The sequence below is a fragment of the Pinus tabuliformis genome, chromosome 2_2 (genome assembly GCF_031772625.1).
Source record: "Pinus tabuliformis cultivar Carrire ecotype Pingquan chromosome 2_2, CPIR1, whole genome shotgun sequence".
Classification (NCBI taxonomy): Eukaryota; Viridiplantae; Streptophyta; class Pinopsida; order Pinales; family Pinaceae; genus Pinus; species Pinus tabuliformis.
Window position 1 is genome coordinate 37,839,975 of NC_142300.1, and position 72,089 is coordinate 37,912,063.

The 72,089-nt window shown below is 35.4% G+C and overlaps 1 protein-coding gene across 1 annotated transcript; it reads left to right on the forward strand.

Moving 5' to 3' along the window:
* The first annotated feature begins 14,107 nt into the window (after nt 1–14,107).
* Nucleotides 14,108–17,478, forward strand: LOC149191393 (protein trichome birefringence-like 43). Its single transcript, XM_089404202.1, has 4 exons — nt 14,108–14,846; nt 14,974–15,151; nt 16,511–16,707; nt 16,824–17,478. The coding sequence occupies exons 1-4, from the start codon at nt 14,266–14,268 to the stop codon at nt 17,317–17,319; spliced, it is 1,452 nt and encodes a 483-aa protein (XP_089260328.1). The 5' UTR covers nt 14,108–14,265; the 3' UTR covers nt 17,320–17,478.
* The last annotated feature ends 54,611 nt before the right edge of the window (nt 17,479–72,089 follow it).

A 72,089-nucleotide genomic window follows, 5' to 3' on the forward strand; every position in this document is an offset into this window, starting at 1 on the left:
CGACAATGTGTCCATATGGGGTGCACCAACATCTCCCCAAGAGGAGAAGGGACTAGGACTTCCTCCAAGGGGAATTCCTTGTTTGGTGGGTTCCATTTTCTCAACCTAAGATCAACGTAGAAAAGGGTGATTATTATTCCGTTTAAAATAAATTTTAGACGCTTTGACACAACTTATTTTTTCGATTTTTAAGAGTCGAGAAAAACAAAAGATGACTCTAGTCGCCTTCGATTTTTAATGAGCCTGAAGTGACAAGTGCTCAGATGGACCTTTTCCGTTAAGGAGTCTAAAAAGGAACGAAAGGGACTGCTCTGGAAATCTAGGTAGAGGGATTACCAAACCAATCGCAAAACTGCAGAATACTTTTTACGGTATGGCAGTCAATCTTCCCGAATGCTGTGTTCAGTGCATTGTGATCGATAGGGCGGCAGACACGGCTTCCTATGGATAAAGGATTAAGCCTATTGTGGTCTCCCAAAATATACTCGACCGTACATGGGAGCACAAGTCCGTACTGGCACTTATCGTCTCAAAGTGGAGGAATCACCCAACCATCAGTGAGAACAACAGTTACCAGGCTTTACGACGCCGGAATACGTATCTAGCCTAGACTTCTAGATGTTGTGCGTTAGGTTCCAAAGCGTTATTAGATTCATTAAATTTATTTTATAGTTGATCTTGCTTAAGAAATTTGCCTTTCAGGTTCATCGCGAGATGTAAATGTACAATTCCTAAAATGTAATCTAAGATGATAAACAGTCTTTTATCTTCTTTGTGCAATGAAAATCCTAGCTACTAAGGAAAGAGAGACAGTATTCTTTCACAAAGAGCAAAGAGCACACACTAAATGCATTGTCCTAAATCAAACCAATCAAACAGTCTAAATGCAAATGCACATGCATGTATTTGTTTTCGACTTTCTTAGTACGTGAATGGTAAAAAGAAAGTTAATGCACAAATCTGAATTACTTTTCAAGCGACAATTACTAACAAGTTTCTTTTCGAAATAAAAAATGGAGACAATCACAACACTTTACGATTTGGAAATGAATACTTGCTTTCGACACTAGAAAAATTAAAAATTCAGACCAAATACAATAGTAACAGGGTAATCGACTATTAATAGCAACCAAACTCTTTCCTATGACTGAAAACGACACTTGCGACACTTTCAAATCACAGGACGACAGTACAATTACGTTACTTTTTGCAAAGGAGAACTGAAAATGACTCAACAAATACACAAAAACATTTACAATTCTTTTGCACAATGGAGGCGGAATAACAACAAGGAAAAGGGGTTTCAAACAGAGATATACTGATTAAAGGCAACAAAATTCATGAATAGAACTGAAAAGAATGAATCACAAAAACCAAAACTGAACAATGCCTAGTTTGATCAGCGCACCTGTAACACAGTGAACTTGAAATGTTGCACACCTACTACACTCGGGAAGTGCACTGAATTTCAGATTCACAGAACAGTACCTGCGTTGGGCTAGAGACGAGACTTTGCTTGGGTTCCGGGTCGTTTGCAGTTCAGTTAATGGGTTTTGGCCGAGCAATGGTAATCGGTAATGCAACAATCAGGGTAGATCTAAGGAGGTTTTAAGAGCTACCACGAGGGAAATCAGAGAATTTGTGAATCAGTTGTTTAAGTCATAAACAAATCCCTGAGATTGACTGAAGCGGCATTTATCTACTTTGCATTTGCATAGCAAATGCAGTTCGAAAGCTACCTGGCTCGACTTTAGGCTCCGTCTGTAAGTTTATAAAATAAACAACAAGGAAGATAAACAAACAAACTAATTCGTCCCCAGTGGAGTCGCCATTTTGTTACAGAGAAAAGTGTCTACACAGAATTGCTTATCCCACTAAGGTGTGGTAGCTACCTTAGAAACAAACAAAGTAAAGCTACTTTCATTTTTCCTTTATGAAATATAGATGAGAGAAGAACAAAGAAGACCAACCTCTATCTTGCACTAATCTCCTAGTTTGATTCCTCTCTCTCTTGATAGTCTTTCACTACTTGCTCCCTTGTACGCCCAGCTTCAAGAGTACCTGTAAGATCATAGTAGCATAACACTATACAAGAACATGGATCTATAATCATAAACAATCTAGGATCAAATGTAAATTGACCATACAAATGCATAAAACATAAATGACACAAGAGTATGGAGGAAAACTTGAATAGCTTTTATTGATAAACAAGAAAGAGCCAAGGGAGTTACAACCAGTTGTTCTGACCCAGCATCATCCTCTCAGCAAGTAAGCCCTTCTTCACCTCATACAAAGCTTAGATCACCCAACACTATGATGTTGTCTCAAGAAACCAACAACAATTCCTTACAATATGCAAAATTCCAGCCTGTGGATCTCTGGGATGAGGGATCCATATATAAATATCTGTAAGGGAGATGAGTCAGCTTGTGATTTGATTAGTGTCTTCCCTCTGATAGTTCTTGCTTCCACTTGGAGATTGATGATCTCTTACTCATCCTTGGTCGAATTCAGAGAGGCAAGTGTCACAGGAGAAGTTTCTGGAAGATTCCATGCCTCTCCACCTCGCGGATTGACATTGCCATTTTTCACTTCTCGCCCATCGCACCCCATAGAAGGGCTTTTTGAAATGCAACACACCCACAGAGTGTACTTAGGTGAGATGCAACGCACTTTGCCTATGGAGCAGCTGAAATGATCCTGTTTTGACTAGTTTTGAGTAGTTTTTCATGGAGAACTTATGGGAGAAGCTGTAATCAGTTGACCTTGTTCCTTTAGGGGTTAGAACAACACTTTTAGGGACTTAGGAGCCCTTAGTTTATGGACATTTCATGCTTGGGGTTGCAGTGCCCAAAAATGTCTATAACAAGGTCCCCGTCTTATAGCTATCTAGAACCTTCTTGAATCCTCTCAGCTTCCCGCCTAACCAATCCAGGTTTCCTGAGTAACTGTTAAGATATTTCCTTTGGCCCCCTGAGTTGTCCCATGTGTGTTAATGATTGTCCAAAATATCTCCTCCACCGCTCAACTCCACTCTGCCCAGTATCCTCCTTCCTCAAAATATCACCAACTACCTATACGCCATGATCTCCCTGGTCGGCTTCATCCTCTACAAAATCATAACCGTTAATATTTCTCTTCACAGGTTTTCCCTCCTCAGGAACCATTGTTATGCTTTTGTGTGGCATCCATATTTTTCATGCTTTATCTACGATGTCAGCCCTATGTTGCGCTTTGACTACTCTTCTAGCCCTATGCTACACTCTGTCTTATCCTTTCTATGCTCCTCATCCCTGTTGTGTGATCCTGGATTTCCAACCATTTATTTAGCTTAAAATCATCAATCTCACCTTGATATTAGGGTTTGATGTCATCTTTCACTTCCAATTTGAATAAAGTGATGATAGAACTTCATCTCTCTTTCCCTAGTTTCACTTTTGGCCCCCTTTCTAGTACTTTTTTTTCTCCATATTTCTCGTTTGAGCCATCTTCCATGTTAGAGTTGCTAAACCCCCTAAAAGGTTCAAACCTACTCTCTATATTTTCCATGAGGATCATCATGTTCTAAGAGATGTTAATGACATGTGCTTCTAAATTTGGAAACATCTCATCTAACTCATCCTTTGGGTTTTTACTATACTCATTCATCATGGCTAGGGTTTGGACTTATTTATTTAAGCCAATATTTGGATCCTACAATTTCCCAAAAAGTACACCCAAAGACAACTACTTTGACACTAATGCTATCTCTTAATTTCCATGGATATTCCACTAGAATAGTTCATGACAACAAATCTTATAATTTTATGCAATCTCTTATTTATGTAATGTTTTACATAAGACTAAGATATAATATTACTAGCTTACCAAATCAAACTTGAACTAATCTAAGACTAAAATAAAAGAAGCAAAAACGATTATCACACCATTCACACAATAAACACAACATGTACCCTCATAAACCCGATATGGGAAAATCCATTTACAAGGTGAGGAGTATGCTTTTCTCTTTTCTTCTCAAATATGAAATAAAAATACAAAGAAATGTGAACTCATTATAGAATCAACATTTACACTATGGGATGTATGCTTCCTATAAGGGCTTCTTCTTCGTTTGTTCTACTCCAGTACCCCACTCCCTTGCTCTACTCAACTATAGAAAAATAATCAATACAATAAGAATATAGTTCATTCCATTCTTAGTGGTCTGGTATTTAACATACCTTGATAGTAATCTAGGGTTAAGGTTAGGGTTTTTACAAGCCTCAACTCCTTAATAGGGTTATGGTTTTGGATCCTCAATAATCCTTGTGAAAGTTCACATGTGGTTAACTTTGCTTATGTGAGTAATAGGAGCTAACATGGAATCCACTCAATATAATGGTGGTCAATAAGATAGCCGACTTGAGAGAGGCATAACATATTTGTATGAATTCTAATTAAGGTAATGTTTGTGTTGTTGGAAATCTCTTGATGTGTAGAATAGTGTGAAGAAAATTAAATGAAGTATGTGAATTTTTTACCCCAAAAATGGTTGTCAAATGCCTCAAATAAGCTACAAAAGTTTTAGGCAAGAGTTAATGCTAAAATAGACCCTAGAAGCCTCTAATTCTAGCTTTTCCACACAAAGATTACCAAAATATATGAAAAATTATATAGTGATCTATTTCAGAACAAATTTTTTTTTTTTTCTATAACCAAAATCTGCCTTATTACTGTTTTGAAGGTCAAATAAGCTTCTTATCCTTTGTTAATCCTTTTCTTAACATATTAGTTTTAATTCATGAGCTTCTTATGAAGGAAAACCCAAAACTCAAATATTCTAGTATGACATAGCTTCCTGCAGTTGTTATTGTGATAACCAAATTTAGGGATACTCAAAATTAGGGTAATTGATATTCTTTGTTTTAATGATAAAAAAATTTGCCTTATGAGTGTTGATTAGCATATCATATCTAGAGTCAAAATCTTTGTGAATTCTTGGTTGTTTGTTGAGATTAAGAAAACTCCTCACAAAAGAATGATTGTAGTCCCAACGCAACTCGACACTTTCAAACATACCTTTAATTTGTCAATATTATTAACAAAAAGAATAAAAGACAAACAACAACATTACTTAATCTTATATTACAATTAATTTCATTTGACCAACTTTCATTATTCATAACACAAATTTACCAAATTTTATAACTTATTTATGCTTTAAAAAAAATTTACTTACAAAAACTATAAAATTTTTCTAATCACTTTAGTAATTTCATTTCTACTATATTTGAAAATAATAATATTTAAAAATAACTTTAGTAATTTCATTTGTACTATATTTGAAAATAATAATATTTAAAAATATATATATATATATTTCTTTATTTATTCGTAAACTTTCTTAATTTTTAAATAAGTTGGAATATCATTATATGATTTACTGTGATGTAATTATATAATTTAGACATTATCATAACTTACCACATACCTATATTTTATTTTTCTAAACATAATCAATCATGCAATATCTCGAAAGGTTGTGTGTTTGATTTTACTATATTAATAGTCATGCTGTATGGACCCACCACCATATTTATTTCTAGAACGTGTATAGACTTATTTTTCCAAAAAAAGTCAGAGAGGATATATGTCTATTTGATTGAGTAACGTTTCTAATGTTGATGTTCATGTTATAGGGACCCACTCTTAAATTATGGTTTCTTAGCCCAGCCCACCCCACAATGAGGTTGAAGGTGGAGCCACAATGGCTTTTGTCTCAAGTCAGCCCCTGCCACCTTTAGGGAACCAAAAGCGAGATGAGATACTCCACCTTTAATATTTCGTTACTATCACAAAATTAATTTATATAAAAATGACTTCAATATTAGCCCTATAAAACTATCCTCATTGGGCGTAACGCTTTTCTAAGTTGTGCTCATTCCTAGTCAAATTTAGAGAAACATGTAAAGCGTGCCTTAAATTAGGAAGCTGCCGCGAATGTAATATTTATATTTAAAATAATTAAGTCTAAGTGAAAATGGCGTCTTAGTTATGTTACATCAAGAAGATAGATAGATATTTTGTTTTTGTTTTTTTTTTTTTTTAAATTACATTAAGTCTAGGTTTGTGTCAGCGTGTTTATGGATGGAAAAATGATTTAATTATAGTGAGATTTTATCACCACATTAATTTATTTATTAGATAGAAGAATGATTTATTTATAATGTGATGTTATTATTAAAATTATGTAAAGTTTACTGGAGTTTGGAAGTTTCTTAAAATAGTTTAATTCTCCAAAATAACTCTCTTTTTCTATTTTTCTCTATAAAATTCAAACATAAAATTTAATAAAGAAAAAATCCCACTCAATTTCATTAATTTACCCCTCATAAATTACATTTTATAATATATTAAAATAATATTAATAAATAAAAATATAAAATATTAATTAATATAACTTTAATTTTTTAAACATTAAAAATTTTCATTTTTGTATATTTAATAATATAGTTTATTTATTTTTATAAATTTTAATTAAATATAAATTTTATATAAATTATAAATAAATAAAAAAAATTAACATACTTTTAATTATATCAAGTATATAATTAATCAGCCTTAGGCTCCCCTTTTATGGATAATATAAAAAAATTCTCCCAATTTGCGAATTTTCATCAACAATTCATTCATTAAAATGAAGAATTGTCAATCCATCCCACCTTTCCCTTTTCAAAATACAAAGATACCAATAAAAAATATATAAAAGATGCCTTACATGGATCTAAAAGGCAATGAAATTTTAGTAAAGAATGCAACCTTATCATCAAATATATCAAAAATACCTTAAATGGATTCCAAAACTCAATGAAAATAAAAGTGAAAAGTGAATCAGATTTTGGTTAAAAATGAAAAAGCATCTTTATATAATTAAAAATCAAGAAAAACTAATAAATTTATTCACATTTAAATTTAGAAAATTTTGCACTTATTTGAGTTTAAAAGATTTATAAGTAAAATGAAATTGATAGTGGAGAGTGAAATTTATAACTTAAAAATATCTATAAATTTATTAATATTTTAATTTATTTATATCTTAAATTTATTAATATTTCAAATTTATTTATATCTTAAAGTGTAGGGTTTTTTTGCAAAAGGAAAAACTAAAAACAATAGAATTTATTAGGTAAATTTTTTAAAATTTTGATGATAGATGAACATTCCTTTATATTATACTTGGATGTAGAAATGAGTAGTTTTATTTTTACTGTTCACATTGATAATTTTTTCAATCTTATTTTTAAACAAGGTTTTTCTAAAATTTAAATAAAAATCCTTAGCATACCTAATTTTTTTAAATAACTAAAATTCAATCCATCTGATCGTCTTATGGCTAATTGTACATTTCCTTTTACAAAAGATGAGCTAATGACTAGAAAACAATATGGCTAATTGTACATTTCCTTTTACAAAAGATGAGCTAATCACTAGAAAACAATAAAAAAGGAGAGCTAAAAATTAGGTCGGTATCAAAAGTTGTCATTCAATTATTATTATTTAATCACTTTTTAGAATTATAGCCCATGAGTATCCCAACAATAAATGAATTTTCTTATATTTTTTCAATGATTTAAAAAAAAACATTTTGATACAATGTTTTGAATAATCTTTAGAACATATTGGAAGGTATCAACGTTCTAGTTAATTATTGAAATAACAAGGTTATATGAGAGAGTCATTTTCTAGATTTAGAAGTAATGAGGGTTAGTTAGAATAACTAATTGTAATATGTGGTTAAACAAGGATATCTTTTGTCCCCTACCAATTTTGGAATCTACATAGACAAGTTAGAAAATTTCCCACGAAACCAGATGAGTAGGCGTTGGGCTCATAAGGCTTGTAATCCTCCTCCTCATTTATGTAGATGACATTGTTCTTGGCGTTGGGCTCATAAGGCTTGTAATCCTCCTCCTCATTTATGTAGATGACATTGTTCTTTTAGCAAGGAATTTGACTGTCCTCAAAATAATATTTGCATTAACTTTGAGATAAATATTAATAGCAACAAAATAAAGGTAATAACCATCAATACTAGACATGTCCCATACTCTAATTTTGTTTACAATAATTAAAACTTCTAAAAACTATTCTCCTCTAAGTATCTAGAATTGATCTCCATCATACGCTAAATTGGAATTGTAAATTTGCAAGAAGGATTATAGGAGGTTGGAAAGCCTTTTTCGGTATTGAAAATAATTGTATAGAAATTGAATTCTAATTTCTAAGAAAAAAAGACTTCAATTTTATATGCTCATTGATTGTGTATGGCTATGAAGTTTGGGTTTCTACTACTTTTAGGAAGACTTAAGGAAAATCAAGCAAATCTAGAATAATTTTAGAATAAAGAGTATCATAATTAAAGGAAATAATCTATATGATGTTTTTTAGACTTGTTTTCCACCTACTGAGATTAAGGCTATGATAAGTTACTTTTGTACAAGCATAAGTTGTCTAACATGAAGAAAGAGAGGCTTCTCATCATAGCTTCGAATATTAGTAAAAGTTACTCAAGGCTAAAGATAGTACAGACAAAGATTTATGTCTTTGATTCATTAGTGGGTGAGTAGAAGAGGACGTCTTTCAAAACATCAAATATGTTGATAATATCAAAACTAAATGTAAATGAAAACTATAATGTAATTAGGAGGGAAATTAAGAATAAGATGATTTATTACAAATAGGTCATTAATTCTGACTTAAAAAATATCAAAATCATATCTTCAATGTTGCTAGTGTTAAAATGAAAACAAATCTTGCAAAATAAGAATAAAATCCCGTGAACTTTATGATAAAAGTGGGATGTGGACAAATTTTAAAATATCATGAGTAAAAAAATAATTTGTAAAATTTGTAATTCTAACAAAGTAAAAGAGTATGAATGCATTTTTTCTTAGAATACACAATCATAATAAGAAGATTAGATGTCATTTTCAAAATAATTATAATACTATTGGTATTTATATGTGTTACATATATTTTTTCTTAGAGTACACAATCATAGGAAGATTAGATGTCATTTTCAAAATAAGTCTAATACTATTGATATTTATACGTGTTACATATGAAAATTAATGTAAACTAAATACTCTTATTTGTACATTTTTTTTTGGAGGGTGACTATTGGAATCGACAAGTGAGATATGAGATATGACAAGTAAGATATGCCTGGGATAGCCTTGTACACCCATGACACAAAGTTGATTTCATCTACTACCACTATAACCAATAGGTTAACCATGCTAACATAGAGATAGGTAAGTGGGGATTTGAACCAAGGAGCTCATAATCTTAACATAACATGTTTTTCCAAGTGATCTACACCCCGAGGGGATTCCCTTAAAGGGCCGGAGCATATTGTTATATGTGGCTAAGTTTTATTTGCATACAATGATGTTCGAGGTCAAGAGATGCCACAATGTAAACATGTTATGGTTTGGACATTTTCTAGCCATATTTTTCTAATTATTTTTGTTCAAAATTCAATTAAAAATTTAGAAGAATTATTAGAATCGTAGATACCATTAGTTACAAAATTCAATCATAATTTGAGTTTTTGAGGGTGTTCAATCCATTTATTTTAATAATAAAAATGAAATTTAACCAAAAAGTATATAACCAAATTCTTTAAACTTCTCTGTTTTAAAATTGCATCCATAAAAACAAAACCAATAATTCTGTATTCTAATTTTTTTTTTTTAATTTTTAACCTGCCAATTAAATTATATCAACATAGATCCATGCAAAGGCTAAATCTCTTGAAGTGCAAACCAATGCAGAACTTAAGAAAAATTTTACTTTGATCTCTAGAGGATTAATAAATATGAGGTTAATATGGATTTACAATACACACACCATGTATTAATTCAAACATTTACTTTATTTTGAACAACACACCAATACATTTTTTTAGTTATAAGTAATTTTTTATTTTCAATTATTTTATATAATACATTGAATTTTTATATTTATAATTCATATATTTATATTTTTCCCTTCTCTTTTTTCTACAAAAATATATATGAAGTTCATATTGAAATATACTAGCAATTGTCCCAAAAGGTACAAAGAGAGGCCGATAGGATTATTAAATTGGAATTGTTGAATTTTTTTAGAAGAGATATTGGTTCAATTAGCCTGGTCGCCTACACTGCCACAACTCTTCCCGGTAAACCCTGACAACGATTCTGCTTTTGTGAAAAATTAAAATTTGCACCAGTAAACGTCACACATATACCTATACAGCTGGATTGTTGATTGATATCTTTGGACGTTGAATAATTTAAGGTAAATCTATTCGCTATTACGCGTTTGTGAAAAAATGAAAATTTGCACCAGTAAGCATCACAAATATATACAGTTGGATTGTTGATTCATACCTTTGGACATGCTCGATTAATGAATAATTTGGGGTATAATCTATTACGTAAGCAAAGGATCAAAGGGGGAAGGGGTGGGGTTTGTGTACTGGATCAAGCCTCTGAGATTCATGGGAGAAACGAAGGAAGAATCCCCACCCAAAACCTCCTCTGCAATCATCCACTGTACCCTTTCAGTTGGATGAAATTTGTCCCAATAAACATATTCCTTGGGATCCTTGTAGATTGAGCACCCTGGATCCAACCCACAGCCTACGTGGCCATTGTATGGACCATCTCCACAGAAAACCTGTTGACCCACCCCGTACCTCCTAGTCTTCGTCATCCAAAATGAGGTCTAGTCTGCAGCACCCTAGGCCGATGGCCTAAGCTGCCCTGGTTCGAGTCCTCCTGCCGACGGAACCCTCATCGCTCTCTTTTTCACATCCCCCCTCAGGTGAGAAAGGATTCATAACCCTATATAATCTTATTAATGAATATTATTATATATAATATTATATTAATATTAAGGTTTAATCCTATTCATATTACCAAAAATAATTTAAGAGAGTCATAAACTAAGCAATATGGGGATTAACAAAAAATAATAATTAATTAATCTATAAATAAATAAAAATAATTTTTTAGGAAGAAAGCGCAGGAATCTAGCATCTATTGATACTCCAGCCATCATCTCTATTTAAATTAACAAGTCTTTTTTTTCAATTTCTAAGGCCTCTCTAAATTTACGATAATGAAAATGGTCAATCCTCGCAATGACCTTAGCCTCTTCAATGGAGATGTGATGATTGGTTTTTTCTGCATGCTCTACCAAAGCGGAGGAGCGAGACCTTCCATGCCTGATGTCGGCAGCATGTTCACAAATCCTTTGGTTAATGGATCGACCGGTCTCACCAATATAAGGAGCTCGACAAGAACAGGGAATGATATAAACACCCTTCTAATCCTTGGGGTTAATCGGGTCCTTAACAAAATGAAGAGAACTTCATATAGTGTTAAGAGGTCTAAAAGAAGAATGAATCTTATGCTTCCTCAAGATCCTAGCGATTTTATCCGTTGTCCCTTGAATAAAGGGAAGATGAACACCGGAAGGCCAATCCTTGGGGTCAATCTTACTCTTAGGACCCTTTTCAGCATTTTGAAAAGCCTGAAGACCTTGAGACCTACTATAACCATTCTTATTAAAAACTTCCAGGAGATCAGTTTTCTCATCTTCAAGGTGATTTTCGTCATAAACTTGCAACGCCCGCCGAAGTAGCTAAGGTGTTGAGAACGCCTACCTTTTGAGCAGGAAAATGATGGGAGCTAGCATGGACTTAAATTGAATTTTATTATTTTGAAGAGATGTTACAATGTTTAACATTTTGACTTAGTCAAATTAAAATTAAAATATAAAATATAAAATTTTCCAACCCATGGTTTTTCCTTATTATATTTTTAATCTATGGTTTTTTCCCATGGTATTTTTCTGTAATGTGAATTATTTAAAGGTTAATATTTAAACTAATCTAAATTCATTTTAACTCTACATCTACCAAATGCCAAAAAAATCAAATCTTTTTTCACTCTTAAAAAATCAATACCTCAAAAAAAAAATCCCTCTTAACACATAATAAACTTACAACTAAAAATAAATCTAAACTAATTTTTAAATTTTAAATTTTAAATTTATATTTCAATTAAATTATAAAAATAAATTAATAATACATTGCATTTAAAAAATAAAAATAAAAATAAAAATCCTCAAAAATCTTTGCTTTTCTGAGCTTTTTTCTTTGATTTTTATGATCTTTTTCGTGCTTTCTTGATTTTTTTGCATAGAATCTTTTTTGAGCTTTTGTGCTTTCTTGACTTTCCATGCTTTCTTGATTTTCCATTGTTTTGTTTTCTGATTCAGATCAACGGTTGAAAGTGTTTCATTTAATCTAACGGATCAGAGTAAAAGTGTTGACGAAAAGTTGATGCATAGGAAAGGCCTATCGGGCTAATTAAGTAATATGGGTATTCAAATAATTACATGTTTTTTTCATATATATATATATATATACTTTATATTAAGTATAAAATTAAATATACATTTTCTTTATACTAGATTGTAATATCAATAATATTTTTAACTAAAACAATTAAATAAGTATATTTATTTTTATTATTTATTATAAGATATATTGCTTTTTTATTTAGTGATTATTTTATTTTTGAAGAGATATATGTCAACTTCAAAATGGAGAGAGAAAGACTTACATATCTTTTTCACAATGAATTGTAAAATAAACCACTCAACACAATAACGAATAATTTTTTATCTCTTATCTTTTCTCAATTTTCCTTCTAAATCTTCATGTGACATGGACCCTCTTAAATTCTACTTTCCCAAGTCCAAATGAAGTTGAAGGTGGATCAAAAATTCCTTTCTATGAAGCTTTTTCTAGGTCACCTTGAGGACACTAGAAACAAGATGAAAGACCATTATTTATGGCTTCATTTATGTCTTTTTTATACCTACACCAAACATGGTATCAAGCATTCAATTTTCCTTTGAGCGCCTATTAGTTTGTATTTGACCAAAAATTTGTGCAACTTATTCATAACTTAATATTGGGAATTCAATTTATTATTATTGTTATTTAAATTTATTTATTTGTAAAGGTTTTATTATGAGTTATTTAGTAACTTCCATTTCTATTAAGTACGAATTTCTTGTTTTTTCTTTATATTTTGAAATTTAAATAACTTATTATTATGTTTAAAACATATTTTAATAAATTTAATTATAAAAAATTATATATATATTAATAAAATATAAAACACATAAATATATAAACATATATATTAAATGTATATATGTTACTATAAACAATATTAATTAATTATATTTCTTAATTTTTGGTGATAACAAATACAATTTATGTTTTTATTGCTTTTAAATTTAATTAAATTATATTTAAACTAAACAACAAAAACTAACTACGATATGACTTATTTACCATACAAAATTAATCCAATTTAACATCAATTGAATTTGATTTAAAACATGTGGCACTGTGGAATTTTTTTCATTAAATCGCTTTCAAGCTTTACGTTTTTCCATAATTTGGTTTAAATTTCGCTATCTAAATTGGTGATAATGAATGCTTTGTCAAATTTTGCGTCTGTCAAGATGTCTAACCAATCCAAAGTTTGTTGGATGATAAATAAATAGATTTAAAAAATGAAATTGACAACATAACTCCCACAAAACCATAAAAAATGAGAAATTTAATTAATCGTCAGACAGCTCCTCCGCCAACGTGCCTATCCGGCTCTCCAAGCAGTAATTTCAATCATTCCTCTAAATTTACTCAAAAAATTACCATTTCCTCTAAATTGTTTAACCCCATTAATCCAAATTCTTCCTTAAGGTAATTTCAATCATTCCTCTAAATTTACTCAAACTAAGTTGTTTAACCCCATTAATCCAAATTCTTCCTTAAGGTAATTAAATCAAATACTAATTCGAAGTCAAAAGGCATCCAATGTTTCAAGAGATGGTAAGGTAGCTGTGGCGATTACTGCAACGGCTCTCCCTCGTACAAAACGACAGCCACATCGTTTTCGCAACAGTCAGCCTAAAGTTAACACCAAAACTTGGGAGTGGGAGTGGGGTCTCAATTCATTTTACTCAAGTACACTAACACACGGTACATTCTCTGCCAGTGCTTTTCAAATTCATATTTATATTTTGCTGAACAACAGAAAGACAGAGAAGCACGGTTGGCATTGAGGAATTTCCTTTCGGTTTTTTGCTCCCGACCTGCAGAGTAGCCATAGCCATAGGTAATTTGAGTCTCATGTAGACAGACAGATGGGAAAGAAAGGAGGCACTAGCTTTGCGAGCGTGGTTGGATGGAGTGGCGGTTTGCTCATGTTTTCTGCCTTCTTGATATGGGCCTTCAACGATGAAGCTTATTCATGGCTTCAGAATCCATTACCCAACACAGGCGAGATGCAATCCGCAGGGAGTTCTGGGCTGTTCACGAATTTTTCCATGACCCTAGATCGGCAACAAGATTCAGGAGTTTCTTGGAATAAATCTGAGAGGAGCATTGCCCGGGCAGAATACATTACCAAGAACGTTACAGAAACCCTCTCGCATCAAAACGTCAGTGGGTCGAGTCTGGAGACAGGTAACAAGAGCGCTAATAATGTGCCCATGGGAGGCAGGGGCGGCAACATTTCCATGGCAGAACCTTCGTCTCCTTCAGCAGGAATGCAGCGCCAGTGTGATCTGTTCAAGGGGAGATGGATGTATGATGAGTCTTATGTTTTATATCTTCCTGGGTCATGCCCTTATGCTAGCATTGATTTCGACTGCAGAAGAAATGGTAGAATGGATTCCAATTACGAGAGATGGAGATGGCAGCCTCACGACTGCGACCTTCCCAGGTGGTTTATCTGTTCATGGCAGTTCTGGCTTTGCTGTTGCTGTCGTTGAATCAATAATCTGTTGCTTTTTATGAATATATTTGCAGATGTTGTTAGGTTTCTCATATTTGCATGTCATGATGTGCAGGTTCAATGCCTCTCTGATGCTTGAAAGGTTGAGAGACAAACGGCTGTTGTATGTGGGAGACTCCATAAGTCGCAATCAATGGGAATCCATGCTCTGCCTGATGAGGGCTGCAGTTCCATATCATGAACCCACTCACAAGTCCAAAGACAACAACAAATTTGTTCAATATTATTTCAAGGTAATCCTGAAATCTCAGGTCTAGCTTAGGTAGCTATCAGCCACAACCAGGCCTGGTGGATTGGTATTCTGCATATCGTAAACATGTTCTTTTACTTCAAAATTGTTTAAAATTTTAGATTTATTGCTGCAATCGCAGATATTAATTATGAATTACTGAGAATGCACAATTTGAATCAGGCACACAACTAGCTGGTGGGTTGGTGTTATGTACAGGCTTGGAACTTTTTTCCGCTCTTCTTTTGAAGAATGGCTGGAATTCACAGATCTTAATTATCGAGAATGCATAATTTGAATGTAATAGTGATCTTTAAGAATATTGAAACCATATTATAATTAAAAATTGCAAAATCAGTTATGAAAACTGCAATCCAATGGAATTCAAAATTCCCATGATTATTAGATCCAAAAAAATCCAAATCTGACTTCTCCCTTGATCTCATAATCTCATCATAGTTTGAATCTTTAAAGAAGCCACCTGGTTAGTAAGCTGGTTGCTGAAAGTTGGTTAATTTTATAATCTCGTTAAGGTTTCAAAAAAGTAACCAGGTTTGATTCTTTAAAGTGACCCAGTTCGTAGGTTGGTTGCTGAAAATTGGTTAATGTTATAAACTCCTTGAAGGTTTGATGTTTCAAAAGAGTAACCAGGTTTGAATCTTTAAAGAGTTGCCCCAGTTAGGAAGTTGGTTGCTGAAAGTTGGTTAATGTTGTAATCTCATTAAAGGTTTGATGTTTCAAAAAAGTAATCAGGTTTGATTCTTTAAAGAAGTGTCCCAGTTAGTAGGTTGGTTGCTGAAAGTTGGTTAATGATATAATCTCATTAAGGTCTGTTGTTTCCAAAAAGTAATCAGGTTTGATTCTTTAGAGCAGTGACCCAGTTAGTAGGTTGGTTGCTGTAGGTTAGTCGCTGAAAGTTGTTTAATGTTATAGTCTTTTTAAGTTCTGATACTTCAAAAAGGTAACCAGGTTTGATTCTTTAAAGCGGTGACCCAGTTAGTAGGATGGTTGCTGAAAGTTGGTTAATGTTATGATCTCATAAAGGTTTGATTTTTCAAAAGGTAACCATATTTTCTCATAGAGAGGTTGCTGGTGGGTGGAGCTGTTGTGACTTTCTCTTTAAAGCTACTTTTCATTAGTGAAGCTGCCATTTCCTCATAGAGAGGTTGTTGATTACTGCAGCCTTCATGACTTTTTAAAGAACTTTCTCAAAATTCCATTAAATCTAATCTAAGTTCTTCCTGCGACCACTGGTTTTTATGTAAAAATTACTCACACCATCATGGCTTTAGAAGAAGCTTTCTTGACTTTCCTTAAATCTATTCTAATTAATCTTGTAACCCTGGTTTTGGATGGAATATAGGCTTACAACTGCTCCATAGGGCTTTCATGGGCGCCTTTCTTGGTCCGACAGAACCCTGCCAGGGCCATCAATGGTTCTACAGTAAAAGAAACATTGCAGCTTGATAGCATTGATGAGCAAGCTAAGCGGTGGAAGCATGCAGATATCCTGGTTTTTAATACTGGGCACTGGTGGACTCACGAGGAGCCCTACAATGGGTAAGCTAGGTGATCCTAATTTCTGTAGCATTTCCTTCTTCATCTGCTCTGCTAAACCCTATGAAAAGTTCATATTCTTGGTTTCTTTTTTAATGAATCCTCTGTGTGTTTAACAGGGTGGATTATTTTGAGGAAAAAGGACATGTTATTCCTTATATGGAAGAGCTTGTTGCTTTCGACAAGTCATTAAGGACCTGGGCACGATGGGTAGATGCCAACATCGATCCCAAGCGCACACAAATTTTCTTCAGAGGCTACTCCCCTGTGCATTTTCATGGACAGGCTTGGGGGAAGAAAGTTGGGGGAGGATGCTTCAAGGAAACCGAACCCATTGATGTGAAAATAGAGGAGCAGATTGAGATGATCTATGGCGAAAGGAAGAGAATGCAGGTAGTCGAGAAGGTAGTGGCAGAGACGAAGAATGTGAGAGTGCAGCTACTGAATGTGACACAGTTATCCATGTACAGAAAGGATGCGCATGCATCAGTGTATACCAGCAAGCTCAAGCAAATGAAAAACGAGAATGATTACAGTATTGTAGATTGCAGCCACTGGTGCCTTCCTGGTCTTCCAGATGTCTGGAACAACTTTCTCTATGCCCTTATTATTTGATTCCATTCGCTATTTCCCTCGTCTTTCGCTAGATTTATTATTGCTTGGGATTTTGTAGATCTCCCATTTTTGAAGCTCTGCAACCCCCTCTCTGTAACTTCTTGTTTCTAGCGAGATTGAATAAGGTACAGTGGCTTTATGCGCTACTTTTTCTGGGTTGATGAATGTCGTATGCACAGTGGCACTAATATGGACCGTACCAATAAGATACCAAGAAAAAAAACTGATAATTGTGCTGTCGCGTGGAAGTGGCCTGAGATGACTCAGAGAGTTGTTGAGATGAATGCATCAGATCTCTCAAAATCCACTTCACTTCATTCTACAGGAAGTACCATCTTAGTTGACATGCCTTTGTACATGTCTATGCTATGATTAGCACAGCCATCTGACTTTTCTATTTGCAATTTTGATAATTATTTCAAAAAACAAAAATGATTTTGTTTTTCAATGTAAAATATACCATTGACATTCACATTCACATTTACATTAAATTATTGATAAATTTTATTTTTACTTTTATTCATTATATTATTTTAATATTAACAAATTCCAACTATAATGTCCACCCTCACTAGAATATCCATAATACATCATTATATTTACATCAGTGAATTCCAATTTCACTTTTCCACTCCCACCACAATATCGATGATACATCATTATATTTATATTAATGAATTCCAACTCTAATTTCCACTTCTCCTGGAATATCAATAATGTGTTTTGTGAACATGTCTCATCATTTTGGAAGGGCATCTTCCCTATAAGGCTTTAAAAAAATACACCGAACACTTCCAGGTTCACAAATAATTGTGTTTTAAAGATTCGTTTATTAGCAGACTTAAACATATATATAATTAAAATGATTAAAAAAACATATAATTTAAATTTAAATTTACATTTTGAAGGGCATCTTCCCAATATCGAAGATATAATGTGCCACTAGGTTTTAAAAAATACACTAAACACTTTAAACATGTTCACAAATAATTTTTTTCAAAAGATGCTTTTATTAGCGTATTTTAAAAATATATAATATATTTTATTTAATATGGATAGTGATTTAGGTATTGTGATATAATTACAAACTATTTTTATATTGGAAAAAATATATATTTTCAAAAAGCATTAGAGCTTTGTTATTTCATTATGGGATATGGGATTTGAACTTTTTGTATTGATATTATAGTTAGTTTATTTTAGGAGAAAGTTTAGAGATTTTAGTACTATGTCTCTTCTTATATATTAAGGAACAAAATTAATTTAAGTAGAGTTATTATTGCTTCATTTTGATGATTTATATATTTGTTGTAGTATATTAACATTATCCAAAGATTACCAAAGCACATTAGGTATGGTTCAACATATTTGAAGAGCTTTCAAGTAGTACCACCTTTCCAATGCCCCTTATATGTTCCAACTAGTATGCATTGATGGCTACAATGTCTTAGATACAATTAAATATTGCATAGATGTACACTTCGTTTTTAGCATTATTTAAAAGTCTTTTGAGAGAGAGCTACCTTTTAGGTAAGTCCATAAATGTGTGGACCCTAAATTCTTGTAGGTATCTTTCTATCATAATTATAGGCCCCCTTGAGCACCATTGTTCTCACACATATCAATAATGTAACTTTCCCAATAATTGAAGCTATCTTTGTACATGTGGAAAGTGGCCATATACTCTTCAATGCAAGTTGTTGATGGAAGCAACATTCATTTTCAAATTTATTTTGATCTAACCTCTTTTTCCATGATCTCATGGTGTGCTTTGACAATTTAATGAGTATGAGATTGACCACATTGTTTGTATAGATATTTTTACATCTTGGATCACCTCTTTTTGATTGCTTTGTAGGCGGTCCCCACATCTCTTTGGGGGTAGTCCTCCCTTCTTGGCTCTCTCTCTCTCTAGTCTCAACTTGATTTTTTTGGCACTTGGTTAAATAAAACATTATTTCGTTTGACTATATACGGGGGAACTATTATCGCCCTAATTTCACTCTTCTATGATGTTCGAGTGAGCATATCTAGAAGCATAACAAGTCATAAATTGTACAAACATAGTTCGTAGGATATACAATCTCTTTGGGGGTAGTCCTCACTTCTTGGCTCTCTTTCTCTCTCTAGTCTCAACTTGATTTTTTTGGCACTTGGTTAAATAAAACATTATTTCGTTTGACTATATATGATGCTCCTAACCTAATTGATTAGGGGGGAACTATTATCACCCTAATTTCACTCTATGATGTTTGAGTGAGCATATCTAGAAGCATAACAAGTCATAAATTGTACAAACATAGTTCGTAGGATATACAGACACTTTTTGAGCTATTAAAGTAGGTCTATCCATCATAGCACACTTCCCATGAGTTGTGAAGACATGCCTTTAGTATCTGCATGCCTTGCACAAAGAAAAATGAGGCTAAAAATAATGTGACCTTGTATAAATAAAAGAAAAATCTCCCCTCCCCCTCATAACACATAAATTCGCGAGGATAAGGGTTGTGTGGTAGGAATGAGGTGTGCTTTCTCTAATAATTCACATAAGTATCACATTCACATTGAATTAACACCAAAATCCATCAAATATCCATTCCATTGGAAGTTATCAATTGGATAGGATTCAAGTGGATGTTCTCAACCTATACATATAGGCTCCATACCATCAGATTATCTTATGCATTCCTAGTTATGATACTAGATCCATTCAACAATAGATCAAGAACACCTTGCTACTTGTCTCTCCTACTTTAGCATTAGACTTATTGATAATTGAGAGTTAACCCCTCACATTGGCCATCAATAGGGGGGTTATTTTTGGTTGCATCAATCTAACGAGAAATTGAATAGTTAGGAGGGCCAAAGGGCCCTCCCATGAAGGGATTGACGCATACTAGATATAATCTAATTTTTCTAAGTGACTATTTGCAAGTTTAATTTCCATTCCATTGGTTATCTCTTGGAAAATTATTGTTTACCCTAGTTTTGCTTCTTAAATGGTGAATTATGTACCTTATTTATGTCAATTCACTATTTTGATTAAGTGATATTAACACATTTATTGTTCTTTCCTAACGCTTTTGTCAAGTATTTCTGTTCACAACTAAATAAAACTAACTAATAATGTGTTGTAGCATCTCTATGATAAAAGGTCTAACTCCGCTAGGTTTTATGAGTATCATTTTCCTCTTTAAATGAGACTAGAGGACCCCTAGATATTAGAGGAGCACATTCAAGTCCTTAGTAGATATTCCCATCATAATGGTTTGAATTCTAAACTTAGTGGCGTACTCCCATACAATATTCACATGCTTATGTTAAGAGTAGAACCAATGGATCCATTGGTCCTCTTCATACCAAATAGGAAAGAAGTTGGACTTAATGAGCCTTTTAAACACTTCCCACTTAGTTATTAGGGGATCACTCTCCAACAATGATTTTCCACCAAGTTTGGCATTGCTCTCTAACTCTAACAAGGAAATAGTAGTTTTTTCTCTTCTCTTGTGTTATGAGGAATCAAAATGGGCTTTTCACTATTGCAACCATTGATTTGGCTTAACATCATGAATCTCATCTTGATAGGGACTGATGTCCAATTTTGCTTCCACTTGAAAAAAGATTGGGAAGAGATGATGCTAGAACTTGGTCCCTTTTTCCCTAAATCCATTTCAATTTCCTTTCTAGTTCCTATTCATCTTTGATTTCTATTTTCTTTTCTAGATTTCTCAAATGATTCAATTTTCAAGTTAGAGCTACTAGACCACTTGAAAGGTGCAAACTTTCTCTCTAGCACTACCATTAACATTATAATGTTGTAAGAAATGTCATGACATGCTTCTAGCTTTTGAAATATCTCATTTGATTAATTCCTTGGATTGTTAATGCACTCATTGAATCATTGTGGGTAAGGTTTGGGACTTCTTTCCTTGAGCTAATTTTTGGATCCTACAATTTCCCACAAAAAGCATCGAAAGAGAACTATTGGGATACCAAAATCCTTTATAAATTTCCTTGGATGTTCCACTTAAATAGTTCCTTGAAATAAATCTTACATGTTTGAGCAAACTCTTAGGTATGCAATTATTTACTTAAGATTAAGATGTAATATTACCAAAATATTATATCAAATACTAAATAAGCCAAGAATAAAATAAAAGAAGCTAAACAAGTGATCACATCATTTGTACAATGAACTCAAGATGTATCCTAGGAAACTTAAAATGTGATCACCTATCTAGAAGGTGAGGACTATCCCTTGTACTTTTCTTCTCAAATATGAAATGGAAATACAAAAATAATGTGAACTTACTATGAAGTTTCCATTAACACTAAGATGCATGGTTGTGTTGATGTGGGAAAACTGAGCTTCAACTAAGAAGGGTACTCGCTATAATGTTCTAATTAGACCTCACATCATTTTGGATAAAAGACCCATTCAAATTTTGTTCCAATAGCTACCATTGAAAGTGAGAGTGCCGTGGTGTGAATATGCAACATGCAATACACAAAATGAACCTAAGATGAGTACCGAAAGCAAACTATTTTAACCTATCTTAGCTAGGGCCAAAGTAATCAAGGAAATAGATAATGAAACTACAAACCCTTACTTTCACTTTAGAAACAATTAACAACTCGCAAAAGAATAATTTGTCAAAAGAAAGATATAAACTTATAGTGATGAAGGTGACACAAAAACCATTGGAAAAATATTCACAACAAGTATATCGCATTGCACCAAAATTACTGCTCGAAACTAGCCCCAAGTGGTGCTTCTCATTAAAATTTTAGAAATAGTTCCATAAGTAAAAAAAATTAAGAACTTGTTCAACTGAGAACTCTTAGGTATATATAGCCAAGGAATTGCAGTTGTTTTTTGGGACTCGTTGACTTCCCATCGACAAGTACAACCTTGGAATCCCATAGTTTTGTCATTTTTTAAAAGTATAAATTTTATATTACGACCTAAAGAAAAATATTACACTCGGCCTTAAACCTTATTTTTAAAATGTGCAATCCACACTTCATGACAAAGCTATTATCACTACTCTCCTAAAAAGATTTTTTTTTCTAAAGTGACTTTGTATGTGGCTACATCTTGGGACAAGGGCACAATTTTTTCATATGTATGACCATGAAAGTGTAGGTTTTAACCCCATACAGAAATTACTTACATACGAATTCTAAAAACAGAAGATAAACAATGGCAAGAGCATAAAACATAAAACATATGTACACAGATTTTCCCCTAGATCCCAATACCAGAACTACCAAATTAATTTTTCATTATATTCCTTTCAATGTTACAATACATATATATACATGTCAAAGCATCCATAAACCCCAACCCATTAACCCTTGATTAGAACATAACCATAGTTCCCTTGACCGGATCTACAAAATGCCATTGGTAAAAAAACCATCATGCCCAAAACCATGTGTGAAAACCATGCACAAAACCATAGGTAGGTTCGCCCACCTAATATAGGGTCCAATTTTTTTTCCTCGGGGCGCTGCCTTGGACCCCATAGACAGGCTACCACTCCCCTTGTGACCCCCCTATTGTGCCCAGTGCAATGAACAAGGGGGCTATCACCCCCTCGCGCGTGGGGCTAGTCGTGGAAAGAATATAATAAACACCAAACATAAATAAATAATGAAATGCTATCCTTAGATGGGACGACTATATGCCCCTTCAAGATTGATTTGGTGACTCGAGGAGCCATTCCCATGGAGATCACTTTGGAATGTAGATATGCTCCTAGTTATGTTAGGACTTGTCACATTAGTTTTGGTTGCCCTGAATATCCAATACTATATAGCTTGCATCTTTCAATAAGCTTCTCTACAACTATGTGGAGACATGTGTAAATATCTATAAAATCATATATGTTAGTTTCTAGTTTTTTTCCCACTTTCTGGGAGTTGGTGAGAGTTGCATAGTTCATTTGATTTTACTTTTCTACCATTCTTAGGAGATTTATAGGTGCATTTATGTTCTCCTCTACCCGCATTTTTATATTATCCATGCATCCATGAATTCCTTGCAACTCAACATTCTTGGTTTTCACCATGTCTAATAATGGCAATAACTGACTAGAGAGTTCTTGGAATTCGTTCAAGTTAGTGCATAATTATCTTAGAGTGATTCCTAGATACTCCCATATTTCATTAGCATAGGTTGTGAATTTTATGATTCTTGTTTCTTCTACTTTCTAATGCTTCACTTCTTCTTATACATCTTTGATATTAGCTTTATATTCTTCTATTTATGTGGTTAGGTCTCTAATGTTTTGTTCAAAGTCCTGTGTGAATGCTACTCTCACTGAGGCCAAAGAAATAGGATCTCTCCTAGTGTCCATGATAAATGGTGTTTCTATGGTTACTTCGAGTGCTAGAAAAGTTAGAATGGAAGTCTCTTGCAAGATGGCTTCAATTTTCTTACTTTGCATTTATAAAAAGTGAAGCAGTCAAGGCTGGCCACTTTTTCATATTGAGGGCGTGAACTCACCCAATTATACCTCTCCCAAAGAAAAAAGGATTCGAGTTAAAGTGGAGCTAGAAGTATATTTATGTGGCCCAATGTCCAAAGGATAAATGTCCAAAGCTTCCTCCTAAGCCTTCTCTTCTTTCTCTATATTTATTCTTCATCTCACTTCGATTTCTCCACATCTTTTTTGATCCTCATTTGTTTATTCACTTATTTCTTTCTTTTTATTTTTCCTTTTATAGCTGCTACAAAACCTTCCTTTATTTCTCCCAAGTTACTTGAACCTAGAGGAATTGAGGGGCCCGCCTTCTAGAGTCAACCTAGAGATTTGTCTCCCAAACCCTAGTTAGAATCTGTAAGTGTGGTCATCCTTTTGATAACTTGAGATAGAGAAGGCTTTTGAACCTAATTGAGCTATGATGACCAATTTAGCAGTGAGGAGGAGCTCTAGCTCTAATCCTATGGTAGACAAATACCTCACTACATTAAGGTAACTCTTAGAGAGAGGTTATGTCTTGAGTTTGCTTGCAATTTTGAGTCTTTCTATGTTAGTGTAGCACTCCCTTGAACTTGCTGCTAACATTATAGTGCCTAGTAGACCCTTTAGCCAGTGCTATCATCTCACACTTGGTCTTGCATTTTTAGTGTCGAGCCTCCAAACTTAGTGTATCTCTCTCTTGGAATTTATTAAGCCTACTCCATAACACTCCTCTAACACTATGAGCAATGCTATAGGATTATAATTTTGTATTCAAGCCAAATCCCCTCCTCTTTAATCCTCCTTGCTACATCATTGAGCATCCAAACTGCGCCATAGAACCCAAATGACCCTTAGTGGAGCACTGTGGTTACTTTTTTCTCTCTCATGAACTCATCATTAGCCTTTTGTGCTTCCTTATAATGCATCACTAATCCTCTAAGGGGCACTGTAGTGCACCATGAGCCTTAGTGGAACAGTACAATGCTATTGGAAGGTTCAAGCAAGTATTAAAAAGTTAATTTTAATATTTTTTTTCTTGCTTTCAAGGTCTTGTCTTGAGCTTTCTCAAGGCACTTAAGTTAACACCATGTAAATTTTTCAATTTAATTAAGCAATTACTCAAATAATCAATGCAAAATCTATTGAGAAACCATTTAAAATGGCTCATATCACTCTCCCTTATCAAACACCATCTAGCCATATTATTCTTGTTTTCCCTAAATTTACTCAATGGAAAAGGGATTGTTGTCTTGTAGATCCTGCCTCACAGTAAATAAATGGTGGATATAATAAACGATAAAATACCCTAGATCTAATGCAAACTACTCCTTTCATACAATTGAAAAGACAAATATAGTGGCACACCTTCTTACCCTTGCATGTTGATGTAGGCTAAGGATCCAATCCAGCACTTGAATGTCCCACTCCTACTCAGAGATCCCTCTCTAGCTCCTTGGTCCTATCACCTATGCACAATTAAAAACATACAAGGACAATTTCTTTGCCTCCAAGAAGGGAAAATTAGTATGCAAAATACCTAATCACAATAAAAACATTATGATCTCATGAAAACATATCATATAGAGAGGAAATCATATTGATATTCCATATAAATGAAGAATACAATAATAAATTATACCTTTGGTGATGGGTACTCTGATTCGATTCCTTGACCTTCTTCCTTCCTTTACTTACTCATAGACTAGGGTCATATATGAAGCATGGAAGGACTTTCTAGTGGAAATATTCTAGCATAACAAGGTATTCTAATCACTTTCTCCTCCCTTCCACCCATGAAAGAGTCTCATCATATAGGCCATTCCTATATTTGGGAGGATGCATCTAAACACTTAGGGATGAGAGAAGTTAGAAACTCCCTCAATTATAGACCTCAAGCAAAATCATGACATCCTAGGTCAAAGTGATCATCTTGGGAAGGCTCAATTATAGAAAATTATGGATCCATCACTCCTCGTAAGAAGACATACTTTGTAGTTTCATGGATGTGTGACACAATGCACATTAGCATGGAGCAATGTTATAAATGATGATAGAAGTATGGGAGTGATGGGTTTTATAGACAAGAAAAAGTGAGGGCGGAAAGGAATGCATCCAAGGCATAAATTAAGGTTCCTCTCACTGCAATGGAGTGGAAATATAGTTATAACAGATGCCCCCTAATTAATGAGGTTAGAAGAGAAAGTGATGGTTGAAATGAATTAAAATAGTTATAAAAATGCAAGGAAAGAGTTGAGAATCAAGGAGCCAGATTGGAGAAACCTCGACAACCAATTCTCAATCATAGATAGATCATCCCTAAGGAGGGCATACCCATGCTTGACATAAAAAATAATTGAACATGGTCACCAAAACTATGCATTACAGATCCATGGCATGAAATGCTAACAAATGGCCATGAAAAAATACATAATGGATACATGTAATAAATCAAAAGATCATAGCCACCAACAAATACAATGTAGATCTATGTCAAAGTACACATCAATTGGACTATGGAAACAAAGAAGAGAAGTTCCCTAAAGTAGCCCTCAAAGGACATGATATGGTACAAACTCCAAAGAAACTTGAGAGGGGTGCCATATAACAAAGAGAGGTGCACAAACCCAAGGTATTCTACTCAATCCTAATGGTATGATTCTACAAAATGCAAATAAATGAGTAGATGCCGAGCATGGTGGAAACAATCTAATTGCTAATCATTGGGGTATATCATTAACAGATGTGAGGGGACCCAACAATGTTGCAAATGGACCCCAAGGTACCTAGCACAAACCACTGAGTGTAAATAAATGAGGTGATGTCAAACACTTATGGAATCAACTGATCAGGAGTTAATAAAGTAAACCCACTATTGATTACGAGGAAGCCTGCCATTGAGAATTGTAAGATCAAAGGTACTATTGATTCTATATTTATCTCCTGGATAATGAGGTGAGGTTGGAAGGAGAAGATCCATCAAATGAGTCGGCCTTAATGTATTCTCCATCAATCTACATAGAATAAACTGAGAGATGATGTAACTAGATGAATCCACCAAATACAACTAACAGAAAGTGTTGAAAATTCAGCAAGAAAATCTAGTTTTGACTATGCCTTGGTCAAACTAGATTAAAATTTGAATTTCGATTTCAACAAAATACTTGAAGTTAGTTAACTGAGGTGACATGGCTCTTGTCACTTAGTTAACTCAATAAATTCGAGTTGGGGAAGCTTGAGTTCAGTTATACATGACTGATTGCTAATTTGTAGCAATTTATTTTAGTTAATTTGAGTTATTGTCAGTTTAACTAGTTCTAAGTGTCAAAAGAACTAGTGGAGGACAAGTTGTGGAAGTGGAACTTCAATCAGACTTAGTGATCAACTATTTAATTGATCAATCAACCTAAAATAATTGTTGCATGGAGAGAATTCAGGTCACTCGATTGAGATGGATTCCAAGGCAATGTACTATCAGTTGTAGCATATTCCCATGTGTACAAGTGGGGCATGCAGTCAGAGATTGAACTAAGGCTATTGCAATTCCTTGGTGTGAAATTCCTAAAAAATAGGGGCAATTTCCCATGGGAACAACACAAGGAAATAGGATCTTGGGAAGGCTTGAAATTGGATAAGTGTTGGCCAGGTTCAACCAATTAGGAAGAGGGATAGACTATACACTTACAGGGTGTGCCCAGGCTTGAGAAAGAATTATATTTCTTCTCTATTATTTGATTAATGCAATATAGATAGTAAGGGGTTTTGAGTAGTTGCTTTCCCCTAGATAAATATTTGTGCATGTGTGATGTTTCCTTTTGCATGTCTATGATTCTTGTTTTATATGGTGAATTAACTTCCAAAGAATAGTAGAGTAGTTTCAAGTCTTGTGATTTAGTAAATTTCATGAGCAAGATTAAATCTACACACTAATTCCTACATCGTATCAGAGTGGGAATCAATGTAGAACAAAGATTTCGAAGTTGTCATTGCAGGGGGTTTGAAGTTGAAGATCAGGTTATAGGTTTTATTCAAGACTGAGACTATAGCTTTCAATGGACTATGGATTGAGTATTCCCTTGAGGGAAGCTCGAATTATGTTGCATGGAAGGATCACATGGAGGTAGTACTGGAGGATAATGGGTTGAAGGAATTCATTGATAATGATATTTTGAAACCAACAACATCTGATGCAAGGGATCTAACAGAATGAAATAAGTGTGTTTCTAAGGTGAAGAGGATCATATTGGAGGGAGTATGATACCATATTGTCTCTAATCTCCATGGGAAAGAGATTTCGTATGCAATATGGAAAGCACTGACAGATTTGTTCCATAATAGTAGTGACCAAAGGAAATTGGCACTCAAGAACAAGCTTCGAAATATCAATATGCATAGTAATAAGACCATCCCATAGTATCAAAGTAGGTTCACACAGTGTCGTGATGAACTTGGTTAAGTTGGTGTTACTATAGAAGAGGATTATTTGGTGAGGCTAGCCCTTCTAGGCCTTCCCAAGAGCTGGAACAACTATCAAGATTCGGTGAAAGGGAGGGAGCAACTACAAAATTGGAAATTCTTGTGGTCCAATTTGGTACAGGAGAAGATAAGGCAGAACACCAGAGACGAGACCTCATCCAAGGGTGAGGATGAGGAGAAATGTGTCTTGGATGGAAAGACAAAGAAAGGGAAAGGGAAGAAATACCAATCCAAAGCAGAATCTAGTCAAGGGGGAAAGAATAAATACTTGTCTAAAATCAAGTGCGTTCAATGTCATGAACTGAAACACTATGCCACGAAGTGTCCACACAAGAAAGCAGGAAATGAGCCCTTGGGAGGAGCGACAGGTGAAGATTTGGCTTCACAATTTGAGTTGGAATTCACCCTCATGGCATGCATGGAAAACAAAGTGATGGCTAGTGTGTGGTATCTGGATAGTGGTGCCTCATTCCACATGATGGGGAACAAATAATTTTTCAGTGACTTGGAGGAGAAGGATATCCAGATGCAAATCAATATGGGAGATTATGGAAGGTATAATGTGACCAATATTGGTACAGTTACTTTTCAAAGGGAGTTTGGTTCCCCTCTCAGGTTCAAGGATGTGATGTTCGTACAGTGTCTGAAGAAGAATATAGTTTCCGTAGCTATGTTGGAAGACCGTCACTACGATGTGATATTACAAAAAGGAAAGGATTTCCTGAGACACATCGTCACGGGACAAGTGAAGAAGATTGGGGTTCGAGTGAAGAACCTCTACAAATTAGACGTGGAAGACTGTGCAACATTGAGCACAAAAGGAGAGATGCTGCAGATCTGAGATTTCGACGAATTATGGGATATAAGACTTGGCCATTTTCATCTTGGTGCTTTGAAGATTATGCAACAGATTTACACAGGCCTCCCCAAAGGAGCACTAGAATAGCGAGATACATGCAAAGGGTGTACGTTGTGGAATTACAAAAAATCCACCTTCAATGATCGGGACAGCAAGGCGCATGCAGTCCTTGAAAGGATCCATTCTAATGTCTGTGGACCTTTCTTGACAACCTCCACTTCCAAGCATAGGTATTATGTTATATTTGTAGATTATTTCTCACGGAAGTGATGGATATACTTCATGCAAAAGAAATACTATACATTCTCCAAATTTGTTGAATTTAAAGCACTTGTTGAGAAGGAAACTGGCAAGAAAGTGAAGGCTCTCAGGAGCGATAAAAGATGTCAGTGCATGTAGAATGAGTTTAAAAATTTATGTGCAAAGGAAGTTATTCAATGAGAGTTGACAACACCCTATAACCCACAACAAAATGGAGTGGCTGAGAGGAAAAACATAAGTATTGTTGGAGCAGCAAGGGCGATGTTCCATGACCAAGGCCTACCACTACACTTTTGGGCTGAAGCATGCAACACAATGGTCCATTTGTAGAACATGAGTCCTCACAAGATTCTTGGCATGAGTACGCCGTAGGGATCTTTTTCAGGGAAGAAAACAGATGTGTCACACTTTAGGATCTTTGGATCATCGGTTTACTGTCAAGTTTCCAAGGAAGCAAAGAGAAAGATAGATCCAAAAATAAAGTAGGGCATATTTGTGGGGTACACAAATACACCTCACATTAAGAGGTCGGTGATCGGTGTGGATGACCGTCTCCTTCCCCAGAATGTAATGCTTAGTCTGCACAATGGAATACATCTCTTTATCATAGGTGGGGTACTTTTGAATTGTATCGGAAAATGTCTCACTATGATAGGCCATTGGATGCCCGTGCTAGGTGGGGACTACACCAATAGCATAGTCTGAGGCATCTGTATCGATTTCAAATGGTTGTTGCAGGTCTAGTAGTGTGAGTATCGGTGCATAGCAAAGGTGGTGCTTCAACTCAACGAATGCCTTCTGTTGGGACTCAGACCAAGAAAACTTTACTTTCTCCCAACCCTTAGTAATCTGTCTCAAAGGCCAAGTGATATGGGAGATTCTAAACAAGAACCTCTGATAAAAAATTACAAGCCCCAAAAAGTTGCAAAGCTCCGTTAGAGTGGTCGGGGCTGGTCAATCCTGAATGACTTGGATCTTAGTCAAATTCACATGCATGCCACACTCATCTATGATGTAACCCAGATATTGTACCTAACACATGCCAAAGGTAAATTTCTCTAAGTTGGCACATAGTTTGTGTTGTTGAAGCATTTGAAGGACCTACCGAATGTGTTGCAAGTGTTCTTCCCAACTCTTACTGAAGATGAGGATGTCTTCCAAATAAAAAACCACGAAGGAGTTGGTGAAGGGCCACAAGATGTCACTCATTAGCTTCATAAAAGTAGTAGGGGCATTTGTTAAACCAAAGGGCATAAGCAACTATTCAAAAATGCATTCCTTGGATATGAAGGTGGTATTCCATAAATCTGTGGGCTCTATTGGAACCTAGTGATAGCCAGACTTCAGATTGATCTTGCTAAAATAATTGCCCCCCTTGAGTTGGTCCAGAAGGTCATCAATCCGTGGGATTGGAAACCTATTCCTTACAATGATTTTGTTTGGTGTCTGATAATCAATTTAAAGCCTCCAGGTCCCATCCTTCTTTTGTACAATTACAATCGAACTCCCACAAGGCGAGGAACTTGGTCGTATGTGCCCTTTTTGAAGCAACTCCTAGATTTTCCACTTGATCTCTTCATTTTCCAAAATGAAGCAGTGATATATCATCCCTTTGGGTAGAGGTGCTCTAGGGGCCAGATCAATTGAATGCTTGACTTGACAGTGCAAGGGTACCCCTGTGGGTGAGGAGAAGATGTCTTTGTATTCTTCCACGACTATATCCACCTGCTTCTGCTGCATGGAGGAACCCCTCCTGGGTTTTATCACAAAATCAGCTCTTGATAGGCTGCTGATTAGGTAGACCTTGTGTAACTCTTTCAAACCAACTTTTGGCTGAGGCTTAGCCTCCTCAACCTGAGAGGGCTCTCTCACTAGGTTAAAGATTTTGATAAAGATTAGATGGCTAACTCTATGAAACAAGAGAAAAACATGAATGGTTGAACATGATCAGTAAACATCCATTGGGCTATGGAGTCAAAGTGTGTTTCAGTACAACAGCAAGATCAATTTCACATGGAAGTCAGGGCATAGAGGGTTTTAACATAAAAGAAAAACAGAGATATAATATAGAGAACACAGCCTACAAACACATGAAGGAAGTTAGAGCATCATCAATGAAATCTAAGTAACATGTGTTTATATCACTGCAAGTAAGTATATGAAGGAAGCCATGAGGAAAATCAAACATTAAAACCCTTGCTGAATCCTGAGTAGTGAAAGCAACTCTTTGTATAAACCTGAAAACATACAGTCACATACAATAACACAATGTGCTTGTTTCTTTGAAAATTGCCCACCCAAGCGCATTACATCTCTTGTCATATATAGATTTCATTACAAGCTTGGATTCCTTCCTCCATCATGAGGGGAATTTGAATTTTCCATCAGTGACACCTATTCTAACCATAAAACATACCTTTAAATGCATTTGACAGCTAACTAGCAGTCCTAGAGACCTAATACAACTAGGAGTGTAACTCCTTATTATGACTAAACCACCTCAAATAAACATTAAATGCATTCTTTGACAACTGCAACCTCATGAAATCGAATTTGATGAAGCCTCCCACGTTGTCACCTGACTGCTGATGACAAACCCTAGAAATTAGGGAACATGTTTCCCTGTTTTTAGGTTTAGGATCCTTGAAAGTTGGCACGTGGGACAGAGCCTTTATCTCCTCATCCATGACACATTTTTCGAAACTGAAGGAGGTTTTTGTATTCCATGATGTCTAGAACAAAAACCTCTCTTGGTTTTTTAAAAAACTTCTCCAGCTGTCCAGAATCTGTCCTTGAAAAACACGTGTAAAACAGGAAAAATCCGTTTTCTGAAATTAGGGTCTCAATGAAAGCTTAGTATCTCCCAACTGAAAACACTTATGAAGAAAGTGAGATAGGTTATTGTAGTTGGAGAGTTTATGAAGAGAAAACTCCCTCATAATTCCAAAATAAGTTTTCCTGTAACCAGAAACTGATCTTGAAAAAGACTGCTAAAACCAGAAGACAAAACTGCACCTACAGCAGTTTCGTAGTGCAAGTTTAACCATAAATTTCTCCCACCTCAGAACGAATTTGAAGAAACTGAAAGAGGTTTTTGTAGTTCAGTATGTCAGGAAACCTTCTAGAAGTTGACTAGTAAAAACAGTTTTTTCTGCTGAAACAGGCTGCTTCAGGGGTTTCGTAGCGCGCTACGAAAACTCCTAGTTCAGTGATTTCGTAGCGCAAAACTAGTTTTTTACACTGTCTGCGCTACGAAAACATGGATTCATAGCAAGTTTCAATTTTTTTTCAAAATGGCTAAACACATGACTTTCAAAACATGATATGAGATCCATAAAGTGTAAAACAAGGTTGTTGAGCTTTATTTGATGATGGAAATAAGACTCTAACCTTATGACTTATACTCTTAAAACCATAAAAGCGACTTAACCACCATCTAACATTATGACTTAGGAACAAATGTAAAATGAAAACCTTGACACAAGCTTGACACATGGAAATAATTTGTGATGTGGGACCAGTGATGGGCAAGAACAGAGTGTTGACCCTATTTGACCATACCAACAAGACTCTTTTCTAGATCTTAGACACTAAAGCAACCATGGAGAGACTAGACCAAGGCTAACACCAATCCTTTGGAATAGAACTGATGCTTCAAATTTATAAATCATTTCTTAAGTGATAACACCGGGGGCCATGGATGTGGCTAAAATATTCCCCTTACTTTGAGAGCAAATCAGAAAGAAAACAAATTTACTAGTCTGGGAGATGATCTTACTACATTTTTTGGCAAAGATCAAAGCGATTGCGGTAGGCGGGGCTACCTCTGGTATCGTGTATAACTTATTACCCAAATAAATAATAACGAAGCTAGCTCTAGACTCATATACAACATGTTGCTTCCACAAGTATGGTTGTCCTAATAATACATCACAAACTTCAAGAGGAGAAACATCACACAGTACCTCATATGTGAAGGGCTTGATGCTGTAGGGAAGGCAACATTATTGGTTGACGCAGAGATCTCTTCCTTGGTGAAGCCACCAGATGGTGTATGGTTGTGGATGTGATGTAATCGGTAGGCCCAACCGCTTCACAACCTCTGCTGAAATGAGGTTCTTTTGGCTTCCACTGTCGACAATGAATTGTAGTAGAGAACACTTCACCCACATCTATGAGTGGAATAGGCGTCCCCCCTCCTCTGGATCTTTAGGCTTAATCTTCTGGATCTTGGTGGTAACCATAGTGGCACTGGGTTTTGTGTCAATGATATTCTTCCCTTTTTCATTCCCCTTGTCGGGTTCTGACTCAGAGTCAAAACATGCGTCTGATTCAGAAGCCTTCAGCTCGGCCACCAATGACTGCTTGGCTCGACACTCACTTGTGTTGTGAGTGGAGCTCTTATGGAACTCACACCACTTTCCTGTGTCCTTATTTGTCTTTGTGGTGTTATTCTTTTCTTGTGGCTTTGTCGGGTTATCCTGGGTCACCCCACGTTGGCTCTATCCTTTGCTTTGTGGTTTTGGGGCACCTTTCCCTCGCTTTAGATTCACAGATCCAAAGTCCCACTTTTTCTGTTTAAATTTCTGCTTAACCTTGACAGTGTATGGGTATGTCGTGCCGAGCGAGGAGATGTCTAGGAACTCCATCTCGTCATGGATGTACCTATGTAGATAGTCGCGGTACTTGAGTACCAAATTCCACTCATAATCCTTGATACCCAACTTCGTGCGAAGGGTATGAAAGAATTGGTAAACTCCGACACGTCTTGGTCCCTTCCCTATCGCAACGTGGTCCACTTTCTGTATTTATCCTCATATCTCCCAATAGGGTAGTACTGCTCCTTAATGGCATCCTGGAATGAATTCTAAGTGGGTGCGGCTTAAAATAGTGAGGGTGTACTTTCGTCCTTCTTCTCACAGTAGGTTTCCCACCAGTCCTTGACGTGGAAGGTAGCTTTGAGAAGTGAAAAAGTAATATTTTCCTCGCTAGAAAAATCTTGAACAAAAAAATATCCTTCTAGCAAATTTAACCATTTATGTACGATGTCCACATCTATCTGACCTTCAAATATGGGGATGTCAAAGCTAACTTTTACCTTAAAGGGTGTGGCACTTCTAGAGTAGTTGCTGGAAGGAAATGCGTTGCCTTTGGGTAGCCGTCGAAGGATCTGGGCAAAGTTTTCCATCATCGCGTTCCTCTACCGCTCGAGGGCTTCTTCGAGCAAGATTTTGAAAGGATATACTGCCTCCTCATCTTTCTTCTCTTTCACCATGGGAAGTCATGGGGATTTGCGAGGTTGGTCTTACAAAGGTTCGACGAGTTCAATCCCTAACTCCTTATGTCCTGACCTCATTGGGGACATGCAAAGAAAAACAAAGAAAGAGAAGTGGTGGGGGTCCAAGTGGAATAGGTGGGTGGCCACCAACATCCACCTAGATCATGGTGGCATAGACCAGATCAAGCCACCTTCTAATATTTAATTTGTGAGATGTTATTGGAGGTGGTGGGTAAAGGATGGTGCTCACCCCCCTATCACATGGAAGAGATAATCCTGATTGCTTAAACACATGATAGAGAATGTTGAGGAGAGGGATATGATCACAACTAAAGAGAACAGGCTCTCTAGTTTGTTGGTTGGTTTTTCTGGTATGTGAACTCTCTCTCACTGGGTTGGCACTCACTACTAATTTTTGGAGCATGAGTAAGTCATTGGGAATTGGAATTTGAATGTAAAGTGGTGTCTAAGTTTGTCTTCAAAACCCTATACATGAGTTAAATCCTTGTGAACCTTGGTTAATACCTGTTAATTATGTGAGGCCACTAGACTGTGTAGTCTAAGCTAGTGTGGTCAATGGGAGGCTTAGTGGATGACTAAATCACTGTGGTTGCCATCATATAGCTAATAAACCACCTGGACAAGGAATTCTAGGTCACTATGGTGCTTTCTTAGTAGCTGATAAACCACTTGGATAGTGGATTGCAGACTCTTGTGGTGCTTGCTATGGAAAGACGACTAATAAACCACATAGACATTGGATTCCAACTCTTGATACTGAACATTAACCCATCTAAACCATGGGTGAATACCTATGAATGAACTTGAAGGTAGGGTGGGTCGCTATGGTACTTATTGCTAAGAAACAACTGATAAACCACCTTAGTTCTTACTATACATATAGTTGATAAACCACCTTAGTGATTTCTATTAGATGGAAGTTCATAAACCACTTGGAGAGTGGAATCCATACTCCAAGTGTTAAACCAAACCTTTGGTGTGAATTCTTTGAGCAAGCATCTCCTTAGACATTGGATATGGCATAAGGGTGGTCAGATAGAAGAAAGTTATGATGTAGTTGGCCCATAGTTGGGTGGAGAGTGTAAGTCTCTCCTTTCTAACCAATTTGAGACACACAGATGCGTTTATTACATTTATATGTTTGAATAATTAACTATGATGTTCAATGCTTTACTTCTGACTGCTATGAGATCTAGTATGTTTATGAATGTTAATGAATGTCTGGACTATGTTGTCCAATATTAAGTTCATGATTGATATGAGAAATTGTGTGTTTATGTGTGGTGAATTGATGTTCACAAATATTTGAACAAGTTTGATCAAATCACAAGGGAAGCGATGGTAGTTTGTTAAACATTTTGTTGAATTGATGAAATGAACACCATTTATGAAATAACACATTTTCTTTATAAAATTCGTTCAATGGTGCACAAGAGATTAATTAATAATCATATTAATTAGAAAATTTAATGAAATTTTAATCAATGTTTAATCAAAGTTTAATCCATGTTTTAAATCTATCATCCCGATGGAAACAATACAGAGAAACAAGGCACCCAGGGGAAATGGTGCCATGAACATGATCTTGGGGGATAGCAATCTTGATGAAAATGGTAGTAGGGAACTGATCATAGGGAGATGTAGTACTAGCCTAGGGAGATGCAGTCATGGGGTATGTAACCCTAGTTAATAGGATAGTGGGGAAGTGACCTCAATGAATGTGGCATCATGGAGGTCATCTAGGGGAACATGGTACCAAGGGAGGTAGTCTCGGGGAATATCAACTCGGGGGAAGGTCATACCAAAAATGCAATACTAGGGAACTAAAAGGATGTGCTAATATTGATATGATGTGGGTGCCACATAGGGTCGTCAGTTCTTTGAACAAGTTTAGGCAGAGAGGCATCAAGGAAAAAAGGGTTCAACTTGACATGATGTGTACCAGATGGAGCCCACTAAGAAGTGGTCATCAGACAATCAATACTTGAAAGAGTTAAGAAAATATACAATATTCCCTGTGTCGATAGTCTAATACTGTCCTTCGGACATCGACCATTGGCCCTTAGCTAAACAATTAACACATTAATATACTAATTAACCTAATTTTCAATGACATGGGTTGCATGTGGACCCCACATGGTGGTGGCATGGAACCACATGGACTAGGAGTGGCTATGTGGGTGCTACGTGGAGATCCATTGATGACATGGCCTCTTTAATGGACTAACTTTATAAGGGGCAAAACTTTCAACTAGAGACTTGGATTTAGGTAAAAATTTATATCATCGAAAATATCTCGACGCGCTGAACATAATGGTAGCGGTAGTTTCAAAAATTGAAGAATTTAAGAAAAGTGGTTTTTGTAAGCCCATCTCCATATCAGACCTTGGATATCAGGTCAAAATGAGTAACATTCCCACATCCTAATATGGCATAAGGGGGTGGGAGGTGTTATAGGGGGCTTCTCTATCATTTTCAAGTCACTGGAACCTTGACAGAGGTCTTAAAACCTTTGTATGAGTGAATCTAGGTTATAATGACGGCTCTAAGAATTACAAACAAACCTTGGCGCGATTAGGGTTTATCCCTATAAGACTTTGAATGGGATTTATGGTGGTGGATCCATAAAAAACTCAGTGTGATCATTTCTGGTGGTGGCTCCAAAAATAAACTCCGACTTGGCTTGGCATATAGGGCCTCTCCATTGATGGTGGCTCCTCTACAAAGAAAAATGATGGCAACTTTATGAGTTTGGTGTATATTATAATTTTTTTGGTTTTTGTTTTTACTGCCTTATACTGTAGCTACTCCTTCTCTTAATAGTGAGATTGATCTACAACTCTCTCTTGGGTGTCTTAATGCAACAGGGGTTAGAGAAATACCAACACAAAGGTTCTTCCCTATATAACTCAATGAGGGCGGCTTACAACTTTGGCGGCCTCACTCAGGGTTCTCCTCTCATGGAAATTCTTTGTTAATGATTACAACACAAATGATGGCCCCTATAAAAAGAATTGATGGCAACTACCGCATCTTAACCATGTGCCGGGCATATTTACGGATCAACTCCAGACAAACATAAAAACTCCAATACAAAAAAAGATATTCAACACAACATCCCTTTTTGGGGGCTCTCTTTAGCTTGATGGATCAAGCAACGATTTTGATACCATGTCGTAATTTAAGAGGAAGAGAAAAATCACAACAAAACACAGGGTTACCCTGATTGAAAAACCAATGGAGCTTCGCAATCCTTCTCACATTAAGAGACCACTTTTCCACACCACACCAAAACTGGTTACATAGAGAATATAAAAAAACTACTTGTTTAACTCAATCTAACACCTTGTTTGTTATCGTCTAACTCATCATTACAATCTAATACTCATGTATTGAATGCACTACAATACTAAAACTATTGACTAAATAAACTACCTAATAGCTGGAATCTAACATGTTTGAATTTTATTGTTGTTTGAAATGTTAGAATCCTCCCAAAGTCTTATTTAAAAGTGTCTTCAATATTTTTTTTATTATATATAAGTTCATCCCGAAGTTAACTCATAAAAAAATCTAAAATTGAATGCTCCTCTTTAAAATACATTATAGTTAATGGGTTGGTCCAAGCTATTTGAAAACTTCTTAAAATGATTTAACATAATTTATAAAATATTTGAAACTATATAAATAGTGACTACACATCATTGCATCAAATCATTGATTAGTTTGACAATAAGAATGAACATGATCGAATATATATAATTAATATTATTTGGTCAAACATATTTTATGATCAAACACTATTATAAACATAACATGTAGTTTTCTCTATTTTAATGATTTTTTCCCTTAACTCAATATTCCTCTCTTCTGATGGGGTTTTCCCCTTAACAGCCTCATTATTTCTCTCTTTTGATGGTTTTCCCCTTAACAACCTCACTATGAGATTTTTGATGATAATAATGATTGTATATTTTAATTATTTTACCCTGATACCCAAGATAAAAAATTATTGCCAGTGCCAAGTGTAGTCTTCCAACTAAATGATTTGCACGAGCCACCAAGGATTGGGCATTGGACGTTGTGTTATGGTGTGATCTATGCCTTTGAATGCACCTTGGATTAATTCGGAGTTCAGCAATCAAGTATGCCCCCTCCTTTTCACTCATCGTTTGTCCCCTCCTTTTCACTCATCGTTCCTGCTTGCATTGGATTCATGAGCGAGTTGGCTATTATTGTCCTGGTTAAAGTTTACAACTAGTTCCCCATCACTCGATTAGAAAGTTAACCAACACCCAGTTATAGCCTGTCAATCTTGCCATACGCATGTATCCTAAAGTCATTTTCAAGGAGATGGAGAATGGGAGAAATAAAGAGAATGAGAATGGGAGAAATGAAGAGAATGAAGGGATTAACTTTCTAATCTCTGTTTTAGTAGAGTGCCCCCATTAACTGTCAATTGTAGGAGTTATTAGGTTGATTATCACTTGTATCTCTCGGCGTTAGTGGAAGGGCCAACCAACACTATTAGCAACCAAATAAGTGAAGTAATTCTAGGGTTGTTTACTATTAATTCCCATAAAGTCAAGAGCACATACCACTCATGAGACTTTGGCTAAGGAAAATGGAAATAAATAAAAGCAATAGAAAAGATGGAAACCAAGTAACGACAAATTATGTCCAGAGAAATTTTGACCAGAGAGAGTCTAAATAAAGATGATAATAATAAAGGAAAAAAAAACAAAGAAAAAATAAAGAGACCTTTTGTCTAGTATTTTTGTGAATTTTTATTTTAGTTTTATTTACGTATAAAAGTGTTAGGGGAAAAGATGAAAGATGGAACTTGCCATAAAGAAATGAATTCTTAGTCTTACATGCAAAATCCATAATGTCAGGGAAAACATGTAGGGAATGCTAGTTCCTACAATGCTACTAGGTGTAATTGGAAGGCATACCAAGATTCATAAGTATTGGTTACTAATTTGAGAACATGCCAAAGTTTCAAATCAACAGTGTATTGAAGTCAAAAACCGCAAACGCTTACGCACATCAAGGGTTGGAGGTGAAGTTTCAATCGAAGTTTCAGGCATGGGTTTTTGATTTGACAAAGGATCATGACAATCAGAGATAACAAGGTTCAAGAGTAGTCATCATAAACTAGATTTGTTATCCCTTCAATATCCCGAGAGTCATCACCATTTATGTAATGATTTTGAAGCTAAAATGTTGGGTTGGAGAATATGGAAAATACTTTGAACTCATTTTCATCATCAAGAGAGATGGACCAAAGCTATCAATCTCAAGTTCCTTTTACTTATTTTGACAAACAAATGATGAGTAAAAGCTTTTTCAAAGTCATAAGCTTGGCCAAAATTTTAGAGAAAGAAACTCACCATCCATATCAAGACTCCCCTTTTCATTAATGATATAATCATGAAATACCTCATCATCAAGAAAAGTAATGGCTTAAGTAATAGTTCCTTTGCCTTCATGCATAATTTGCTGGTCATCATGATAGGGGTACAAGTGCGATGATCAAGTTTGATGAGGAATCTATAGTGATCCTCATAATCAATCTGCTCAGTAGGATCCATGACAAAGTGTAAAACTTAGCAAGAATATAATGCACATAAAGATAAAAAATTAAAAAATAAAAATAAAACGAGGAAAAATGTGCTTAGTGGAGTTACTAGATTATGTTGACGCATAAAAGGTAATCACATAATTGACATATTGAACCTTTTGTGAGGCGAAGTTAGAGAGAGGTGGGAATGATCAACAAAGCTTACAACCCTTGAAATGAATCAAGTTTATGATGGAGAGTCATGCAACTTAATCCTTTAGCTTTGTTTGTGAGTGAGACAAGTCTACAATGAAGAGTCATGCAACTCTGGTAAGAAACTATGAAAATGAATAAAGACAATGATGAATGTTCATGCTATCTAATCATCTCATGATCAATGGAAATCATCTATCATGCATCAAAGAATGTGTGTTAAGTGGTATGAATATACATGTGTCATTTTGCATGTATTAAATCATCAAACCTCACATAATATAAATGTATTTACCCTTCTTTGTGCCTTTGTGTACAATATGAGATAAGCAAGATGGAATGTAACAAAAATACACCATTTGAAACTCAACTTCTATACATGTGATTCTGGAGTTTCACTTCACAACTTATGAATGGAAAAGTTTCCCTAAAAGATGAAAGTAAGCTATCTTAATTTAGAAAACAACTAAACAAATCAATATAAAATTCACTTATACTATCTTCCAAATTGTGAACGAAATTCATTAATTTAAATAGAAACAACAATAAATTGCATATCGTGATATTTAATCTTAATTAATAAAAGTTGAAGCATTGAAATAACTCCTCTTTAATTTTAACCACATGAAACCTGATGCACGAATTAGATCATCCATATCCCATACTAGACGAGGTTATGTCATATTTGCATTGTGTAAAATGTGACAAAATGTATCAACAAATACTCAATACTCAAAGAACATGATATACTAAAATGACTTTCTCTTTCTCTGATTTCAAGCCTATTTCATTATGTTTACAAGATGGCATCTAAATCCCTTGCTAACATAATTAAGAATATTTTATCACCTCACATCTCTTTGGAGAAGTTTGGTTTCTTGTCTAATAGGCGGATCCAAGATGCCATTGCAATTGCACAAGAGTGCATTCATTCGATTAAGACGAAGAAACTAAACACATGTCTCATAAAGTTTGACCTGCAAAGGGCTTTTGACTATGTGGATTGGGAATTCCTCACACTAATTTTATATAAGATTGGCTTCAAGCATAGACATGTTCAATGGATTTTGGCCTGCATATCATTTGCGTCTATGGTTGTCCTCATTAATGGTGCGCCTTCCCAATTCTTCAAAACTCATCGAGGCCTCAGACAAGGATGTGCACTATCGCCTCTTTTGTTTATATTAGTAATGGAAGCACTTAGTAGAGGTATCAAGAATAAAGCTGATGCAAGGGCCATCGTGGGATGCAAACTCGCTAGAGGTTGTAACATAACCCACCTAATGTTTGTGGATGATGTATTGTGCGCTGGAGAAGCCAAACTCTCTGTGTGGGTAACTTTTCATAAGATTTTTGGAGACTTCAACAAAGCTTCTGGCCTCATAATTAACCAAGAAAAAACAGAGTTGATTTCTGACTCAGTTGATTCCTCGGTGATGACTGAAGTTGCTGATATGTTTGGAGTCAAAATCATACACGTCTGGGGGTTTCAAATATCTTGGTTGCAGATTAAAGCCTAACAAGTATTCCATTTTGGACTGGGATTAGCTTATTTCTAAATTCAACAAAAAATTGTCTAGCTAGGACAAGAGATGGCTCTCCTTGGGTGGAAGAGTGATAATGATTAAGGCTGTCCTGATAAGCATTTCTGTTTATTGGATGCACCTCTTCCATATTCCTCAAGCTATCATCAACAAAATTGACTCCATCATTGCCAAGTTTCTTTGGTCTGGAGTGGGTGCTGCGTGGAAGTATCATCTAACGGGCATGTAGAATATTGCGAGGTTTGTCATGAAAGGTGGATGGGGTATCATTGATTCCTGCAGTTTTAATTTGGCTCTACTGGTGGCAAGCATATGGAGGCTTTTCTTCGTGAAGGGGCCTTGGCAAAAGATCATGTTCGGGAAATATATCAAGCAGACAAGATTGGAGAAGTGGATTGCTGGCAGATCGTACTTTTGGAGGAATTGGTGGTTGAATGGGAAAGGTATCGTAGCATGCTCTACATGGATGTACTGGTGTGGGGTGGACACCACGGGAATGACCAGATTTCGGTCAAGGAAGCATATGAACATATTACCTCCACTTCCCAAATACTACCCTTCTTTGACATTACCTCTATGTTCTGGAAGTGGGATGCCCCCTTGAAGATAAAGTGCTTCTCATGGCTTTCCATTCACAACCGCATACTAACTTGGGACAATCTTCTTAGAAGAGGCTTCATTGGTCCTGGATGGTGCTGCATGTGTAGACAATACTCCGAGGACTACCTCCACCTGTTTATTCGTTGCCCCTTTGCTGTTGAGATTTGGGCTGGGGTTGCCACAATTTTGGGTGTCCCACAGATGCACCCTCTATTCTCGAATGTTTCCGATTATGGAACTTCAGAGCTAAAGCTCATAGAACTCTTCCCCTCTATGTACTTTGGGGGATCTGGCGCGCTAGGAATGCTCTGATTTTCGAAGGCATTTAGCTAGCGACATTGACCACTGCCATGGACATTGCTGCTTATTTCATGGAAATTGGTCCCTGGACTCCGAAGCACTCTCTTCGGACTGTCTCATATGTCGATCTGACTGACATCTACCCTATCTGCTTCTTTGATGGTGCCTCCTCTGAAGGGACTTGTGGATGCAGTGTCTCACTTCATTTAGACCCTGTTGTTTGATATCATTTCTTGTGGCACGGTGGTTGGGGGCAGGGATGGAATTTGACGGGCATTTTGCCCGTCATAAGGCTTTTTGAACGTATTTGACAGCTGGAATTTGTCCATGCCCGTTTTGATTGACGTGCCCAGAAGAGTAAACAACATTTTTTTGACGTTTCAAATTTTTTCCAAAACGTTCTTATGCCTAGGGTTTTGAAAAACGTTATTCCCTTATCTCAAAGCCTGCAGGGCCGTCACACACACTGTTTCCTTCCTTTTGCGTGAAACTCTTGGCTGCATGAGGCAAGTAGCTCAACGAATTGTGGAAATTTCAAGAGGGCGGAGGCTGTCAAATTAGCATGTGGGAGGAACGAAATTAGCATGTGGGAGCAACCAATGGCCATAGCTATTTTTTCTGAAATTTCTTAAGTCTCGTCCCCAATAGCAGCGAATTTTTCGCTCAGTCAGAGATTTAGTTTTTTTTTTTGTAGAGAATGGGCAATTCCCTTTTAGCCGAAGATTTTTTCTCTGGGAAAATTTGGAATCTTTCCCTGGATGATTTCGAAGATCTGTGCATGCCACTGCATGGTCTCCCTGTCTTTTACCCAATGAATGTGGCCCGTGGGCTTGTTTTCTTTGTACAGTTCATGATTCACAGTGCACACTCTCTCTCAACGCATTGCCCATTCAAACTTACGCCTGTCGCCCAGCTCAAGATTGGCTCCAAGGAAACTGCGAGGAAATTACAAATTGGTGCTTCAAAGTTCAGGTTAGTGATTGATTTTTTATTCTTCAAACACTGTGGGTCTACCGTCTGATTGTTGTTAGCTTTTAATTTTTTATTTCATAAATTTCACAAGAGTCTACCGTCTGATTGTTGCTAGCTTTTAATTTTTTATTAGCATTTTAAGGTATTGTAGTTGTTCACGATTCTCGATGGATTATTGTATTTTACAATAATTTTTTTTTCAAATCTTGCTCTAAAAATAATATATTATACTGTTGTATAGGAGACGACTAGATAACAGCAGAGTTTTAGAAATTGGTACGAGAGAAACCCACTGTGATTTTGAAACCATGCAGCTCCGTAACTTGTAAGCTTTATTAATAAGCGCTAAGGTTTTCTTTTATGGTGCAGCGCAGTTTTTATGCCCAAAAGTTTTGACCACATAATGTTTCTATGCCCCGTTATGCACTTTTCCTTTCATTAACCCGTTAATTCTTCGATTATAAGTACTTACAGAAGGATGAAAGATTATAGAACTTAGTTATGGACAAAAATACAATGGGAAACATACTCCGCAATCGGGAGATATAACTGTGTGGAATTTGACTTCCTTACTCAATTTGGATCAATGGGATTTCATTACACGTTATACTTTTTTCAGATTGTCCTAAAAATAGGAACTTGTTCTAAAAAACAACACGGATTTGTTTCAGCAAATTTACATAAACTGTTCTTGAAAAAACATGCTATCATTTAACAGTTTTCCACAAAAAAATACTTTCAGTAAACAGTTCTTCAAAAAAAAACACAATTTCTCCATGCAAACATTCCCATGCTGCCATTTAATTGCTTTCAAAATTTATGCCTGTACTGGAGAATTTATTGTGCCCAAAACTACCGTAAAAAAATTAAATTCAATAAGAACAACCGAAATTTGACTTTGAAAACTATGTGTATGACACTCATTTCATTTTACTCCCACCATCATACCAATGTCGATGCGACATCCAGGTAGAGGAAACAGAGAGCCCATACATCAGCCAAACGAAACTATCATTAAATATAAATTATTAAATAATCTAGACACTGAAAAACTATTTAGATATCTTCTATATTATTGATCAGATCATGTATTGAATTAAAAATATTTCGAGATTATTAAATCTTGACTATTCATAATTTAAAAATATGAAATTCTTTAAACCCAAGTCAATATAGACGAAGCCTTCTGCATAATTATCAATTTAAAAAACAAATAAAAATACATCAATGATTAAATCACTATCGGAAACAGTGTTTTGGACAATCTGAAATTGTAAGTTCCATGCATGAATGAAAAAAGAAAAATCTGAAGACAGGCCGCAGTCGATGTTGTGTTTGGAACTGAGGGAGTTGAGTGGCATCGTGGATTTAAAAATGAACAAGGCATGTCTTAGTCCAGGATTAAACAGCCAATCGTGCACATCCCATAAGATTTGAACACGAACTCCTTCTACATAAATAGTATCGTTGCCCCTGAATTTCCAGGGCAATTGATTCACTTCCAGCAGGGTTGGAATTTCGATTTGAACTTTATATATATTAGTGTTTTATATATTTTTAATATTGACTTTATTGTTTTAATTTAATAAAATTGTAATAATTGATTTTTTCTAACTTAATATTTTTTATTAATAATAATTATTATTAAAATTATATATTTAAAATTATATATATATATTTTGTTTATAAATAGTATATAGAAAATAATATAATCAACCTAAATTATATTTTGTTTTAGAGAAAATAGGAGGTGGTTCAAAAAATATGGAATTGTTATATATTATGTTATATATATATATATATGAGGATCTAATAAAATGTTGATAATTCTATAAAAAAAAATATTTCAAATTTAAGATTACAATTATATGTAAGATTTAACAATATTATTAAGATGTTGAAATGCTAAGAAAATTTAAAAGTTTAACTATATAGATTAATATTCAAAATCAAAGTTCAAATAAATATTAATGTAGATATAAGGATTTCAATTTTCAACATATAACAACTTCTTTAATTTGATATGCCTTTGTCTTTACTTCTTCTTCAAATAAATATTAATATAGATACGAGGATTTCAATATATAGCAACTTCCTTAATTTGATTACCCTTGTCTTTACTTGTTCTTCTTATTTTTCCATTCGAGTGCTTCCATCCTCTTCTAAGTCTTCACATCTTAGCTCAAACCTCTTCCTTAACCATTGCCCTTGTCTTTACTTGCTCTTCTTATTTTTCCATTGCAATGCTTCCATCCTCTTCTAAGTCTTCACATCTTAGCTCAAACCTCTTCCTTAACCATTTCCCTCGTCTTTACTTGCTCTTCTTATTTTTCCACGCCCAGTTCAAGATTGACTCCAAGAAAAGTTCAAGATTGACTCCAAGGAAACTGCTAGGAAACTGCAAATTTGCGCTTCAGGTTAGTGATTGATTTTTTTTTTCTTCAAACACTGTGGGTCTGATTGCTGCTACGTTTTAATTTTTGATTTAATAAGTAATTTAATTTTTTATTTCACAAGAGATTTGTATGTGTAACTGCTCACAACTCTTTAAAACAAGGGTTTATCATTATGCAGAATATGGTTTCTTGGCCTAGAAATTGACATTCCACTAAAAGTTTCTTTTGGTTTTCAAAAAACTTCTGGGTTTTTAAACTTATTTTACAGCGAATAAATCTGTTAAAACTTCAACCGACAGTGATAAAAACAAAAATTATTTTTTGTTTTTAAAAAGATTCTTGGCTAAATTATGTATGAGTGTTAATCGCCTTTGAGTGTTTTTATTTTTTGATTTTTGGATCTCTAACCCAATTTTCTTGACTTGCACTTGATTGGTTCTTAGATTACATTAGAATCATCTTGTGTTTGAAAATTCTCTTGTGTAGATCACATTTGCATAATTAGAATTCTCATTTTCAGAATATGAATGAAAAATGTGCATAGATTACATTTGCATACTTTTCAAATGAATTGTGCATAGATTACAATTGCATAGCTTACATTCTGAAAAATCAATCGTAGATTTAGATCAGCTTTCTTTGATTTCAATTTACATATTTTTATGCTTGTTTTTAACACATAAAAATAAAAAAATAAAAACTTTTTGGAATTGATTTGCATTAGTTTTTCTTGATGAAATTAGTGCATTAGAGAATTTGTTATATTTTCTCTTAGTGATCAATTTCTTGCATTGGTGGAAGTGAATGGAAACTCTCTCCTTACTTTAGTTAGGATTCATCGAATTGAAAATATTGCATTATCATATTCGATTGCATTCAGTTTTGGGTCGGGTCATAACACCATTGGTTTCATATCCATTTATCCTTTTGAGTAATAACAGCCTAAATAACACAGCGCTTAATTAAAATTCATCTAGTAATTTTTACATTTTTAGGGCTCTTTCCACCAATCTAGCTTAGGCTAGTATCTTGGAGTAGGGAGTAATTAACTCTCCAAGATAGTGAAACAAACAAGTAGCTGAATCTTGTGGTAGGAGATAAATTCCAATTGTTACATCTATGCTCTGGGAAAACTCCTCTTAAAGGAGAAGCACGAGATCATATCTGAACCAGTGTGGGAATCAATCCTTCCTCATTGGGAACGATAGAAGATATTCACGTATTAAAAATGGTAAACCTCGGATTAACCATTGTTGAGGAGCCTGGGGTCACTTGTTGGTAAACCTTGGATTATGTCAAGGAGCCTTCAAGGGGATTGAGCTTGTTACTCTGCCCTTGCGTGCGTATCGGATCGTAGACTGTTCCCCCAGGTATATTTGTTTCCGTTGGTAACCTTAGTGACCATATTCTATAAGATTCTTTCCTAAGGTGACGGTGGAGGGAAGATCCCACTGTACCTGGAGTAGACGTCGACTAGACTCACTTGGATTTTCTGGGGGGTTCTCTTCACTCGAGACGGTTTAGTGGAGAAACTTGTGCCAGTCTATTCATTAAGCAGGTTGTCAGGGTAACTGTTCCAACCGCCATTTCTGTATTGAATTCTGCGACGTTGGATTTCATCACCAACTAGTGTTTTCGGTACGGAAAGTTACTGTTTGTGTGTGGTTTGACTCCTAGATTTGATAGTGCGTGTTAATTTGTTTGTTTTTACTTTTAGAGACCATAGGTGTGAATTGTGAATTTTAATTGTTAGGTGTGAATTGTGAATTGTTAATTTTAGTTTTAAATTGTTAATAAAATTCACTGAAGTTGAATATAATGGCAAATGTTCCAGAATTTACCAACCAAGGAATCCCTCTTAACGAGAATCCTAGTACTTTTCCTTACTTTTGATTACGTTTGGAATTTTTTAAGATCATATATTTTGATGACTCATCCAGCAATAATCACAATTATGTTATTATTTATATGAAGTATGGAAACTATTATTTAGAACTTACATGGAGTAAAAGGAGTTTTCGCTTTATCCTAACCCTAAAATTGTGAGTGAAGTCATGACATTTATTATTTAAAATATAATTTTATTATATAAATTGATTCAAAATTTTAAAACTATTTAAAATATATTTTTATTATATAAATTGATTTTAAATTTTTAAAAACTTTTAATTAAAACGGTTTTATAAATTATACCACTCAAATTTATAATTTAATACTATTTCAACCAAAAGTTAAGAAGGAATGTATTATCCAACAAGGAATATATTAGCCCTCTCAGGATGACTCAAAATCTGATTTTTCGCAAAATTTGGATAACTACATGTATGCTACTGTGAATTGATTTTTTTTCCTTAAGAAGTCTATTGTGTAAGGAAGTGGGCTTCCGTCGGATAATCCATTAACTTTACTAGAAAGTAAAGGGCTTTATTGTTTTCATTAATCTGATAATTCCCCCAATGAGACACATGTGACAATCAACATCTTTCACTGTCACAAGATTCCACTTGTCCAAAAACACTTTCCTAGGAAATTGCATCTTCATTCGTGAGTCATGACTCTCATATAATCCGTCTTCTACCATCTTCTTATCAAAATCCTACTACAGTTTATCTACTAATAGCCACACTATCTCAGGAAAAATGGAATACTCTATTCCTAAGTTTTAACTTATAACCTTTTAGGGAGAACACTAGATTTAAAATAATTAACCAAAATCGTGCTCCATTTTGACTGCTAAAAACAAGGCCTTCTCACGCACAATGGGATAACCGACACACTTGGCGATACTAAAAGCGAACATAAATCGAAGCTTTACCATAATTAGAGTTCCTTTGAAATCGAAGCCTAAATTGATGTCACATGATTTAGATTAGATGGTGACATGGTGCATTGTTAAGGCATTTTTTTGTGGTAGGATTTTAAGTTTCTAAGAGTTCTATTTGTAGATATAAAGTTATTTTTTTTGTAAGTTTTTTAAATTATTAATTTATTGTTATTGTTTTTCATGTAGGTACATTATTTAAATAGAAATGCCTCCAAAAAGAAAGGGTCAATCAACTATTAACAATTTTTATGGATATTCTAAGACATCAAAGACTTCTAATGTTAAAGATATTCCATCTATACCCGATTTGAATGATGATGCTAATGAAGATGTAAATGAAGAGTTTGTTGTTAATCTAGAAATTCCTGGCCATGAAAAGGAAGGACAAGATGGTGGATCTAGTAGTTCGAGGAGGAAGGCTTTCTCAAAACGTGAATTTCGAGAAGAGTGGACGATAAAACATCCTTGGGTTTATAGTATCAACGTTGAATCTAGAAAGATTCGTATGAAGTGCAAAATTTGTGAGAAATACAAAGCTCAAGGTTCGTGGGGTATTGGAGATGGATGTAATACCATTCAATATGATGCTATAACAACTCATGCAAAATCTATTATTCATCAAACATCAACTCAGAAAAATTTGTATGAAATTGAAAGGTTGGCAAAGCCCATTACAGAACACATAGTGACAATAAATGAGGCTAATAAGGAAAGGGTCATAACCACTATGAAGTTAGCTTATTTTATTGCGCAAAGGATATTTCAATTGCTACTTATGAAGATCTTTGTCATCTTCAAATGCATCTTCGAACACCTAATATGCCTTCTCGAGTGGAGTATTCTTCCTACATAAATAGAAAAGCAGCTACTGAATTCATTCACTCTATATCAGATTACCTTGAAGAGGTTCAAACTAGAAAAATGATTGAAAGCCCATTTTTCTCTATAATGTTAGATGAAAGTATAGACAATGGTTTGGAACAACACCTTGTTGTGTATTCTACATATCTAGACTTGAAAGGATTGGGCCCTCCAGTGTCACAATTTATGAAAATGATTACTGTTCCTGATGGAAAAGGAAAGACTATATATGATACCATCATTAATTTAAGGGAAACAAGGCAGTTGAAAAATGAGAAACTAATAGCAGTTTCGACTGATGGTGCTTCATCTATGGTTGGATGTGAAAATGGATTTGTCACATTGCTAAAAAATGATTTACCAAATCTTATTGGTACTCATTGCATTGCACATCGTGAAGCACTTGCAGCATCAGATGCTTCAAAAAAGATACCAGAGTTTTTGTTTGTTGAGAAAATAGCAAACAAGGTATACTCATGGGTTGGAAATTCGGCAAAGAGAAATAATGAACTCATTTCTTTATTGGAGATAATGGAAATAGAATCCTTGCAGGTTCTTCAAATCCATGGGATTCGATGGCTCTCTAGGGGTCAAGTGGTTGAAAGACTAGTTACATTAATGCCTGCTATTTTGAGTTTGTGGAAGAGAGAAAGAAAGAATTCATGGTATGATAAGGCAAGAATTTTTTCAGTTCAATTTTGTTTGAATATGCTTGCTGATGTTTTGAATGAGCTGAATAATCTAAACAAAAAATTTCAAGAAGATAATGTGGATGCCACATCACTTGGAATAGCTATTGACCATACATTAAATTCTCTTAGAAGATATTTATGCAAATCAGATTCTTTTGCTGAAGGCGCTGTACATCTTACTAAATTTTTAAAAGACTCTAAAGATGGGTTCCTTGAAAATGTTGACAAAGAGGGAAATACCCATAGACATGATTTGTTGTATATTCCAATCCATGATGAACAATTGCCACAACCAATGGCAACTTGCATTGATGGCTCCCTTGAGAGTTGCATACAACTTACAAGAAACTATGTACAAGCATTGATTGAAAGTTTCAATTCAAGATTTCCAGATCTTCATCTTTTTAATGCAGCAAGGTTGTTTAGTCCTTGTCATTATCCATCAGATCTTTATGTCAGAGAAAATAATGCAAAGCATTGGCTTGAAATACTTTTTTCACATTTGCAGCATAAAACATGTAATGAAGGTGAAAATGTACCAACATTTGATGTTACAACGTGTAAAAGAGAACTATACCAATTTATTGATGTGGTTTATTTGAATGGAGAAAGATTTCCAATGAAAGATGCATGGAAAGTGTTTTCTCAAACAAAAGATTGGCACTCTAGGTATCCAAATATGCTAAAATTATGGCAAGCAATGCTTGTCATACCAGCGAGCACTGTCGCATGTGAACGAGGGTTCTCTAAGCAAAATATGATCAAAGATATAAGGAGAACAAGACTATCAATTAACACACTTGATGCATTGATGCGTATATCATTAATAGGTCCTAACACAACAGATGTGGAATGGGAACGAGTTTATGAGATTTGGAAAACTGCAAAGGAAAGAAGACTCTTTGACAAGTGTGAATTATTAAATTACATGTTTTTTTACTTTGCACAAAGTTTATATATATTATATATAGTTTTCCTCTACTATATTTATATTTTTTATATGAAATTTTAACGTTCTTTGTTTATTGATGGAATGTGGAATACAGGCATGAATAGCTACATTGATGATCACTGATGTAAAAAGAAATTGAAGATATAATTTGAAAGTTTTTTCATGTGTTGTTGTTATAGGTTGATGGCACATGAAAAATGCCATCAAGGTTGAAAAATGGCCACATCTTACAAATCTTGTAGAAAATGTGATAAAATATGTGATGCCTTTGGATTTTATCATTTTGGTACTATGGCATATCTTTTCTCGCTTTATGCTTCTCAAGATGCATTTAAATACAAGGAGATTTTTTTGCACATATATGTGATTCCCTTCTTTATTTGGCTTTAATGCGTAACTTTCATGAAACATGAAGCATTTCATTGCTTTAATTGTCATTGGAGCAATGGAATTTAGAAACTTGTAAGTTGTGATATTAGTTTGGTGTAACTGGATTTTTGAGTAAACCATCATTTATGTATATGTATGAATTAATAATTTGTTTCCAAACGGATGGTTGGAAGTTGGTGGTACATTCTTATGCCTTTTTAAGGTGTCATATATTTATATTTTGTATCAAACATTATATTAGATAATGTCATAAATTATCTCTGAATTTGCATGGAACTTAGTCTTATTAGGCATCTAAATATTCATGAAGCATAATGTAAATTGTTGGATTTAAATGATAATTTAAATATATGAAATGGATAACCATCAAGCGTTTTACCTTGGACTGATTATATAATTTAAATGAGCAAATTTCAAATGTTCAACACTTTTTATTGAAACCTCCACAATTGAGTTTTTTCAAATTTTGGTTTTTTTTTCTTACGATAAATATATGAAAATTTCCAACATAATTATTTATTGAATGGTAATTTTTTAATCAAAATTTTATTAGTGAAGGGTTAATTTATTATGAGAACATCACTCTTGAAGGGCAAAATTTTTAATATAACGTTTCTTGACGCGAAGCATAAGGACCCAAAACGTCAAAAAAAATTGTATGACGGGTAAAGAGAAATCCAAATTCCAACCCTGGTTGGGGGGACAATTGCAGAGCTGAGTTGATTGTGTTGTGGGGGGCTCTCAAATGCTCTTCTTGGCTGGGCATTGAGAATCTTCTTATATCTGGGGACTCCCTAGTCTTAATCAACTAGATTCAGGGTCATTGTTCTCTTGAGGTTCATGCTCTTTGCAACTGGATTGAGTCGATTCAGAACATCCTCCCCTCTTTCTCTGATGTCTCCTTCCGCCATGTTTTTCGGGAGCAAAACAGGGAAGCTGATGCACTCTCCAAAGCTGGCCTCTGCCTCTGCCCAGGCTACATGTTCTTTGAAAAATTCTCCGCTAACCGGGGTTGTGGTCTGGGTTTCTTTGAATTTTAACTTCCATCTCTGCTGCAGTTTTTTGGTCACTGTTTTTTGCTGAATCCTGTGCTGCAGTTTTTTGGTCACTGTTTTTTGCTGAATCCTGTTTGGGTGGGGATCCCTGCAACTCCCCTGTATTTTCTGTTCTGTTTTCTTGTTCTTTCTATCCGATTACTCTGTCATAAGTACAATTGTGTTTGTTTTTCGAATGATCATGATTTAATAAAGACTTGTGGGTATGTAACTTTCTCTATATTAACAGAATGAAAGTCTGTTTTTTTTTTTCTGAGACAACAAAAAAAACAACCTCTTTTTTTCTTCTGACAAAAAAAACATGATATAATTTAAATGACTTTCATTAGAAATTTGAATCGAGAAAATCGTCACAGGTTATGAATGAAAAACGACCAATCATAAAGTTGTGAACCAATCTGCTCACAAAAATTCTGCATATATATCACCCCCTTGAAGTGATTGTGCATAAATTTAGTTATCTGCTTTTATTCATCTATGTGATAGAACCAGAAGTGTAAGCCAATTTTATCACAATAAAATACAAATTTATTTTTTCCCTGCATGCGGTGAAATTTTCACCTCATAGGAAATGAAAATAAACTTTAAAATCATGAACAGAAGATGACGCACCTAACCTTTTGGATCTTAAATTTGTACTTATTTATTTTCTGTATATTTTAACGCAAGAACAAACTCTGCAATTACGTAATCAAGATTCAAAAACTTCTGTAATTGCATTTTAAAAAATTTCTGCGAGTTGTGAAATGAAAGAAAACAAAACGTAACACCACTAACAATGAAAGCCACTTAGTTAGGATTAAATTTTTTAATTTTCTGATTGTTATCTGGTGAAACAAAGAATGAGAGGGGATAAAACTAGAAAGCATAAGAGTGTAGTGAGCTAATAAAAAACTAAAGTAACACAATGAATGGACTACTAAAAAAATATCAAACTATCAAAGAAGGCTGCAAAATTAAAGCAGAAATGGAGTTCATTGTTTTTAATTTTGTAAATATATAATTTTTATAACATTTTGTAAAGCCAATAAAAGAAGTAAAGCTCAACAACAAAAAACACATCTTTTAATACATAGAATGGACCATAATCAGTACAGTTTATTGATAAAAGATGTTCCATCCAGGATTCCTTTGACAAATCATGCCATATTTCAGGCTTGTGCAAAATATTGGACCAAGATTGTTTCGAGCCCGTCTCCAGGTTTTTGGAGACCGTACAAAGTTCAATGGGGGAGCTCTGGTATATGTATGCCTCTGTCAGAAAATCTGCAAACTAGTATCTAGCTCGCATCTGAACAAGGTAGTATCTGTCTTAGATCTAAACAACAAATCACCAACAAAAGCTGCATAAGACAATGTATACCACAAGAACACCAAATATGAGTTTGAGACCCAATGTCGGTGACACTCTTGAAGCACACCCTGTTATCAACATATGCCTATTTAGACCGTATAGAAACACCAAATGAAAAGTGATAACTAAACTCTACCTAGCATACCACTTTTGGAAAAAATTGGAACCCCCATCTATGCTGCCATGACAGTTGCGTTTGGCTACATTAGCATGTGAATCCAAAAGACTACATGTACATGTATAACGGGATTACTTATGGAAGTTGATAACCTTAATATAATTACTACTAAAGCTATAGGTCAAATGCGAATCTACAACATTATCAGCATCAAAGAATTAAATGAAATAAAAATAAGAATATAACTAAATTTGTTTAAATGAGGTGCAGACTAATTAGTTTCAGTGGAATTTAGTTTTTATTAAATCTCATGCAAAAAAATTGAGAATGGAGTTCCAACCTTGAATATGAGTCTAGTGTTTCAAGCCTCAGATCAATCTTATCATTTTCATATGCATGGACAACGAGAATGTTGTGAGTAAAATCTTCTGTGACTCCTGCAGTTATCTATTTCACTGATGATGTGAATGCTGTTGCAACGGAGATTTTCATTCGACCATCCCCTTTCATATTGGCACCTTGAATATCACCAAAATTCATGCAGCATTAATCCATTGGTGTTGAACTGCATCTGATCTGATACTTGAACAGTTTCTCATGATTCTCCTGCTATGTATGTTGGTTTAATCACTTGAGATTTTCGTTACTACTCTTGGTCTTGTACATTCATGATACGTCCTAGAACACAACATATCTCGCAGTTTTTTTTTGGGTGCTCCAAACTATAGTCTTTACCCAGAAGACCAAAAATTGTGAACAGACCTATGCAAACGAAACTGACCATAGTAACTGTAGATGCATTCTGATTGGGGTCCTTGTCCATCTAACCCCTTTCCTTCAACTGGGAGTCATTAATGCTGACTGTCATGATCTGAGGACAAGCCAGGCTGTAATGAATCAGGGAAATTAAAATTGATTTGTATTCAAAGTGTTTCAATTTGCCCAGCGGTCTGAGGGAAGGATCGAGGGTTCTCACATAATTGCTTCTGACCAATGACAGTGCCAATTGCACTCTTCCAAATAAATATTTGCATGGGCTGTAGTACTAGTGTTGGGTGTTCTGTTATGGCATTATCTATGGCTTTGAATGCACCTTGGATTCATCTGGAGTTTGACCATCAAGTCATGGTTCCTTCTTCGCTAATCGTTCTCACCTGCCTTGGATTTGTGACTAGGTCGACCGGGATCACGGAAACTACTCTCCTATATAAAAGATGTGATCAATCTCATCATCTGATCTTAACTATGCTGGCCAACTCTACCTGTATCCTCTCACTTAGTCACCGAGTGGAGTGTTGGTCCATTTTCGGCTTTGGACTGATCATCCACATGCAAAATAAGGAGGTACTATATACTCTTATGTAAAAGAAACTTTCATTTTCATGACTAAGAGCAAATATTCATGGATTTGACTTGAGTATGTATCAAATTGAAGCACTAATTAGTTTATTAAAAACTGAGCTTAAACCATAAAATAGATTCATATATGGAAAAACCATATAAGAAAACTGAGCTTAAACCATAAACTTAGTTTCATATATAGTTGATTTATATATCTATTTTATATTTTATAATATAGTTAAGTTTCATATATAGTTTATTTACCATACTGAGTTTAAATTATAAATCATAAATTCCATAGTTAGACATGAAAATAAGAAATTAAGCTGGAACCCCATAAACTCTATAGGTGTACATGAAAATAAGAAATTAAACATAATCATACATGAAAATGAGTTTAAGCTTTAATTTGCCATGTAATTTGCGCTGTAACTAAGTCTAAATCTTTATAAACCATATATAGATATATATAAAATTGAGCTTAAACTATAAACTCAATGGATATACATAAAAGTGAGAAATTGAGCCTAAGCCATAAATGTCATATAAGTAGGAATGAAACTGACCCTAAGTCATTAATGTTATATAATTGAGCTTAAGTCATAAATGTTATATAATTGAACTTAAGTGATAAATGTCATATAACTAAGCCTAAGTCATAAATATCGCATATATCGTATAACTAAGTCTATATTGCAAGTATACAATGAAACTAAGTTTAGGTCATAAATTGCATAGGTATACGTGAAACAGAGCCTAAGCCAAATTACATAGGTATACATGAAACTAAGCCTAAGTCATAATATAAGTAGGAATGAAACTCACCCTAAGCCATAAATGTCATATAACTAAGCATAAGTTATAAATATCATATAATTGAGCCTAAATTGCATAGGTGTATATGAAACTAAGCCTAAGTTATACATGTCGCATAGCCCATAAATTGCATAGGTATACATTAAATGTCATATATAATTGAGCCTAAATTGCATAGGTATACAAGAAATTGAGCCCATGCCATAAATTGCATAGATATACATGAAATTGAGCCTAACCCATAAATTGCATAAATATACATGAAAAGGAACTTAAGCCATAAATATGGTATAGGTATATGAAACTAAGCCTAAATCATAAATGCTACATGAAATCGAGTCTGTGCCATAAATGTCATTTAGATATAAAAAAAACTGAACCTAAACCATAAATTTCTTCATTTTCTTTATCAATTATTTTTTAATATATTATTATTATTTTCTAATATATTTATGAGGTATAAAATTAACTAATAACCTAAAAAATTAGAACCAAAAGATATCTACTCTATTAAAATCATAAATATAATTTTAGGATGAAACTAAATCTAAATCATAAATACAATATAAAATTGAGCCTATATCATTATAAATATATATATCTGTATAAGAGGATTCCTTTATAAATATTGGTATAAGAGGATTCCTTTATAAATATTGGTATGTGTGAAACTAAAGTTAAGTTATAATTGTTTTATAGATATATAAAACATAAGTATTTATAAGAAACTTTCTTATAAATATAGGTAAGTGTGAGAGGTTTTTGTTTATAGACATAGATATGTGTGATAGAATTTTTTTATATGTGAATTTGCTTTGATAGGTATATATGAAATTGAATCTAAATGAAAAATTATAAGGATACAAAAGTATAGTTACAAACATATATGGATTTTTTTATCGGTATGAAATTGAGTTTAAAGGAAAACTTAAATGGCTTATGTAAGTATGAGACATTGGGATGCGTTTATGAACAAATAAAGGCATAGATATATTTATGGGATGAGTTCAAAAACCAATGATGAACATATAATGGGATAGATGTATTTATCGATTTTTTTAAATAGATTTATATGAAATTGAGTTTAAATGAAAGTATGAATTGTTTATATAAGTTATAGGTATGTGCGAGAATATATATATATATATACACACGCGTACGTATTTATAGAATTAAGTTTAAGATGAAAATAAAATAAATAAGTATGTATGAAATTGAGCTTAAGTTATATCTAAAAGTATGTATGGAAAATTTGAAAGTTATGTATGTAGGTAGATAGGTATGTATAGAATTAAGTTTAAAATGAAAACAAAAATAAATAAATATGCATGAAATTGAGTTTAAGTTATAAATGATGTAAATATAATATCAAGATTTGTACGAGAGATTTTTTATAAATATGTATTAAATTGAGTTTAAATAAAAATAGATAAATATATAAAGGTACATATATAAATGATGATGAAGAAGAAAATAAATAATGGAAATTGTGGCATAGGCCTATATGAATTTGAATTTAAACTAAAATAAATTGTGGTAATAGGTATGTAAGAATTTTACAAAGGTATAGGAATGTATGAAGTTTAGTTTAACAACAAGTAGAACAATAAATATGCATGTTAAGGGGTATTGTACCGCCATTTTGCAAGAGGAAACCATTGTTCTTATCAGTAGTTTTTTCAAAAGGAATGCATCATAAATAAGTTTCTAAGCATTTGTTCACAACTTTCATTTAACAATCTAATTAAGGATAATACATAATTATCATGTTCAAATATACACTATGAAATTTAAACAATATTTCTTAAATTTGTGAGTGAAAGTGAGATCCTAACCGAACAAAATAGAAGTGGGCATGCCATACACACTACTGCAAATATCCACAATGTTCGAATTTGAATTCCTTCTTCATTAGCAAAAGAAAAATGTACAAAATATGCAACCCTCCTGAGCAGGAGCATTCAGCTCAATAATATCATTGTATTTTAGTAGACAAAGGGGGCCTTGTGTTTCCAAGGAAGTTGGTTTCCTATGTTTTGAATTAATGTAATTATTAAGGTTTTGGGTGATTTTAATGAGAGAAGCTAGAATAGGGATTTAATTAAGTATAGTGAGGCATATTTGTAAATGTTCTCGAATGTAGGAGAACATGAGAGAATTAGGATAGTTAAGAGATCTTAGAATCAATTGTAGAACTTAGATTAGGAGTTAGTTCATGATTTTGTGGATTAGAGAGGATCCTTAGAGATAAGGAAGAGATTTTAGGATTTTGCTGAGAAGGTTATGGATGTAAGCCAGGAATTGGCTGTAGAATCCTTTTGTATAAATGTAAGCCTAAAAGGCATTGTCAGGGGTTAGCTGGTTAGTCAAGTCGAGAGTTAGATAGGTTTGATTGTAAGCCTACGACAGGTAGGAAAATAGAGGCCACTGATTAGAAAATCAGGCTAGAGAGACAGAGAGTCTCATTATGTAATCATTTGTTTATATATATATATATATATATATATATATATATATATATATATATATACAAAGATTCAATTCCTAAATTGTGTAAGTGTGTGGTTTGAGTAATTGAATGATAAATTGTGTGTGAATTAGAGGTTCTGCATAGTATATGTATGCAGGTGGAGTTTGGGAAGAACACAGAGAAGAAGTGAGGATGAAGGATCATGTCGGATCGTTGAATCCGATTGAAGGATCAATGTGAAGTTCAGGAGTGACAGTGTCTAAGAGTATGCGGAGTTAAATCAAGAGGGAGTTGTGTTGCAGAACAATCAAAGACCAGAAACCCTGGAGGAACCCGAAACCACAGAGAACTTTGAGAAACCACATAAAGGCGAAGAAATTAAAGGCACGAAGGAAGGAAGTAAACATGCACAGGAGCCGTTGGATCGTTTAGATCGACGAATATTAATGGCAGAGGAATAGCTCTAGATCGTCAGATCAGTTAGATCGACGATGATCAACAACTGCAGGGGTAGGATAGTACAGATTTTCTTTATCATGGCTAAAGTCCCGCATTCGCTCCTAGCCGTCGATCTCATATTCAACCTCTTGGATCACAGTTGATTACAGGGGTTAAGCCCGTTTTAATCCATGTGCTAGTTGAAGTCTCGCAAACAGTAGATTTGATGGCCTCTTATATCTAACAGTCATCGCGCGCCAATCAGCTCATGCAATAGTCAAGGAAGAAGGTAGTTTTATCAGCGAAGCTATTTATCGGATGGAGAAAAAGTGGTAAGTGGTAATTCGGGTTGGTCACCCGATTCCATTTATCGACTGACACGTAGCACGCCGTAGGAGAGAAAAAACCACTTTATCGGGTAGGTAATCCCCATGCAAGTGGCTCATCCGATATCGTTGTTAACCGTTGGATCAAATGGGTTTTGATCAACGGTGGAGGATCACCAATTAGTTTTGGTGATCGGGTGAACCATCAACCATTGGATTGAAGGGTGAGATCAACGGCGGAGATTGAAGCCGATAAGGCTTGGGCCTGAGCGGACCTGAGAAGTTTATCAATGCGAGTTAAGTGATTTGAGTTCCGGCGGATGAATGGGTTTAAGTGGCGATACGACGCAACAGTCGTTGATCTGATGGAGTGAAATCAATGGTGGAGGCTGAATGTGATAAAGGTGAGCGTTAGAAAATGTGCAAGGTCGTGGAATGGCGGAAAGGTAAGGTTTAAAGCAGTTTATGTAATATTTCTATTATACTAGAGTTATAATAGAAATAGTGGAGCCAAAGGTATTATGGTTTAAGTCAGGTTTTACCAAAGTCTAACCATGGTATGGTTAAGACGAGTGGATATTAAGAATTAACCAAAGGTTAAGAAGGGTTGAATAAAGTTCTGCTCAAAAGGATTAATTAAGGTTAAGACTATGGACAGTCAATTAAAACATTTCCGCATGAGATTTAATTAAGGGGCCTTAAACCTTAATTTATGAAGGTTTGACTAGGCAGGGTAATTGAAATTCCTGGGACAAATGAGATTATGCATTTTATATGCATACTGTGGGTAAAGTCGGCTTAGGCTGGCATCATTTTGGTATCAGAGCAGAATTGTGGTTGAAACAATTGATATCAGAACAGAATAAGGAAATTCTGTGTAAAAGATCTTTGAGAAAATTTAGAACAGAGTTATGTTTTAAGGTGTGTATCCAGGCAAGAGGAGATCAGATTCTAATCTGAAAAATAGTAGGCACACAAAGATAATGTGTAGCAGAACTTGCAGATGCAAGGAAACAGAGGACAATCCATTCAAAGTGCAGGTGAATGGTAGAACAAGATCATGCAGAGGTCTTGAAGGTGAGATGATATGTTTTTTTTTAATTTGATTTGAATATTGGAGAGTTTGTGGTCTTTATATTGATGCACAAGTAGTAGCATAAGAAGGTGATAAGATTGCAACAACCTAGAGAAAGGAGTGGTCAATTGGTTCTAGAGGAAAGAACCAGAGAAATGCTAACAGACTGAGCTCAGTGGAGACAAGCTTAGTGAGGCATATGCAGTAAGAAGGAGACTTGTTACTACAGGGGTTTCGTTGCAGCTCACAAAGGCAATTTCACAGAGGTTGTGGGTAGAATTGCGAAGTAATGAAGGAAGTTGATAAGACTTTCTAAGTGAAAGAAAAGGTGGTCAAAACCAAGTATTTCATTGTGATTGAAATATAAGAGGACAATTGTGTTATTAGAAGATGCAGATCGGTTGAAGCCTAGAAGGAGTAGAGAGAAGTGCTCAAAAGAGGTTCCAGAGATAGAGAACCAAGGGCTTGCCAAAAGACCAAGTACAAAGGAAAGCTTGGTGAGGTAAGTGGCAGCAGGGAGGACTTGTTATTGCAGAGGCTTTAGTGCAGCTCATAGTAAGTGAGTAAGGAGCTCACGAAGATAGAGATGGAGAATAAGATGACTACTAATAGTCATAGTAGAGGTTCTGAGGAAGACCACAACAGAAGAAAAGTGAAGAAGGAGGATGCCAAGGCAAATGGCAAGAGAATGAGTCAAGAGGAGCTTGAAAAGGAAATTGCAGAGTTAAAAGAACAACTCGATGCATTAAGGAGGATACTGGAGGAAAGCCAGAGACAAGGTTGGGTCTTGAGGAAAAAGGCAGTAAAGTGGCATAAGTTACAGAGAAGGCTACAACAGAAGCAAGTAAAGTGGTTGATGGAAAAACTCAGAAAAGCTGAGTTGGAAATGGAAGTTTCCATTTGTGAACCAGAATAGGGTGAAGTTCTGGGTGAAGATGAAGAATGGAGATTAGTGAACTATTAGGATAGTTCAGAGCAACATACTGAAATGATGCCAAAGGAAGAAGAGACACTGAGGCCTTATGTTTTTAGTTATAATAATTGTTTTGTGAGTGCAGGTTTTGAAGAGGATTGGCAGCCTTATGAAGCTGTCATAAAACTTGATAAAAATTACCAGAGTTAAGAGGAGAACTTGGATCAGCATATTGATGTACTGACAGAGGATGAAGAGTACCTTTTAGAGGATAGGTATTCTAGAGCAAAGTATGATGAAGAATTCCTCTTGGATGAGGAAAATATTGAATTGTTGCAGCATAAATAAGTTATTAATGAATTGATATTTAGAAATGTTACAAAACAAGGACAATTCCTTGTGGAAGTAGGAGATGAAAATCAACCTGAAAAGCTGATATGTGAAACATTAGTTGAGGCTGTTGAGCCTTACAATTTTCAAACTGACAATTGTTGTGTGAATACAGGGATTATAAGTGTTGAACAAGAACTTATTTCTGTGGAGATGAATGAGATAGAATTGTCTATGGAAGGCAGTTCGAATGAATCATTGGGCAATAGTGACCATGTAAATGATGGAGCTAGAAATGAAGAGCATTGTGATAAGACACTTGCTAAATGTAAGGAGGAAATTGAATTGCTGGAGAAGTTGCTAGGAGGAAATGGAAATAGAAAGGAAATGGTTACAACAATACTTAACAGTAGCAGAGGGTCTTTAAAAGACATGGAGACAGAAGAGTGTTTTGGTTCACAAACCAATAGTTTGTTTGCAGGAACAATGCATAGAATGAATGAGTGTGATGCTGTGATCAAAGAAATTGAAGAGAAGTTATTTGGAGATGAAATGGAAGTTCAGAAGCAACAAGAGGGTAAGGATGTAAGGGTGGCAGTAAGGAACCAACAACTACAAAGTGAAGGTAACCAACAGAAGATTAAAGGCAAATTTAAAGAAGAGACTATGTTAGCTGAAAACATAGTAAAGGACCATCATTCCGTCATGATGATATGCATAGTGATAACTAGGGAAGATTTTGAGGCAGTCAATAAAGAAGAAGGACTAAAATCTCATCAAAGGATCAGTGAATGGGAGAAAGAATTGGAGCTACTGGAGAAGTGGCTGAAAGCACCAGTAGGGGAGAAAGAACCTGATGAAGATTGCAAAGGATATGCAAGAGAGGAAGAGGAAAAAGTCCAGCAAATAAATGAGTTGGACATAGAAATTGAATTGATGATGGATTTGATGAGAAAAGTGTCTCAAAGGGAGAAGACAATAGTAAGAAAGCAAAGCAGCAACAAGAAAAAGACAACAACAGATTGTGAGAGCATAGCTAATGGGGCAATGCAGCATAGACTGTGCAGACCTGGAGAACAACAACAAACAACAGTAGCAACCAAGGACATACTATAGAACAAAGTATGGGATCCAGGAGGACACAGATCAGAAGCACATGATCAGGAGATCATGATTATTTTCAACCTTGAGAGTCTGATGTAGGAGCATTCAGCTCAATAATATCATTGTATTTTAGTAGACATAGGGGGTCTTGTGTTTCCAAGGAAGTTGGTTTCCTATGTTTTGAATTAATGTAATTATTAAGGTTTTGGGTGATTTTAATGAGAGAAGCTAGAATAGGGATTTAATTAAGTATAGTGAGACATATTTGTAAATGTTCTCGAATGTAGGAGAACATGAGAGAATTAGGATAGTTAAGAGATCTTAGAATCAATTGTAGAACTTAGATTAGGAGTTAGTTCATGATTTTGTGGATTAGAGAGGATCCTTAGAGATAAGGAAGAGATTTTAGGATTTTGCTGAGAAGGTTATGGATGTAAGCCAGGAATTGGCTGTAGAATCCTTTTGTATAAATTTTAAGCCTAAAAGGCATTGTCAGGGGTTAGCTGGTTAGTCAGGTCGAGAGTTAGATAGGTTTGATTGTAAGCCTACGACAGGTAGGAAAATAGAGGCCACTGATTAGAAAATCAGGCTAGAGAGACAGAGAGTCTCATTATGTAATCATTTGTTTATATATATATATATATATATATACAAAGATTCAATTCCTAAATTGTGTAAGTGTGTGGTTTGAGTAATTGAATGATAAATTGTGTGTGAATTAGAGGTTCTGCATACTATATGTATGCAGGTGGAGTTTGGGAAGAACACAGAGAAGAAGTGAGGATTAAGGATCATGTCGGATCGTTGAATACGATTGAAGGATCAATGTGAATTTCAGGAGTGACAGTGACTAAGAGTATGCGGAGTTAAATCAAGAGGGAGTTGTGTTGCAGAACAATCAAAGACCAGAAACCCTGGAGGAACCCGAAACCACAGAGAACTTTGAGAAACCACATAAAGGCGAAGAAATTAAAGGCATGAAGGAAGGAAGTAAACATGCACAGGAGCCGTTGGATCGTTTAGATCGACGAATATTAATGGCAGAGGAATAGCTCTAGATCGTCAGATCTGTTAGATCGACGATGATCAACAACTGCAGGGGTAGGATAGTACAGATTTTCTTGATCGTGGCTAAAGTCCCGCACTCGCTCCTAGCCGTCGATCTCATATTCAACCTCTTGGATCACAGTTGATTGCAGGGGTTAAGCCCGTTTTAATCCATGTGCTAGTTGAAGTCTCGCAAATAGTAGATTTGATGGCCTCTTATATCTAACAGTTATCGCGCGCCTATCAGCTCATGCAATAGTCAAGGAAGAAGGTAGTTTTATCAGCGAAGCTATTTATCGAATGGAGAAAAAGTGGTAAGTGTTAATTCGGGTTGGTCACCCGATTCCATTTATCGACTGACACGTAGCATGCCGTAGGAGAGAAAAAACCACTTTATCGGGCAGGTAATCCCCATGCAAGTGGCTCATCCGATATCGTTGTTAACCGTTGGATCAAATGGGTTTTGATCAACGGTGGAGGATCACCGATTAGTTTTGGTGATCGGGTGAACCATCAACCATTGGATTGAAGGGTGAGATCAACGGCGAAGATTGAAGCCAATAAGGCTTGGGCTTGAGCGGACCCGAGAAGTTTATCAATGCGAGTTAAGTGATTTGAGTTTAGGCGGATGAATGGGTTTAAGTGGCGATACGACGCAATAGTCGTTGATCTGGTGGAGTGAAATCAATGGTGGAGGCTGAATGTGATAAAGGTGAGCGTTAGAAAATGTGCAAGGTCGTGGAATGGCGGAAAGGTAAGGTTTAAAGCAGTTTATGTAATATTTCTATTATACTAGAGTTATAATAGAAATAACGGAGCCAAAGGTATTATGGTTTAAGTCAGGTTTTACCAAAGTCTAACCATGGTATGGTTAAGACGAGTGGATATTAAGAATTAACCAAAGGTTAAGAAGGGTTGAATAAAGTTCTGCTCAAAAGGATTAATTAAGTTTAAGACTATGGATAGTCAATTAAAACATTTCCGCATGAGATTTAATTAAGGGGCCTTAAACCTTAATTTATGAAGGTTTGACTAGGCAGGGTAATTGCAATTCCTGGGACAAATGAGATTATGCATTTCATATGCATGCTGTGGGTAAAGTCGGCTTAGGCTGGCATCATTTTGGTATCATAGTAGAATTGTGGTTGGAACAATTGATATCAGAACAGAATAAGGAAATTCTGTGTAAAAGATCTTTGAGAAAATTTAGAACAGAGTTATGTTTTAAGGTGTGTATCCTGGCAAGAGGAGATCAGATTCTAATATGAAAAATATTAGGCACACAAAGATAATGTGTAGCAGAACTTGCAGATGCAAGGAATCAGAGGACAATCCATTCAAAGTGCAGGTGAATGGTAGAACAAGATTATGCAGAGGTCTTGAAGGTGAGATGACATGTTCTTTTTTAATTTGATTTGAATATTGGAGAGTTTGTGGTCTTTATATTGATGCACAAGTAGTAGCATAAGAAGGTGATAAGATTGCAACAACCTAGAGAAAGGAGTGGTCAATTGGTTCTAGAGGAAAGAACCAGAGAAATGCTAACAGACTGAGCTCAGTGGAGACAAGCTTAGTGAGGCATATGCAGTAACAAGGAGACTTGTTACTACAGGGATTTTGTTGCAGCTCACAAAGGCAATTTCACAGAGGTTGTGGGTAGAATTGCGAAGTAATGAAGGAAGTTGATAAGACTTTCTAAGTGAAAGAAAAGGTGGTCAGAACCAAGTATTTCATTGTGATTGAAATATAAGAGGACAATTGTGTTATTAGAAGATGCAGATCGGTTGAAGCCTAGAAGGAGTAGAGAGAAGTGCTCAAAAGAGGTTCCAGAGATAGAGAACCAAGGGCTTGCCAAAAGACCAAGTACAGAGGAAAGCTTGGTGAGGTAAGTGGCAGCAGGGAGGACTTGTTATTGCAGAGGCTTTAGTGCAGCTCATAGTAAGTGAGTAAGGAGCTCATGAAGATAGAGATGGAGAAGAAGATGACTACTAATAGTCATAGTAGAGGTTCTGAGGAAGACCACAACAGAAGAAAAGTGAAGAAGGAGGATGCCAAGGCAAATGGCAAGAGAATGAGTCAAGAGGAGCTTGACAAGGAAATTGCAGAGTTAAAAGAACAACTCGATGCATTAAGGAGGATACTGGAGGAAAGCCAGAGACAAGGTTGGGTCTTGAGGAAAAAGGCAGTAAAGTGGCATAAGTTACAGAGAAGGCTACAACAGAAGCAAGTAAAGTGGTTGATGGAAAAACTCAGAAAAGCTGAGTTGGAAATGGAAGTTTCCATTTGTGAACCAGAATAGGGTGAAGTTCTGGGTGAAGATAAAGAATGGAGATTAGTGAACTATTAGGATAGTTCAGAGCAACATACTGAAATGATGCCAAAGGAAGAAGATACACTAAGGCCTTATGTTTTTAGTTATAATAATTGTTTTGTGAGTGCAGGTTTTGAAGAGGATTGGCAGCCTTATGAAGCTGTCATAAAACTTGATAAAAATTACCAGAGTTAAGAGGAGAACTTGGATCAGCATATTGATGTACTGACAGAGGACGAAGAGTACCTTTTAGAGGATAGGTATTCTAGAGCAAAGTATGATGAAGAATTCCTCTTGGATGAGGAAAATATTGAATTGTTGCAGCATAAATAAGTTATTAATGAATTGATATTTAGAAATGTTACAAAACAAGGACAATTCCTTGTGGAAGTAGGAGATGAAAATCAACCTGAAAAGCTGATATGTGAAACATTAGTTGAGGCTGTTGAGCCTTACAATTTTCAAACTGACAATTGTTGTGTGAATACAGGGATTATAAGTGTTGAACAAAAACTTATTTCTGTAGAGATGAATGAGATAGAATTGTCTATGGAAGGCAGTTCGAATGAATCATTGGGCAATAGTGACCATGTAAATGATGGAGCTAGAAATGAAGAGCATTGTGATAAGACACTTGCTAAATGTAAGGAGGAAATTGAATTGCTGGAGAAGTTGCTAGGAGGAAATGGAAATAGAAAGGAAATGGTTACAACAATACTTAACAGTAGCAGAGGGTCTTTAAAAGACATGGAGACAGAAGAGTGTTTTGGTTCACAAACCAATAGTTTGTTTGCAGGAACAATGCATAGAATGAATGAGTGTGATGCTGTGATCAAAGAAATTGAAGAGAAGTTATTTGGAGATGAAATGGAAGTTCAGAAGCAACAAGAGGGTAAGGATGTAAGGGTGGCAGTAAGGAACCAACAACTACAAAGTGAAGGTAACCAACAGAAGATTAAAGGCAAATTTAAAGAAGAGACTATGTTAGCTGAAAACATAGTAAAGGACCATCATTCTGTCATGATGATATGCATAGTGATAACTAGGGAAGATTTTGAGGCAGTCAATAAAGAAGAAGGACTAAAATCTCATCAAAGGATCAGTGAATGGGAGAAAGAATTGGAGCTACTGGAGAAGTGGCTGAAAGCACCAGTAGGGGAGAAAGAACCTGATGAAGATTGCAAAGGATATGCAAGAGAGGAAGAGGAAAAAGTCCAGCAAATAAATGAGTTGGACATAGAAATTGAATTGATGATGGATTTGATGAGAAAAGTGTCTCAAAGGGAGAAGACAATAGTAAGAAAGCAAAGCAGCAACAAGAAAAAGACAACAACAGATTGTGAGAGCATAGCTAATGTGGCAATGCAGCATAGACTGTGGAGACCTGGAGAACAACAACAAACAACAGTAGCAACCAAGGACATACTATAGAACAAAGTATGGGATCCAGGAGGACACAGATCAGAAGCACATGATCAGGAGATCATGATTATTTTCAACCTTGAGAGTCTGATGTAGGAGCATTCAGCTCAATAATATCATTGTATTTTAGTAGACATAGGGGGTCTTGTGTTTCCAAGGAAGTTGGTTTCCTATGTTTTGAATTAATGTAATTATTAAGGTTTTGGGTGATTTTAATGAGAGAAGCTAGAATAGGGATTTAATTAAGTATAGTGAGGCATATTTGTAAATGTTCTCGAATGTAGGATCCTTAGAGATAAGGAAGAGTATTTAGGATTTTGTTGAGAAGGTTATGGATCTAAGCCAGGAATTGTTTGTAGAATCCTTTTGGCATAAATGTAATACTAAAAGCCATAGTCAGGGGTTAGCTGGTTAGTTAGGTCGAGAGTTAGATAGGTTTGATTGTAAGCTTACGACAGGTAGAGAGACAGAGAGTCTCATTATGTAATCATTTGTTTATATATATATATATATATATATATATATATATATATATATATATATATATATATATATCTATATCTATATCTATATCTATATCTATATCTATATCTATATCTATATCTATATCTATATCTATATATATATATATATATATATTCAATTCCTAAATTGTGTAAGTGTGTGGTTTGAGTAATTGAATGATAAATTTTGTGTGAATTAGAGGTTCTGCATAGTAAATGTATGCAGGTGGAGTTCGGGCAGAACACAGAGAATGAGTGAGGATGAAGGGTCATGTCAGATCATTGAATCCGATTGAAGGATCAATGTGAAGTTCAAGAGTGACAGTGTCTAAGAGTACACAGAGTTAAATCAAGAGGGAGTTGTGTTGTAGAACGATCAAAGATCAGAAACCCTGGAGGAACCCGAAACCATAGAGAACTTTAAGAAACCACGTAAAGGCGAAGAAATTAAAGGCATGAAGGAAGGAAGTAAATGTGAATAGGAGCCATCAGATCGTTTAGATCGACATATATTAATGGCGAAAGAAGAATGGCAGAGGAATAGATCTAGATCGTCAGATCGACATATCTGTTAGATTGACGGTGATCAACAACTGCAATGGTAGGAGAGTACAGATTTTCTTGATCGTGGCTGAAGTCCCACACTCACTCCTATCCGTCGATCTCATATTCAACCTCTTGGATCACAGTTGATTGTGGGGGTTAAGCCCATTTTAATCCATGTGCTAGTTGAAGTCCCACAAACTGTAGATTTGATGGCCTCTTATATCTAACGGTCATCGCGCACCAATCAGCTCATGCAATAGTCAAGGAAGAAGGTGGTTTTATCAGCGAAGCTGTTTATTGGATGGAGAAAAAGTGGTAAGTGGTAATTCGGGTTGGTCACCTGATTCCATTTATCGACTGACACGTAGCACACCGCAGGAGAGAGAAAACCACTTTATCGGGTGGGTAATCCCCGTGCAAGTGGCTCATCCGATATCATTGTTAACTATTGGATCAAATGGGTTTTGATCAATGGTGGAGGCTGAATGCGATAAAGGTGAGCATCAGAAAATGTGCAAGGTCGTGGAATGGCGGAAAGGTAAGGTTTAAAGCAGTTTATGTAATATTTCTATTATTATAGAGTTATAATAGAAATAACGGAGCCAAAGGTATTATGGTTTAAGTCGGGTTTTACCAAAGTCTAACCATGGTATGGTTAAGACGAGCAGATATTAAGAATTAACCAAAGGTTAAGAAGGGTTGAATAAAGTTCTGCTCAAAAGGATTAATTAAGGTTAAGACTATGGATAGTCAATTTAAACATTTCCACATGAGATTTAATTAAGGGGCCTTAAACCCTAATTTATGAAGGTTTGACTAGGCAGGGTGCTGGGCATGGAATCCCCCCAAGGCATGTTTTGGGGCTCAAAGCCCACGTTTTGACTCGATATTATTGTAAAGCTCTGCAAATTGCGGGCGTGGAAGTATGTTAGAGTCACAGGGTTGTCTGCCCTAGTTTTGTAATGTAATGTTGGCCTACCCATGGTCCGCGAACCATGGGATAGTATAATAGAGCGAGGCTCTAAGTGTAAGAGGGAGAGAAGTAGTAGAGAGAAAGAGAAAGAGTCTGAGTGACTAAGTGTGTCTTTGGGTTGTAGAGTAGGAGAAGGCTATGCAGTTGAGTGCGCAGAGACCTAGTAGTTCGCAGTTGAGTGCATGGACCCCTGCAGTTGAGTGCGCAGGGCGGAGTCGAGTATGTAACCGAAGAAGGGATTAATAAAGAGAAGTTTGACATCAATTTGTGTATTTGTTCTTGGATTAATGCATGTTTGATATAAATTACAAATATACTATTTATTTACTGCGCGCACCTGTATGAATGATTTATGTGTTAAGTATAAATTAAAGCACGCAAGTAGGCTAAAATGATCAACTAACATTGGAATACTAGTAAGGACAGGTAATAATAGCGTTCGGCCCATGAGTAGGCCTGCGTGAAGATAGCATCTTAGGTTGCGAGGTACGGGAAAGTGTGCATAGCGGCGTGCATGCAGGGTTGAACCATGGACCTCTTGAACCCATCAGACATATCTAGGGTGTAGAAACCTGGTTCTAATACCCTCCCATACTACTTCAGGTGAGACTTCAGTCCACGCTCCACGGGCTGTTGCCGAAAGGGCCAGTGGTACCAGAATTTGTTTGGCTAAATCAATTCTAAACTTGGGCCAGGCCCCAATAATCCAACAAATGGTTCCATTGCCAGGATCGGGATCTGCATAAGAGATGTTTGATGTTGTGTCACTGGAATTCGACAAATAAAGAAACTGAAGAGTGGTTGGACAGAAAGATTCACGAGTTCGCGGCGCAAGAAAATAGGAATTCACGAGTATCAAAGGAAGAGTGGTTAGAGCGCTACTTATATACGGAAATCCATGAATTTTCTTTGCATCCTTCCCCTCTGAGTTGTACGAGTGGATCGCGAAGCTAGAAGATAGTCAGGGAAGGTGTAGGCTCGCCAAACCTATTGTGTGGACTCCAGAGTTGGTGCACAGACTGGAAGCATATAAATATAAGATCACGCGCATTGTGGACCATTGGCTTGATCGAATTATAAGAGGGTTTATCACCGAGTTCCCTTAGATACTTCAGTCAGCTACAGCGAGGCGAAACAACGCTTCCTCAAAGGACCACGAGGTAAGTACGTTAAATCTTTGAACACTTGGATTAAAATGCTATTGTGTGAAAAGTGGCCTATGTGAATAAATTGATGTTTGGGGCTACACGAAGTGGGAGGATCTATAGAAACGAAGGTAGCGAAGAATTAGAGACTAGTCCCTTGATTTCACCTCAAAGGGAGAGCGAGGAGGAGCTCACGAAGGTTTCACCAAGAAGTGTGATCAGTCTGATGAGACAATGAATTCCACGCATACCACCCCCACCTACACCACCACCAGTTTCACCATATTCACCCCCTTTCACAGTCAATTATTGGATTTAAGGAAATCGTGATGCTTCTAGGCGAGACCCCCTAGGAGATAGATCAGAGACTGAAGGGTATCATTCGTGAAGCCAACATGACCTTGACGGATGGGCAACACCGTGCATGGTTTGTAGCTTCACTAATGCCACATCTAAGGACTGCGTTGTCACAGCAGAAAATTTCCACTCAAGCTGAGGCCTTGGAGATTGCAATGAGACTGCATGAAACCCCGATACAAGATCCTAACTTGGGGGTCCAACAAATCCACGTGTAGTTGAAAAACTTGTGTCTTGCTTGAAACAAGACATGACAACTCACCTAGAAGCGTGTGAGGAGGTATGGTGCATAAAGTGCAAAGGCCAGGGACATGACAAGGACCATTGTCTAGTCTTCACGAACTACCTGGCGGGAGGTGGGCCAATTCCATTGAGACCAGAAGCGCAAGAAGGACTGAGCGTGGCGCCTGCATTATGGTGCACGATTTTTTAGATAGGAGGGAAGCATGCTATAGAT

Coding starts and splice junctions, on each gene's coding strand:
- LOC149191393 (XM_089404202.1), top strand. CDS start 14,266: ATGGGAAAGAAAGGAGGCACTAGCTTTGCGAGCGTGGTTGGATGGAGT. Junction 14,847..14,973: donor CACGACTGCGACCTTCCCAG/GTGGTTTATCTG, acceptor CATGATGTGCAG/GTTCAATGCCTCTCTGATGC. Junction 15,152..16,510: donor TTGTTCAATATTATTTCAAG/GTAATCCTGAAA, acceptor GATGGAATATAG/GCTTACAACTGCTCCATAGG.